Source organism: Astyanax mexicanus, chromosome 1 (genome assembly GCF_023375975.1).
Source record: "Astyanax mexicanus isolate ESR-SI-001 chromosome 1, AstMex3_surface, whole genome shotgun sequence".
In the NCBI taxonomy this organism is placed as follows: Eukaryota; Metazoa; Chordata; class Actinopteri; order Characiformes; family Acestrorhamphidae; genus Astyanax; species Astyanax mexicanus.
This window is the reverse complement of record NC_064408.1, coordinates 17129921-17202009: the sequence shown is the minus strand read 5'-3', so window position 1 is coordinate 17202009 and position 72089 is coordinate 17129921. Positions and strand designations below refer to the sequence as shown.

The 72089-nt window shown below is 37.4% G+C and overlaps 1 protein-coding gene across 1 annotated transcript; it reads left to right on the top strand.

The window, feature by feature from the left end:
* Positions 1-34192: 34192 nt before the first annotated feature.
* On the top strand, positions 34193-69792 carry LOC103031865 (neuropeptide FF receptor 2). Its single transcript, XM_015607783.3, has 5 exons — positions 34193-34337; positions 61134-61496; positions 64309-64408; positions 66390-67308; positions 69129-69792. Exons 2-5 carry the CDS (start codon positions 61142-61144, stop codon positions 69144-69146), a joined length of 1392 nt encoding a protein of 463 aa, XP_015463269.2. The 5' UTR covers positions 34193-34337; positions 61134-61141; the 3' UTR covers positions 69147-69792.
* Positions 69793-72089: the final 2297 nt, after the last annotated feature.

Below are 72089 nucleotides of genomic sequence, written 5' to 3'. Positions count from 1 at the left end.
TGGTGAATCATTATACAACAACGAAAGCGAAAGTTAATTTTTTTGTCTATCACAGCATATTGGAATAAACGGAGTAAAAATAAATTAAAGTTAAAATGAATGTCACCTCAAAGTGAAACTTTCACTTTTAGTATGATGATGGTCACGTCCAGATGTAAAGCCCATGCTGCTTAAGCGCTTTGCCAGAATGTTACTTCAGCTAATTAAAGGGGCAAACTCCACTTTTTGTCCACTTTTTCAAAGCTTCAAATTTACTTCTTTAATTTACAACCTTCTATCAGTCTGTTATGGAAACAGTTTTTCAATACAGTTTTCAAGTTCATCACTTCTCCACAAAACACCATGTAGCTTTATTTACAACCATAAATTATTCAACATTAGCTGAGAAAAACACATGGGCAAGAGGTTACTTTGGCAAACCTTTTGTCAAGCTCTACAATGCAGAATTAATGTATATTCACAAATCTGAGATTAACCATCACCCAGTGGAAACACAGTGTATTTTGTTTAGAGTAACAGAGTCCCTCTCTTTTTTAAAAAAGTTTTACTCCAGACAACAATATAGATGAACTCACAGTCTCCCCAAAACAAGTACAAAAGCCAGCATCCAGGGTCTGTCATGGTATGGGGTTATGTTAGTATGCTTTAGTGATGACACAATTAAGGCAAAAAAGTACGCTGAGAACTTAAAGCAACAAGTGTTGCCTCCAAGACAACCAATGAAACCTTGTTTCAAGAAGACACAAGAAGAAATCAACGTGCTGCACACTTAGGAAGGCTTGGCTGCGGAAAAAGAGGCTGCAGGATCTCAACTGGCCTTCCTGTGGTCCTGACCATATTCAATACAATCTTAAAGTTCATTACTGCCTCACATGATCTTCTAATAATATCAAATTCACATTTCAAAGTGTTAAGCCCTTTTTATACTTACCAGCTTTAAAATCTAGTTTAAAACTCATCTACTCTTACTCTAAATGAGTGTTTTCCTCTATAAGAAAGTGTGGTTGCGTTTTTCTAGTTTTGTCTGGTTGTTGATTAATTGATTTATTATGTTTATCCTTTTTTCTTTTGGGGGAAAGTACTTTATACATGCCCTATTGGTCTTTTTTTTTCACTTTCTCACATTTTCCCCATTGTTTTCTTTGTTTTTTCATTTTTCTCCCATTTTCTACCCAATTTACACAGCCACTTACTAACCCACTGATTAGGACTGCCCCATCAATAATGATGCCTTAACACCAGGAGGGTGAAGACTAGCACATGCCTCCTCCGATACAAGTGAAGTACAGACTCTGCCTCTTTTTAACCTGCTGCTGATGTAGCATTGCAGAGGAGCATCACAGCTAGCTCGGAGGAAAGAACAGTGACTCGGTTCTGATACATCAGCTCACAGACTTGTGCTGATCGACATCATCCTTTGGAGTGATGAGGGGAGAGAGCGCCTTCTACTACTCACCCAGAGAGAGCGAGGCCACTTGTGCTCTCTCAGGGCTCCGGCAGCTGATGGCAAGCTACATGAACAGGATTCGAACTGATGATCTCCTGATCATAGTGGACCACTCAGAGCCTTGCACAATCCTGAAATCCTGAACAAAATGAAAACCACTCTTTTGTTTTTACAGACTCAAAATAATCTTAGCAGCCAATATAGATGATATACAGTACAGTGATATACAGTTTATTACTAATGCATCAGTGCATAACCCTGTACATGCAGGTACATCTGAAAGGTCACTGCATTTATCAATTGTTTGTTTGCCACTGTTTATGTGTTCCAATACAGTGCTGGCAAAATAATCCTTTCATCTGCCCATCATCTTATCAGCTGCCACATCAATCTATCAGATGCCTATTTGCTGCCTTTAAGCTTATCAGACGGCCTGTTGACGTTTGTCCCTCAAATTCAGTACATGAGAAACCATTTGCTGGTTCAAAGCCGGCTCAACCAGTAATGAAGCTGAATGTCAAACATTCTGTCTGATTTGTGCCAAAGGTTTCATGAGAACTGTGTTTACACACACACTGTTATTTTAGTTTCATTCTTAAAATTTGTTAAATACTTAAGCAGCCAGGCGCCTAGTCACCTTTACTCAGCCCTCTAGGCCAAACCCAGGTTAGAAACAGTTGGGACAGTGTGAAAATTACTAAGTAGAATAGTACAATAAAATAGAATACAGATAATTTTACAATATACACAATATACACAATACACTAACTTACAATATAGACAGATACACATATACGTTAAGTATGACTGAAGGGACTTACTTGGCACCAACTTGATAACGTATGTGGTGCAGTGTTTCCTGCATTTACTTAGATGTTTATTTGTTTACAGACAGCAGTATAAACCCAAGATATGTCATGTTTCGCAGGTACACTTTAAAATAAGACTACCTTTATAAAGGGTTTATAAATGGTTTACAATTAGTTTAATAATGGTTACTAATTAGATTGTAAAAGCCTTAAAAATCATTAATAATCAGTTAGAACACATACATAGAAAGGGCAACCCCAATCGAGTGTGAAAGAGATGAAGAGGAAAAGAAAGGCACTCCCCTCGTGTACATACTCATGAAGCACATGCAAAACAGAGAGAGTTCTGATTGGCCTGTTCTCTTCAAAGGCCAATGTGAGTCAGACAGTCCCTTTTTAGTGTGGGCGGGCAGTGTTCAAGTGCAGGTCCGGGGGTATCTCTCTGAAATTAATTTTTGCAACTTGGGATGTCTGCTTAACTCTCTTGGGCATGGAGTTCACTAGAGCTTTATAGGTTGCCACTGAAATCCTCTTCCATTCCTTCATGATTACACGGAGACCTTACACTCCTCCATCTTTCATGTGAGGATGCACCACAGATTAGGGTGACCAAACGTCCGTATTTCCCGGGACATGTCCGTATTTCACGTCCTGTCCCGGGCGTCCTGGGTTTTTTTTCAAAAAGTGAGGAAATGTCCTGGTTTTTAAATTACCTTCATTGGACCATTAAATTTACAGGCACTAGGGCACTGTGCAGGGCGCTGTGTGTGACATAATCCCTGATAAAAAAAAACGACTACCGACAAATGTAGCGAGTTTTTGTGGTGTTATTGGAGACTTTTGGCGACTCTGAGATGAACACACGCTCTCTTCAGCCGCGCTGCAGCGGCTGCTGCCGTGAGCCCCGCCCACATCACTCACAGTCTCTCTCAGCCAGAGCTTACACACCGCTCCACCAACACTGTGCCCACAGCCACCGCTGACTGACCCCGCCCCGTATTTACAGATCAGGATGTAAATATAACTGTCTTCAGTGTGACACGAACAAAATATTGAATTTAACTCACACAGTCTCAGTCAGTCACTCACCTCATTCACCACGTAGCCTGTCACTCACCTCCTCCACAGTGTCTGCGTCTTTATAAAAAGCTTAATATCTATTGAACCATTGAACAATTTACCTATGATAGCTTTAAAAATAAAGAAAACGTAAAAAAAATAATAAAATAAAACAAAGTAACCCCCCCCCCTTCCCTTCTGTTCCCTTTGTTGCAACCATTTTAAAAACGAGCCATCTTGGGTTGTGACAGCAGGTCAATCTCCTCTGCTGAGAAGAGCAGAAACCTGCACTGTTAAAATAGCAATCCACCAAATTCAGCTCATAAAGGGAATGGTAAGTGACACACTAATTGATTTATTGCATACTACGCCCAAAACACACCCATGGTTATTTGAGAGAATTAGTACGTGCCTTTTGTGCGTTTCGGGCTACGCAAGGTAAACAGGGCCCATGGTGATACATGGTGAATCATTATACAACAACGAAAGCGAAAGTTAATTTTTTTGTCTATCACAGCATATTGGAATAAACGGAGTAAAAATAAATTAAAGTTAAAATGAATGTCACCTCAAAGTGAAACTTTCACTTTTAGTATGAGGATGGTCACGTCCAGATGTAAAGCCCATGCTGCTTAAGCGCTTTGCCAGAATGTTACTTCAGCTAATTAAAGGGGCAAACTCCACTTTTTGTCCACTTTTTCAAAGCTTCAAATTTACTTCTTTAATTTACAACCTTCTATCAGTCTGTTATGGAAACAGTTTTTCAATACAGTTTTCAAGTTCATCACTTCTCCACAAAACACCATGTAGCTTTATTTACAACCATAAATTATTCAACATTAGCTGAGAAAAACACATGGGCAAGAGGTTACTTTGGCAAACCTTTTGTCAAGCTCTACAATGCAGAATTAATGTATATTCACAAATCTGAGATTAACCATCACCCAGTGGAAACACAGTGTATTTTGTTTAGAGTAACAGAGTCCCTCTCTTTTTTTAAAAAGTTTTACTCCAGACAACAATATAGATGAACTCACAGTCTCCCCAAAACAAGTACAAAAGCCAGCATCCAGGGTCTGTCATGGTATGGGGTTATGTTAGTATGCTTTAGTGATGACACAATTAATGCAAAAAAGTACGCTGAGAACTTAAAGCAACAAGTGTTGCCTTCAAGACAACCAATGAAACCTTGTTTCAAGAAGACACAAGAAGAAATCAACGTGCTGCACACTTAGGAAGGCTTGGCTGCGGAAAAAGAGGCTGCAGGATCTCAACTGGCCTTCCTGTGGTCCTGACCATATTCAATACAATCTTAAAGTTCATTACTGCCTCACATGATCTTCTAATAATATCAAATTCACATTTCAAAGTGTTAAGCCCTTTTTTATACTTACCAGCTTTAAAATCTAGTTTAAAACTCATCTACTCTTACTCTAAATGAGTGTTTTCCTCTATAAGAAAGTGTGGTTGCATTTTTCCAGTTTTGTCTGGTTGTTGATTAATTGATTTATTATGTTTATCCTTTTTTCTTTTGGGGGAAAGTACTTTATACATGCCCTATTGGTTTTTTTTTCACTTTCTCACATTTTCCCCATTGTTTTCTTTGTTTTTTAATTTTTCTCCCATTTTCTACCCAATTTACACAGCCACTTACTAACCCACTGATTAGGACTCCCCCATCAATAATGATGCATTAACACCAGGAGGGTGAAGACTAGCACATGCCTCCTCCGATACAAGTGAAGTACAGACTCTGCCTCTTTTTAACCTGCTGCTGATGTAGCATTGCAGAGGAGCATCACAGCTCGCTCGGAGGAAAGAACAGCGACTCGGTTCTGATACATCAGCTCACAGACTTGTGCTGATCGACATCATCCTTTGGAGTGATGAGGGGAGAGAGCGCCTTCTACTACTCACCCAGAGAGAGCGAGGCCACTTGTGCTCTCTCAGGGCTCCGGCAGCTGATGGCAAGCTACATGAACAGGATTCGAACTGATGATCTCCTGATCATAGTGGACCACTCAGAGCCTTGCACAATCCTGAAATCCTGAACAAAATGAAAACCACTCTTTTGTTTTTACAGACTCAAAATAATCTTAGCAGCCAATATAGATGATATACAGTACAGTGATATACAGTTTATTACTAATGCATCAGTGCATAACCCTGTACATGCAGGTACATCTGAAAGGTCACTGCATTTATCAATTGTTTGTTTGCCACTGTTTATGTGTTCCAATACAGTGCTGGCAAAATAATCCTTTCATCTGCCCATCATCTTATCAGCTGCCACATCAATCTATCAGATGCCTATTTGCTGCCTTTAAGCTTATCAGACGGCCTGTTGACGTTTGTCCCTCAAATTCAGTACATGAGAAACCATTTGCTGGTTCAAAGCCGGCTCAACCAGTAATGAAGCTGAATGTCAAACATTATGTCTGATTTGTGCCAAAGGTTTCATGAGAACTGTGTTTACACACACACTGTTATTTTAGTTTCATTCTTTAAATTTGTTAAATACTTAAGCAGCCAGGCGCCTAGTCACCTTTACTCAGCCCTCTAGGCCAAACCCAGGTTAGAAACAGTTGGGACAGTGTGAAAATTACTAAGTAGAATAGTACAATAATATAGAATACAGATAATTTTACAATATACACAATATACACAATACACTAACTTACAATATAGACAGATACACATATACGTTAAGTATGACTGAAGGGACTTACTTGGCACCAACTTGATAACGTATGTGGTGCAGTGTTTCCTGCATTTACTTAGATGTTTATTTGTTTACAGACAGCAGTATAAACCCAAGATATGTCATGTTTCGCAGGTACACTTTAAAATAAGACTACCTTTATAAAGGGTTTATAAATGGTTTACAATTAGTTTAATAATGGTTACTAATTAGATTGTAAAAGCCTTAAAAATCATTAATAATCAGTTAGAACACATACATAGAAAGGGCAACCCCAATCGAGTGTGAAAGAGATGAAGAGGAAAAGAAAGGCACTCCCCTCGTGTACATACTCATGAAGCACATGCAAAACAGAGAGAGTTCTGATTGGCCTGTTCTCTTCAAAAGCCAATGTGAGTCAGACAGTCCCTTTTTAGTGTGGGCGGGCAGTGTTCAAGTGCAGGTCCGGGGGTATCTCCCTGAAATTAATTTTTGCAACTTGGGATGTCTGCTTAACTCTCTTGGGCATGGAGTTCACTAGAGCTTTATAGGTTGCCACTGAAATCCTCTTCCATTCCTTCATGATTACACGGAGACCTTACACTCCTCCATCTTTCATGTGAGGATGCACCACAGATTAGGGTGACCAAACGTCCGTATTTCCCGGGACATGTCCGTATTTCACGTCCTGTCCCGGGCGTCCTGGGTTTTTTTCAAAAAGTGAGGAAATGTCCTGGTTTTTAAATTACCTTCATTGGACCATTAAATTTACAGGCACTAGGGCACTGCGCAGGGCGCTGTGTGTGACATAATCCCTGATAAAAAAAACGACTACCGACAAATGTAGCGAGTTTTTGTGGTGTTATTGGAGACTTTTGGCGACTCTGAGATGAACACACGCTCTCTTCAGCCGCGCTGCAGCGGCTGCTGCCGTGAGCCCCGCCCACATCACTCACAGTCTCTCTCAGCCAGAGCTTACACACCGCTCCACCAACACTGTGCCCACAGCCACCGCTGACTGACCCCGCCCCGTATTTACAGATCAGGATGTAAATATAACTGTCTTCAGTGTGACACGAACAAAATATTGAATTTAACTCACACAGTCTCAGTCAGTCACTCACCTCATTCACCACGTAGCCTGTCACTCACCTCCTCCACAGTGTCTGCGTCTTTATAAAAAGCTAAATATCTATTGAACCATTGAACAATTTACCTATGATAGCTTTAAAAATAAAGAAAACGTAAAAAAAATAATAAAATAAAACAAAGTAACCCCCCCCCCCCCCAAAAAAAAAACGTAAAATAGCACTTTTGGCTAACTGCTGCTCTTATAATAACATTTAAGAACACGGCAAAAAAAACCTCATTATGTAATTCGCGTAAAAATGAAGTTACTGTAAAAAAAGTGACGGCCTATTTAAAAAGCAACAGATGTTGTTCACTGGTAACATTTCTAACATATTTAGGATGTTTTTTACACACTTTTTTCACTCCCACAACCTTAATCCTTTACAGCTTCAAAAACATGTATTATGCAAATTAGGTGTTGACGTCATTTAGCGACCCTCCCCCCCCCCCAGTGCTGGCAGCACTTATACAGGCCCAGACCATGATGCTTCCACCACCATGCTTGACTGTAAGCAAGAAACAGTTTTCTCTGTACTTCTCATCAGGGTGCTCTATCCTGTGGGGTCCTGACCATTAAAGAACAGGGTGAAAGGAGGATGATAATAAAGGACGCAGAGAAACAGATACAGGACTGCAGTCTGTAATCATCCTTGTGAAAAGGAAGTATACTTAGGAGCATTAAAAGTATGTTCAAATTAGGTAAAAAATAATACTAAAAGTGCAACTTCAATTTAATATACTTTATGAAAATACACATTAAGTATAGTTTCTCTGTATTTTTATAAAATGTTTTTAAGCAATATTTAATTTATATTTAAATTATATATTGTGTTGATATGAAATATAAATAGTGGCAATAAACACTGCAACAAGTGCACTTAAGTGTAGTTTTTTTTTCAGTAGCATTAAGGTGTATAAAAAAAATCTGTGCATCAGTATGCAAAGTAGTACATTTACAATTTACATACTTCAAATGTATTAAAAAATAATACATACTTAAATGTACTTAAGTTTGCAGAAGTTGTACGAAAAAAACGCTTAAAAGCACATTTTAATGCTTTTATCTGTATTCAAATATAACTTAATTACACATGAAATATACTTAAGTTGCAAAAAGTTGTTCTAAAAATAGTACATTTAGTATGTTTTAAGTACATACTTTAATAAAAAAAAAATGTATGTGCTTTTCCATAATAAAACAAATATATACATAATACACTTTTCTTTTACAAAGGTATATTAACACAATGTGCTCCTATGTGATAAGTGGTGCTGATAAGATGTACAATGAGTGCAGAAAAACATGGAAGTGCACATGATATACTGTCTGGACTGTGTAGTTTGTAATGAAACAATGAAACATATGGGATTGAATCAGAAATGTATGGGAAGTAGATACTGCATAGTAGTCTATTTTTTAAATACCATATAAAAGTACATTGTACTTTTTATAAAAAATTTGATCAAAATGTTCTTTCAATCATTTGTTGAAATCATCATAATCACAACAATAATAATTTCTCATAATAATGTACTATATTTTAAGTAAGTGCAAACATTTTTTAGTATATTTACAACATACATAGACTAGATTTCTCAATATGTCTTAAGTACAATTAAATATATATATATATATTCACATATAATTACCCCTGTAAACGTATCTCATGTTGTGTAATGAAACAATGAATCATATAGGACTGAATCTGAAATATATAGGGAATTAGAAGCTTTTTTACTGATTCTGATGGTCTCAGATGTTGGGGTTAAAATGTAATGCTGTGTATTTTGTAAAGTGCATAAATTTTACATCCAAAAATGTTCTATTAAATGTATTATGCTTTTTTTTATTCAAAACTTTAGTATCAAAAGGTCTGTTTTACAGCGTTTTAACCACCAGGTGGCAGCACATTCCTACTTCTCACCATGGGCCACACTGAACAAACTTGGCAAACATGTGCGAACAACATAATAATATTGTATAAATGAAGTAATTGTAATACTTGGTCTTGAAATCTTAAATTTACTTAAATTTAAATTTACTTAAAAAAAGCAAATGCAGAAAGTTGCAAAACTTTCTTAAAGCAAATTTTACGCATCATTTTTTCAGTACATATATTCATATAGTTATTCAGCAGCTTTCCCTCTGTCTACCTGATATGTTTCTGTGACCAAAAGAATTCAACGATTTTTTTTTGTATTTATAAGTTGTATTTTTATTTTTATGTTAACATTTTAGTCAAAAGAGAGCGCATAGTATATATTGCATTAGCTATTCCAGTGTAAGAATTACTCCTGAAAACAGTGAAACATATGGGACTGAATCTGAAATATATAGGGAAGTAGAAGCATTTTCTCTGATTCTGATGGTCTCAGACATCGGAGTTAAAATGTAATGCTGTGTATTTTGTAAAGTGCCTGAATTTTACATGCAAAAATTCAAAAACCCATTCAAATGTATTATGCTTTTTGTTTTATTCAAAACTTTAGTATCAAAAGGTCTATTTACAGTGTTTTAACCACCAGGTGTCACCACATTCTTACTTCTCACCATGGGCCACACTGAACAAACTTGGCAAACGTGTGAACAACATCAGAGAGCAATCAGTTGAAGGAATAATAGGTGATTCTCACTGACCTTCATTCAATTTTAAATAATTCTCTGCTTACTGCATCTAAATACTGCAAGTCTGATTTACATGCATTACGTAAGCATGCATTAATAAAGCATGCCTAAGGACAAATGAGGTTAAGGGTACATTTCTGAATTCAGTCAGAGTTGGAGTTGGGTATTGATTGGCCAGGTCTTGCACTCTGAACTGTGATTGTAATGCCTCCATGCTTTAACAAGGGTACGAATCTCCGACATAAAGCTCATCGACCTTATAGAGAGAATGCACTGGAATAATAATAAAGCGGCCTACAGACGAGACTGCTAATAAAGCAGACGTCTGCTGCCTGACATTGCGAGTAGAGCATGTACACAAACATGCAATCAACCACGCTTTAACACTCATTAGACGACACAGATGTGCAGCAGAACCTCTATATGCTGTTTATGATGTTTTATGCTGTTCAATGTCATTCGGTATCTCTTGATTATGCAATATCTCTTTTACATGCATAATTATATATGTTTATTTATATACTGAAGTGCAGACATACTACACAGCAAAAACATTTTTTCAGTCAGGTGGTTTCAAAACTCCCCCGCAAAGTGACCTCAACCACAACTATATATTCATATACTGTAGTTATTCAGCAGCCTTTCCTTTGCTTACCTGATATGTTTCTGTCACCAAAAGAAGAATGAAAATATATATTTTTTGTACTTATAAGAGGTATTATTCTGTTTACATTTCAGTCACTGGCTAAGAATATTGTAAAGATGTTAATAAATGTGACTTTAAAACATGTCCTTACATGCATGTTTGTATTGTTTTATAACTTTAGTACAAGAGTCTTACTTAAATTGTGCTAAGCATTCTTAACTGTGCTAAAATGGAACTATTTTAAATATATGTTACTTAAGTAACATTTAAACATACTACTTTATGTATGTAACCCCATATTTTAAATATGCTTACAGTAAAATTATAATACATTTAATGAGAATTACAACTGTATCACTATTCTACACCAGGTATATTAGAAATGTACTAAGAATGTATGTTAAATATATGTGATCTATTTACATTAAAGTACAAATATGCTTCTTATTTCTGTCTTTTGTTCGTAGCACACTTCTAGTATACTTCATTGTGTATAAAAATATATTCTAATATGCTGTACTACAATTTTTAGTGTGTTACACATTTACTTTTATTTATTTATTTATTTTGACATTTAAATGTATTATTTAACACTGTATCCTATAATGTCATTATATTTATATTTTCCTAATTATAATCACAGAGCATAGGACAACATCTGGGACCGGACCTCAGACTTCCGCGGTCCGCCTATTAGTGACCCCTGCTCTAGTGCTTCAACAGTGTTAAGAGCAGTGTTGGGAGTAACGGCGTTAAAACTAACGGCGTTACTAACGCCGTTACTTTTTTTCAGTAACGAGTAATCTAACTAATTACTATGACTGTAACTATAACGCCGTTACCATTTCCGACACCCCGTTACTGCACGTTACTTTAGCAGCTCTATGAACTTTTTTTTTTTATTTCGCTTTGCCCTGGTTAACCCCTCCTCTGTCCGGTGAACTTGAGCTTCTGGCCGCTGTGCCTGTGGTTTGGCGTGGTGAAGTGAGGCACAATTGTGACGATTTGCGTGCTCTAATCAATTCAGTGATTGCCGTGGACAACCCAAGTTCCGAATTAAGGACGTTAAGCTCTTTTTAGCTGCTCCGGTTTTTGTGGTGCTGCTGCTTTCTATTTTAGAGCTTAGATTCTCTGCCCGAATCCCACCTGACCTGAGGACCGACCCGAAATCAGGCTCCTATTTTTATTTTATATAAAGCTCTGGTGTGATAATCACAATGTTGCTAAGTAACCAATTATTATTGTTCACTAAAGCGAACGAAATAGCGAAAATTGAAAGTGAAAAACATTTGTGTTAACTGAATCTAATAAAAACGGTAATTAAAAGGAAAAACATAACTATCTCGAACTGTATTTTGTGTTTATAAAACTAACTAAAACGAACTGAAATTACTGATAGAATACCCTCATTTTTGTGTTTAATTTATTTATAAGCGCTGTTGTACAGCGGAGTTGTACAGCGGGAGTTGTTGTGCCGAGCGCGCGGCACTCGTGGTCCGTTAGTTCTTGTGTAAAGCGCTCGCGCTAGCAAGCCCACCCTAAAATGAACAGAAAAAATAAAAACAAAATAAAATTAAACTATAATAAAAATGAAAACTGTAATCACGTAGCTCTGGGCGCACGTGAACGCCTCCGCGTTTGACTTGCAGCATTGTGTGTAGCTGTTCTTAAAAATCATTTAAATTAAATAATAGTTCTATGCTTCTATGTTACAGTGTTAATTAACATAATTCTGATTATATTTCGCTCATTCAATCAGCCCGAAAACAGACAGTTTATGGGGCGGATCGGGTCAGGCTCATAATGACAGTTTATGGTTCGGGCTTGGGCAGAATGTGCACGGGCTCCGGCTGGGTCGGATTTTTTGGGCACGATCTAAGCTCTATTCTCTTTTGGTGAAGCTGTTATATTAATACCATTTTAACGGGCATTAAATTGTTGTTTTTGTCCATTATTTTGTTTTATATATACATATTTCTTTTGAGTGTGGCTTGGTTTGTTAAATTTCATCCCCAGACCCGTTTTTCCGCTTTTTTCAGTATTACAAGTTTTAGTAATTTTCTTTGGTTGTGTGGAGAATTTCGTTTTATTTTTTGGAAATTCGTTAGATTATATTTTTGTCAACATTTTGGGTTTATTTTCGTTTGTTATTTTTTGTTATTTTTCTAATAATAATAGTAAATGCATAATTGATTTCCTTTTTTTGACGGGCGAATAATAAAAAGTAACGCGATAGTTACTTTTACTGGTAACTAATTACTTTTATAGTGGAGTAACTCCGTTAGTAACTCAGTTACTTTTTTGGAGAAGTAACGAGTAACTATAACTAATTACTTTTTCAAAGTAACGTGCCCAACACTGGTTAAGAGAATGCTGCCCACAATCACTATTGGCTGGATATTTTTAGTTGGTGCACTATCAACAGTGTTTTCAACTGATCTTATCAATCAATTACTAATGTATATTCTAATAAGCATTTTCAGCTGTGACATCATCATTCTCATTCTTGTTCTTTCTCTTTTTTGCTCTCGTCAGTGTAACAGGTTCGCCTGCCTTGCGCAAAGTGTCAAGTTGAGTGTCTTCCAGCTGATGGGAAGACAAAAGCAAGCCTGGAAATGATTTTAGAGAGGAATAATTGAACGCGTCAGAAACCAGGCGGAAATTGCAGAGAGGCTGACAGGCTGCATTCTGATACTAATTAATATATTTTACACAGTGTGCCAAAAAATACAAAGCAAAATAAAAAAACACGATTTCAATCTTCATGCTGGGAAGATACATTGTAGCCGTGTTTTATTATTTCTTTATTTTTTAATCAGAGTTTCTGGGGTTTGCCGTGATTGACGTTTCATTGCAGTGTATGACATCCCACTGGGAACTCTGTGAATCATTGTACATTAATGATGATGGCAGGAGAGATGTATCATGGAGAGACGACCTCGTCTTCTGTAATGATCTCCAGAAGTCTGAGGCACAAACTTTATGAAGGCTGTACTGATACACAGACTGCTGCTACTTTCCCTTCATCTGGTTTTGAGAAGATTGCAACACACAGCAGCTCGTCAGGCAGAAGATCTATGCTGTCTATCTATCTATCTGGAGTATCAGAATAAATAGATAGTATAGCCACATAAAAATACAAATGTGAACATACTTTTAACAGATTCAAAACACACTTTAGAGGGTGGTCTGTGTCAGTCAGATTTTCAAATATTCTGCATTTCATCTTCTGAAATTCATCTTCTGAAATGCAGAAGATGAAATGCCATGTCAATTAATCAATAAATGAATCAGTCAATCAATCAACCTTTATTTTCACTTGGGAATACATTGAGGGTGACCCTCATTTACAATGCCTCCGAGCATTTACAGTAAAAAGGACTGAAACATTTAATAAGAAATTAGAAATAATAAGAAATAAAATAGTAAAAAAAAAACCTACTTTTAAATCAACATTTATGAAAAAAATATATAAATAAAAAATATAAATAAAAAAATATATAAAAAATTCTAAAAGACCATAAAACAAATGGACACGTCAAGAATAAAAAAAATAAATAAATAAAGAAAAAGATAATAGTAGTAAAAGCAAAAGTAAAGTAAAATCATAAGAATTATTAGAAATGATAAAATGAATAATAATGAACTAAGAACATAAGAATCAAAATATAAAACATTAGAATAAAAACTAAAAAGTAATAATAAATGAATAAAAATAAATTAAATAAATTAACATTTTTAATAATAAGAAAAAGATAAACTCAATTAAAAAAATAATTCAAAACAATCACAGGCTTTCTGATGGTGATTAGAAACTAAAAGTTTAAACTTCAGATGACTCACACTCAAACATCAGTGTTCAATGTTCAAGGATTCAAGTTTTTACATTACATGTGTTACATGAGGTGTTGCTCGTTAAGTACTTTTTTCATGTTTTACTACACTAAAGAGTCCATTTTACACCAGAGCTCATTAAAAGAGTTAAAGTAGCTCCTCTTGCTTAGATGACAGCTTTGTACTTCTTGGCTGGATTTTCTCAGTCAGCTTTATGAGGTAGAGTCACCTGGAACTCAGGCTTTCAGTTAACAGCTGTGCTGAACTTGTCAAGAGTTAATTACTTGAATTTCTTGCCTCTTAATGTGTTTGAGAGCATCAGTTGTGAAGTTGTGAAGAGGTAGAGTTACAGGTATACAGTGAATAGCTCTATTTGATTAATGTTCTAATACATATTATTACCAGAGCTACTCAACTAAGTAAAGAAAATAAAATACTTTAATAGCTAAAGGTCAAGAACTTTGAAAGTATCCTCAAGTGCAGTCACAAAGACTGTCAAAAATGATATGATGAAACTGGCTCTCATCAAGGCCAAGCCAGGAAAGGAAGAGCAAGAGTTACGTCGGTTACACAGTAAAAAATTTAAGTTTATCAAAGTTACCAGCCTCAACTACTGCAATCTTCTCTAAAGGTTTAACAGAGTATTTTTTGGTTTGTTTAACACTTTTAAGTTACATGATTTCTTATGTGTTCTATTATAAACTGGTATCCATTTACAATAATGGGTAAAACTGTTGAGAATCTTTTCAGGGGATCTTGTTGTTTCACATATCATTTAATTATTTCTTCACACTTTTCTTCTTTTATTTGTTTTTTTTTTTGTTATCTATGTTGACAAGAGGAGGATGGGTTCTCCATTTGAGCTGTAAAAAAAACTTAAATTTATTCTTATCGACCTGTCATCCTCTTTATAGCTGCTCCCAACCTTTTTTTAACTGGTTGATAAAAGTGCCGCGCTCTGACTGATAGTTCTTATGTTTTATTACAGGTATGTTCTGTCTTACAACGGCCAAGACCACCGTGAACACTGAAATTAAAAATACATAATGGCAAATACACATCAGTAAAACCGCCATGTTACAGTCTATGAATTGTTTAACTGAAAATTACTACATAAAACTTTAATGCTCTCAAACGTAATTTACACATATACAAACACAAGAATATTTCAATTAAAGGACTATACTGTGTGCACCTCCAACCAGAAGGTTAGGCATTTCTAGAATTCCATTTCTTCATATTTCACAGCCCTTTGTCCTTTTATACCGCTTGCACACACCGACTGACTATAAACGAAACTCACATTTTTTCCCCAAGTGCACCATGTGACCAACTGATGAACTGCTGACGTGGTCAGATGATGTTATTAATTAAACAATTTCCTGAAGTATACACATAATAATCAAGAAATATACACATATAAAATGAACATCGAAAAAAAAAATGCTTATATTACTGCATTCGCTACACTCTTGCCACTGTTATCACTTGGGGCTCAGACTGAGATCTGTGTAAAGATGCTTTGTGACAATGCCACTGCTGTGTAAATAAGCTTTACTTGACTTGCCTTGAATTGAAATGAATTTAATGGACTTGGTCAGTAGAAGTGTCCCAGTGTTCTGCTGAATTATGGCAGTGTTAATGGTGCTTTCCAAGTTTTAGTATAATAATAGTATAATAAAATAAAAAAAGCATGCATCATAAAAGAATGCTGTATACAGAGAGCAGGTCTGAATCAAGATAATCATCGTATGATATGGCTGCATCATTTAAACTGCACTGTGTTACTTTCATAACGTTGGGACAGAACATTGTTTTCCTGAAGCCTCATTAGTTATGAAACTGGAATAAACAGTGTGATTTGGAGTCAGGGACCATTTACAGGTTCATTGCATCACACTGTCCAGGTGAGGTAAAGGTGTCTGCTGGCAGGATGAAGCATAAAAAGATGAGGAAATTCATAAATACTGATAAATACAGGAAAGATTCAAACTTAACAGCAGGACAACCCAATTCCAATTCCAATCATTATATTGGAGCCATTTGGAATTTGCATTTATTGGTGACTAACATTAATTTATTACAACAATAATTATTCATTTATTCTGTACCTGTTGAGCACCACTTAGTGCTCCTTAAACAATGGGGTCATATTTTCATCAGCATTGCATCAGTATTACGTCTCTACCTTATTTTCATGCCAATAAAAAAAATAAATATATAAATAGAACCCCAAACCAGAAGAATTTGGGATACTATGAAAAATAAATTTAATATATTTTTTTGGTGAAAGTTTTGTGTATTTTCCATTCATTTAGTGCATTTGTTTGGAAAAAATATATAATTATGTAAAAAAAATATTAATAAAACAATAAAAATATGTCTGTTTTACATATATAGAAATGCATGTCCCTATAGTTATTTTCAGTATGAGTTGCTGACCAGGTAGTGGTGTAATGGAAACTGTAGACAGCCTGATGCAATAAAAAATTTATATATCTTTTAATGTGTTTGTGCTTTTAAATTTGGGCTGTTCTTATCACAAATAAATTGCGTGCAAATCATTGCTTTAAAGAAACAATTTGTTATTTTTACGCTCTGTAAATCGGTCACATTTAGAATTTTTGGCATGCAGACATAAAGTGTAAAATTAAGCCCTTCCAACAAATAACCACATATCAACCAATATTCTTCACGATTGATATTTCTATATTAAGTTTTCAGACACATAACAACCAGTCTGCACCTTTATTTTTATGAGTGTGCATGTAATTATAGATGGTAACAGATAGACAATTTAACATATTTAATAAACCCTGCAAATTTAAAGTTGAAAGTGTGTCATACATGACTGCAGACAGTTTAAACCCAACATATGTTTTGTTTTATCTTATATATTTCATGGTTCATGTGTTTTTCCCTAATTTACTGCAGACTTAAACATGAAATACTGTACATTTTAAAACATACAATTTAGAAATCTGTTTCTCACATAAAGAAATACATGTTGACATAATTATTTTCAATATATGTTGCTAATCAGGTAATGGTGTGATGAAAACTGTAGACAGCTTGTGGTGCAATAATCAAATGTGCTAAATGTTCCAAAAAAATATATATATGTTGGTGGTATACTATTAGTGTTTGTTATTGTCACAGTATATTTTATCAGTACTCTTCACTATTCTTTTTCTTCTTTGCTTTACTCACTCCCCATCCTGATATGATTAGTGTATGAATATAGTGTAATGATATCTACATTAGGAAAAGAAGAAAGTAGTGCATTTTTTCATAAACTATAAACTGAAATGAAATGAAACAAAAAGATTTAGAATAACATACCTGTACTACAATCAATATTTAGATGGAAGGAGGTTCCACTGAACCAACCGCTTTCTCCAAAGCTCTACACATATACTGATTTCATTTTATACATGTGTGACATTTACAGTTAATGTGAATGTCATGTTTTCAACAATGTACTTCCAAATGTAATTACAGTGTTGCTAACCTACAGGAATTGACCAAACATGTTACGGATTACTGATTTCCCAAAACAGTTCGCAATACATTTGCTTTAAATAGTATTTTCCTTTATTACTGAGGGTTTTGACATTCAGTTTTTATTTCTGGCCTATTATAACAACTATTTTGCACCTTTATAATTTGTGAGCATGCAAGAAATTATTAATGGCAATAATATAAATAAATGAATAAATAAATATATGAATAAATGAATCTAATCTGTATTTGTAAGAGTGTGTAACTGTGATTTTTTTTTCTTGGAAAACTGGCCGTCCTTATAGTGTCATTGTGATTTCCTCATTATTAGAGTTAATGAGGTACAGTTCCTGGTCTCACTTATTTGTGAAGAGCTGCAGGGTTTTCAGAGTGAGGAAAAATATTCAGTATTGATTGCTGCAGGGGACCTGCTGAGAGCAGTCAATAGACAGTACAGCACTGCCCTGAGCTTTGAGCTCTACAGAAACACTCTCACTCAAGGCATAAGCATAAAGTAGCAGAGAGAGAAAGAGAAGTCTTTTTGCCGGTCTGAGAAAAGATAGCATGGTGACATTTGCCTCCACATTGGAGACAGAAAAAAGAGGAGGAAAAAACACTTAAGAGAATTTTGACCCATCAGAGAATAATGATAAAAAGCATCCTGTGATCTTTCACGAAGAAAGCCTTTATCCACAGACATAGCAAACACAGTTTTAAAGGCCAGATAAGGATCTTTGATGTTCTTTTCTCAAGCATTTTACAAAAATACTTTAAGGCTTGTATGAATTTCTAGGTTTTAAAAAGCATGGATTGCTTTTATAAAAGAAGCTTTTATTTGTGAAGACAAATAAAAAAAATACTACACTTTAACCAATATATGTGGTTTTCTCACCAGATCATGTATGTTTTAATCTGTTAAAGGAGACATACCATACCTCTGTTTCAGTCTCTTCCAGAATGAGCTGTTTAAGGGCTCTGTCATGTTTATGCAAATGTGTTTACCACACATTAGTGTTAGCTTGTGCTCAGTGGCAAAACACAAACAGGCTAGTTCACAAAACTCAGTGTTTGAAAGTACTTATGAGTATCAACCTCATCTGCTGACCTGCCATGGTCAGTAGGTACAGATGCCTCCTTCAGACGAAGTCTGCTGGCTAATCGCGCCGTGTACTGTCAGAGTTTATTAACTCTTAACAGACCGAAATTGTGTTTTTTTTATAATAGGTGGGACTCTGGAGCTAGCTAACATTAGCAGAGAGCTAGCTAACATTAGCAGAGAGCTAGCTTATGTTAAAGGGAGAAAACTAAGGTTAGCAGAGTTAAGGCTTGCGGAGTTAGCTAACATAAGTGGTGAGCTAGCTAACATGCTAACATGTTCTGCATCACAATGGAACAAAATTGATCAAATTAATAAATGGGAAACGTTAAATTTAAAAAGCATTACATTTGACATTTAAAATGGAGCAAGAACCCTGCTATAGCTGACAATTATCATGCTCCTAAACTTATGCATATGCTTCAAAGAGTGTACTCTTTCATTGTGAGGTGTTATCTTGTGAGTGGTGTTGAACACTCACCAACTTTTTAATGGCAAGGTGATTGGTCCATGAATTTATAAATTTTTCATTAAGTACAAAGTAAAAATCGACATTAACTAGAGCTCTATCTCAAGGTTTCTGACCTTAGCCAGCGAACTAAGCACAGCTAGCATTTAATTATGCTAACCACGTCTCCCACTCACTGTTGACTCGGTGGAAACATCTTTCTGTTGTTCATCAGTCGGATGCTGGAATGTGTTAATGGAGCTAAAGTTAAGTGTTTTACTACTCTTAAAAAACGTTCTTATATCTTATATAGTTAGCTTAGCTAATGTTAGCTACCTGCTAGCTACTAAGCTAGCTCCCTGAGGAATAGTTTGCCACACAACACAACTCTTACTACAGGACAGATCAAACAGGACAGCTAATTGAATAGCGTCTTAGATTAGATGTAGACGACTGTAAAACTAGTACTTGCTGTCCTCAGTATAGTCTACTCTTTACTGAACTCTGAGGTCTAAAATCACATCTTTATCTTCTTAGCTGTGGTGAGTGGTGGGATCGACACTATGATTAAACATCTAGTATAGACCTCCTCTAATGAGCACTTCCTCAGCTACATTGCATTCTTTGTTAAGCCCCTCATTAGAGCTAAATGAACTTATCAGCAGGGATTCAGTGCTTTCTAGGTGGTGAAAATACAGTTTATCAGATACTGCTTTTAAGCAAGCCTGATGTTTGAGGTGGACATCCAAAACAAATGGAGTGAGACAGTGGAAATAATAGAATAAGAGTTTGTTGTTATTAAAGCAGTAGTCCCTTAGATTTTTTCATTCAAATTGAAACCTGTACTGGGATATACAGCTCTATATAAAACTAAGAGGCAACTTAAGTTTCTGAATTAGTTTCTCTGATTTTTCTATTTATAGATATTTGTTTGAGTAAAATGAACATTGTTGTTTTATTCTATAAACTACAAACAACATTTCTCCCAAATTCCAAATAAAAATATTGTCATTTAGAGCATTTATTTGCAGAAAATGACAAATGGCTGAAATAACAAAAAAGATGCAGAGCTTTCAGACCTCAAATAATGCAAAAAAAAAAAAAGTTATTATTTACAAAGTTTATATATATATATAGTCAGGGTCAATAACCAAAGGGCATAACCACACAACATACCAGAGTGAGCAGGTAATGAGGTCACACACAGGATATTCACAACAGAGCAAAAGGGGCAAAAAATTGTCAATAATATTAAAATAGGTTGGCAATGATGAAACAAACAAACTATATAGGGCTGGGCAAAAAGGATAAATAGAGAAGCAAAAGGGTTGGGAAACGTGGTAGAAAAGCTAGATATAATACCAGGTGAGGATATAGTGAAAACAGGGGCTGTTTATACTAAAGAGTCCAGGTGTGAGTTATGATTAGTAGCACATGATCCGGCATGTCCGGAGGGTTAAGCAGAGGTGAATGCTGGGAAATGTAGTCTATCTCGGGAGAACTAGAGTCCGTGGCAGGAAGACAGACAGTGACAGGACTGGCGATTGTGCATGTCTCTGCAGAAAATAAAGAGTTCGGGGTGGGGTGAAGGGGGTGTGCTGCCATGCCTCCCTGTCATGCTTTTACATAACAAAAGCTGAATGAAAGCTTTCTAATGGTTGAGAAGAAGGAGAGGTTATGCAAAGGGTCCAACAAGTGCTGAACACCTCTGGGAACTCCTTCAAGACTGTTGGAAAACCATTTCAGGTGAGCACCTCTTGAAGCTCATTGAGAGAATTTTGAAGAAACTCGAATATAAATTTATTTTTAGTTATTTAGTTATTATTTTTTGTTAAGTACATAAGTACACATGCCTTCAGTGAGAATCTACAATGTAAATAAAAGAAACGCTTTGAAAAAAGAAGGTGTGTCCAAACTATTGGCCTGTACTGTAAGACCTTTTAAGACTTTTGATCTGGATCGTCCTGTAAAAAGAACTGAGGCCACAAAATAATTGGCTTCCTTTCTGAGTCTGATAAACAGAGACTGAATTAATCTGAAACTGATCATGCAGTTTTGGCGTACCACTGCATTCAATAACTTATGTCTGGAGATCTGTACATGCACACGAGTGATAACAGCTGAGGTGTGCTGAAAGGAAGGGAGTATTGTAGGAGGAGGAGTATACATATTGTTTTTTTCTTCTCAAAAGCCAATTAGGTACTTGCCCACAGTTTGCTAACATATTATAAAGGCTCACATTGTGACTGATGCAGAAATCCGTTTGACGATGACCTTGTTAACTCCAAGCAGCAGGATTGTGCTGTTGTTATTAATCTGACATTAATTTGAGAGAAAAAAGGGAAGGGAGGATGGAGGGTTGTGTGATTTGAACAAGCACCCTCTGAGATGCCACATCATCAGCCAGCTCCTCACAAATTCACTTGAAGTACAACACGTCCAATTATCCGCTGGCATTGTTTATTTCTTTGCTTCTTTCTCTCCTTGGCTGGCCTAAAACCCTGATTAGAAAAAGAATGCCAGCCAAAATATTCATCTAAGTGGCTACAGATCAATAAAGAACATTGAGCTCTGCATTCTAATCGATTAATGAGACACAACATGTTCTGCGGGGTAGGTAGGTCTGCTATTCTCCGAGGTGCTGATTTCCTGCCCGTCACGCTCAGTGCAAATCTAACCGTCTGTTCCGTGTTATCAGCTGATCGTTGCAAGGTTAACGCCTGAGGAAGGTCTTGCGTTATTGCTGTGTATTGGTATTATTATCGTTTTTCTCTCATATTCTCTTGCATACACTGCCACTGCTGCCTCTCTGTGCAGTAAATATGTATTACATTTTCTATAACAGGATGTATCATTAGATATTAAAGTGGCAGTCCATATTATTTAGCTTCTAAGCTGAAAGCAGAAGCATTTCTGAGTGGAGAAGGGATAAAATATTGTTTTTAATGGAACCAGTGTGCTAAAACGACCATTCCTACTAAGCCTGATAATATATTGATTCTAAATACTGGGGTGTCGGATCACTTTTCGAGGGAGTTCTTCTGGCCATGTTGTGCATCTTTACGTACTTACGTCACACGTACAGCCTATAAAAGAGGATTCGGCTCAGTTTTACTCTAACGCGAGTGGCTGGTGGTTCATTGGAGACTTCAGAAGGGGAAACTCAGAGCTCAATAGCTCATTCACGATTAGTAAAAAGAAAGTGTGTAGTTGAATCGAAGTTTCTGACTGAGTGCTCTCTCTCTCTCTCTCTATCTCACTCTTTCTCTCTCTCTGACATAACCTGGAATCGGATTCATCCGCTCTGAAAGAAGACTGCATCCCACCCGCCCAGTTTAAAATGATTCTTCCGCATGCTCTGTGCAATTGCCCATTCTCACCAGAGAGGGCCCTAAATCAAAACTTATGGACATCAGCTTTAAGAAAACATGCTAAATGCACTAATCTCCATGACCAGAGATGGAGTAAAACATATGTAAATTATGGTAATTACTACACATTTTTTCCTAAACATGTACACATTGAGCTTCGGCTAAGGTAAAGTGATCCAGACTAGTGCTGGCTAATGCCATCATGCTACAGCATGCTAACATAAACTGCTATCAGTCACAGTGGAGAAAGAGATGGGCACAGCTGAAAGTTCCACTATATATTGACTCAATGTATTTACAAATGTTATTATAACATTCAAATGTTACCATTAAAAAAATGTCTTGAATTCATCTTGTGCTTGTTCGTGAAGGTACAGTGTCCTCACCCTGGAAAACTGGTTGAGCTTTGTTCCTGAAGAGGAGGGGCATGGCCGACAAATCTCTCCAATCTCGAGCAGTGAGTTAGTATATGTTATGTATTTAATGGAGAAAATTCAGCATTTCACTTTACTTTAGTTACATAGTCTAGTTTCAGCTCAGTAACAATTTAATAAAATAGTAATAAATAAGAAATTTATAATACATAAAATATAGAATAAAATACATTTAAAAAATGATAAAATAAAAATAAGAACAACAAAGTCAATCAAATCAAAAAGCAGAACAGAAGCTAGTCGAAAGCTAAGCTAAACAGGAAGGTTTTTAGCTGCCTTTTAAAGCTAGTAACACTTGATGCCTGACGAATATTAATTGGTAAAGAGTTCCATATTTTTGGGGCATAAACACAGAATGCTGCTTCACCAGTCTTTTTGTGATTCATTCTGGAAATGTTCAATAGAGCAGCTCCTGATGATCTTAACTGTCATGTCCTTGCCCTGTTTCTTGTCTGTTGTCATGTCTCTGTGTGTAATCCCCACGTGACCCATGCTCCTCTGTGTCTCTTTCCCAGTACTTTTCCACCTGTGTTAATTTGTAGCTCCGCCCCTAGCACCAGGTGTTTCCACTTCCCGTGTGTGTTATATAGTCCTCCTGTGTCAGTGTTTGCTTGTCGGTCTTTGCACTAACCCCTGTTGTTTTGTCTCTCCGCGTTTCGTCGTTTTTCATAGCCTTTATCCTAGTTTAGTGTTTATCTTCTTGTTTATTCCTAGTTAGTTTTCCCTTGTTTTTATCTTGTTTATTTCTCGGTTCTCCTTGGTTAATTTTCTAGTTCCTCGTTTACTTCTTTGTTTTGTTTTGTTTATATAGTTTTTTTTAGTTATTAGTTTGTTTCTTTGTTTAGCCTCCCTGTTTGTGTGTTATCCTTACCTCCTCATTTGTTTTGGTTTATTTATTTGTTCTGTGTTTACTTGTTTATTTGTTTCTTTGTTATTTATTTAATAATTATATATTATCTTTTACCTGCGTTTACGTCCGCCTCCACGTCTTCCTGCCTGCTCCAACCGTTACATTAACACACAATTCGGAACATATTTTGTCAGACAGTCTGAGATGTATGTAGATGCTAGCCCATTAAGAAATTTATAAACCTGTAAAAGAATTACATTAAATAATTTGTAGACTTTTCTGGAGTTTGACAGCTCTCTCTTGTTTCTAGCTGTCAGTTAGTATATGTTATAAATTTCATAGAGTTTTATTTCATGCTGTATGCATAAGTGCATTGCTTACAGATTGAAGTGTTTTGAATACTGTACCAGAAATCCCTCTTTTTATGCACATATTATAAGAGCGTATGCATCTATAATTTTGTAAACATTAGGCCTACACATGAAAATCCCTGAGAATCCTCTCCTACAATTTACTCAAACATAATGGTAAGCATTTTTCAATCACTTTGTGTGTGCTGGAGATTAAGTGCTCGGCAGAGTGTGGTGTAGGGCTGTAGCTGTGACTTTGAGTTATAATATAGATTAAAGGTAATGAAGAGATAGTGGTTCCATGGGAGCAGACAAGAGCAGATAAGAGAAACACACTGACACACTCCCCCAGAGCCTAACATAGCTTAATGCCTCCCATCTCCCAAATGAATTCAGTTCCCTGGCAAAGAGGATCCTACAGAGCCCTCGTGATTCATAGCATTTGCATTTCATTTCAGAGTGAAATTTACATTGAATTACTGCTTAACAGATAATAGAAGCATGCTACATTATTTCCTGCTGAATAGTGAATTACAGCGCTAGACCCAGGATGCTAGACCCATGTTGTTAGAAACGCTTCCTGAAAACCATCAGCTATCCTTCTAATGCTATGTCTTCTAATGCTATGCCTTCTAATGCTATGTCTTCTAATGCTATGCCTTCTAATGGTCAGAAATGCTTTATTTGAAATGTGCTGCAAATCTGAATCGCAGAGATGAATGTATATTAACAGATGAAAAGAATTGGACGAGACAAATCATGGAATATTTTGGCTTTATTTTGTCTTCTTAAACACACACTATGCATTTAAGACAGGGGTGTCCAAACTACGGCCCGCGGGCCATTTGCGGCCCCTTTTCTTTTTTTGGAGCAGCCCGCGAGGTATTTTAGAAATAGAATGAAAGTTGTCCCGCTGTTAAGCAGGTTTTTATAATGTGAGATACAAAGTTTGAACGCTAGGTGTCAGAAACGGGCCAAAGAGTCTAAAAGCGGAGAGGGTGCGCAGTTGTAGCACAGAAAAACTGGGCAAAAGAGTCTAAAAGCGGAGAGGGTGCGCATTTCCAGCGCAGAAAAACGGGCCAAAGAGTCTAAAAGCGGAGAGGGTGCGCAGTTGTAGCACAGAAAAACGGGCCAAAGAGTCTAAAAGCGGAGAGGGTGCGCAGTTGTAGCACAGAAAAACGGGCCAAAGAGTCTAAAAGCGGAGAGGGTGCGCAGTTGTAGCACAGAAAAACGGGGCAAAAGAGTCTAAAAGCGGAGAGGGTGCGCATTTCCAGCGCAGAAAAACGGGCCAAAGAGTCTAAAAGCGGAGAGGGTGCGCATTTCCAGCGCAGAAAAACGGGCCAAAGAGTCTAAAAGCGGAGAGGGTGCACAGTTGTAGCGCAGAAAAACGGGGCAAAAGAGTCTAAAAGCGAGAGGGTGCGCAGTTTTAGCGCAGAAAAACGGGCCAAAGAGTCTAAAAGTTGGCGTAATTAAGGAGTTTAATATTAAGAGACATCATGAAATGAAACATCAATTTGAAAAATCTTAGTTTACACAACACTGTCAAAGATAAAGATAGTAAGTCAAGTAAAATGGTGTGTAAATTAAAGTAATCAGGAAAATGTATTATTATTCTTCATTATTTGTTTTATTACAGAGTCTTTGGCCCGTGACTTCAAATATATTTCTCCTTCTGGCCCCCAACAAAAAAAGTTTGGACACCCCTGATTTAAGAGGACGAATGAGGAATAAGTTTTTTTTCTTTTTAATTACAGCCTATTTTTATCTGTATTATAATCACACTCTGTACAACATTTACATCTGCTCTCTGTGACTCGATTGACATTTTACTGTACATCCTGTTTATTTGCACTCCTGGACACTATTAACTCTTTGTGGTACATCCTGTACATTCACACTCCTGGACACTACTTATACTTAACTTAAATACAATACTTGCGCAGGTTTATATTCAGTATTGGCGTATCAGCTGATACCTGCTTTCCCTTTTACCTTATTTATTCTGTATTACTGCATTGCGGTTAGGTTATTCATACTTTGTATAGTTTTGTTTTATTTGTATTTATATATTCTTGTATATCATCGCTGTCCAATGAAAAGCATTCATCTCCAAAACAGCAAATTTACAGGAGAAAGAAAAAACCTTGTTAACTTTCAATGGAAGTCAATGTAAAAAAACATTATTTCAGGTCATTTTAAAGTATTTCTATTGGTCCGTTCATCAAGAAATTTTCGGCACAGTATAAGGGACAGTTTGTCTGTTCAAATTATAATATTCTTTAACCACTGTAGCAGGTGAGATACTTCTATATAGATCTATCTATCTATCTATCTATCTATCTATCTATCCCTACGTTTTAACAGTATTTCATAAAAGCAGCAGTCCCTGACATTTTTTCTTTGAAATTAACAGCAGTAGTATTCCTGAGCTGGCAGGGGACAAAATATTCGAATGAACTGTATCAATGTCCTTGCACAAACATTGCTACAACATCTATCTGTCTATGCAACATTTTTCAAAGATTTCAGATGATTACAGATGGGTCATTACAAGGCAAATGAAGGTTAATTTGTCCGCCCTTGTAGTTTTCCACAATTGAAAGTTCAGGAGCCCTCGGCCTGCACCCACAAGCTCACAAGTCTCAGGCATCACGAGAGTCAGTCTTGCTTTATTGCAAATACTACTTGCTAGCGGCTCAAAAATCATATAGTGATTAGAGGTGGGCGATATGGCTCTAAAATAATATCGCGATATTTCAGGGTATTTTTGCGATATCGATATACTTGCCGATATAGGAAAACAGAAAAATAATTTGTTAATTTCAGGAATATAGTATAATAGTTTAACAGTATAATGTGGCAAAATAAATAATATAACATACAATAACATAATGCAGAATATTTAGTGTGTGCATATAAACTGCAAACTAAAACAATTATACAATAAATACACCTAAAGCTTCACAGTAAATAATAGACTACTTTTAAGACAGAACATCCCTATTATCACGATATGGATTTTTAATATCATGATATTACGATATATTGTATACGATATAATATTGCCCACCCCTAATAGTGATAGCTTTAGAAATGAAGGTTTATGATGATGAAGCAACGAGAAAAGAGAAAAAAGCCCATGTTGGAGCAGCAAGAATATTTACATTAATTCGTTTAGATAGTAAGCTGGCTAGCTTGCTAAACATTGTTTTGGTAATAACCCACTCATTAGGACTCCCCCTATCAATAGTTTGAAGTCAGCAACCACCTCTTTTCGAATTGCTGAGCAGCGTCACAGTTCGCTCGGAGGAACAGGCAGCGACTCGGTTCTGATACATCGGCTCACAGACGCCTTGCCTCTTCTTGGGTTATATGAGGCGAGAGCGTCATCTATCCACCTAGAGAGAGCAAGGACCCATTGTGCTCTCTCAGGACTCTGGCAGCTGATGGCAAGCTACATGAACAGGATTCGAACCAGCGATCTCCTGATCATAGTGGCAGCACCTTAGTTTGCTTGAGCAGTCGGATCCCCGACAACTGCTCTTTTATTACTTTTTATTTGGCAAGCTTGCTTTGTAAGTGATGTTCAGTGGAGGTATGTATTTACTTTATTATAAAACCTTTATATTTGGTGCAGATTTAGTTTGAAGTACGTTTTGTAATGCAATGAGCTGCATACATTAGAAACCTGTCCAAAACTCACAAAACTAATGTGTCTGTCTAGACTAGTGTACTGATAACCCTAAAATTGTTAAAATGTTTTTCTGAAAGGATTTCGCTTAAACCATGCAACGCATTAACCCTTTTCCGATGCATTCGCCGACCTCTCAGCCTCTAGGGCAGGGGTGTCCAAACTACAGCCCGCGGGCCATTTGCGGCCCGTTTCCTTTTTTGGAGTGGCCCACGAGGTATTTTAGAAATAAAATGAAAGTTGGCCCGCTGTTAAGCAGGTTTTATAATGTGAGATTCAAAGGGTGCGCAGAAAAACGGGCCAAAGTGTCTAAAAGCGGAGAGGGTGCGCATTTCTAGCACAGAAAAACGTGCCGAAGAGTCTAAAAGCATAGAGAGTGCGCATTTCTAGCGCAGAAAAACGGGCCAAAGAGTCTAAAAGTTGCCGTAATTAAGGAGTTTAATATTAAGAGACATCATGAAATGAAACATCAATTTGAAAAATCTTAGTTTACACAACACTGTCAAAGATAAAGATAGTAAGTCAAGTAAAATGGTTTGTAAATGAAATAATCAGGGAAAAAGTATTATTTAAAGTGGCATATTTCATTATTTGTGGCCCGTGACTTCAAATATATTTCTCCTTCTGGCCCCCAACAAAAAAAGTTTGGACACCCCTGCTCTAGGGGGAGCTTCAAAGAAAACTTAAGCAAGGGTAGTGCTAGTGTGCTTTTAAACAAAATCTCAAAACAAATTCATTTGTAATTTTTTTGCCTAATGATTTAACTGATTTGGAGTTTTATGATTACACATTTTAAATAGCAAAATTGTAAATGACAAAAATGTACCTGCACGTTGTGTTAGAGTTACGTGATGAACCGATTTTCTTACAAAATTAGGCCTACATTAAATTACATTGAAAGGTAAGAACTTTTTTTTTTTACTTGATTTTCTTTGGATTTTTTTTTTAGCTCCAAAATCATATTTTCAAGTAACATTTGCTTATTATTTATATCATGCCTGTTTTGCTATCCTGGGATACACAATAAAAAAAAAAAACTAAATTAAAGGTTGTTTTCGTGCAGCGTGAGGAGCATGACTTGCATGGATATGACACGTACGATTAACTGAAGGAGACTCACCAATTCTGGTCTTCCAGTAAAATCTGCAAGTTGTTGATAAGCATTTCTGGCATTTGGGCACGCAATCAAATGATGCTGAATCTCTTTTTCATTATGGATCCCACACACATGCTGCTTTTCACATGATGGCGTTAACCTGCATAGCACCAGCAATTTGTGTGCGCAGAAAAACTCAAATTACATGTTGCTCACTATATAGTGAATCTGCGACAACCTTCACCCGGCATGATTCACTGAAGCAGACATAAATAACCTTGATAATGTCGGATGCAGATATATTTAACTACATGCTTTGCACAGCCCAGATGAAATTGGAAATTGGACAGTAAGATGTTTTTTGGTTGTTCTGTTTTGATTCTGCAGTGTTACAGTATAAATATATGGCATATTTGCAGAAATATACTGCCCTTTGTTTTACTTTATTCTGGGTTTTTTAATTGTTTTGTATTTTTTACTGTTTCCAGAGTAATAAAACAGTTACTGCTAACAAAGGTTTCAAGGGGATGATACATATAGATGTTTAAAGTAAATATAGCTGTAGTTATGTATAATTAGTAAATACAATATTTGTATCATTATAAGTCTATGCACAATTGAATTTTCTTTGGACAGCTATGAAAAACATGTATCTCCAAAATAAAAAAATAAAAAACCCTTCTTAAAACAGCAGTCCCTTACATTCTGTAATTGAAATTAAAAGCAGTAGTATTTCTGAATTGGTAGAGGACAAAATTAATGTTGTCAGTTAAAAACAATATACTCAAAAACACAGAATTTCACACACCAATTAATTTACATTAACTTTCATCAAAAGCTCTCTTACATATGCGCTGTGCAATTACACATTCTCACCAGAGCGGCCTCTAAACACTTACAGACAGTCACTTTAACTTTTAATAAAAGTCAATGTATTTTTCTGAATTTAATTTATTAATACATTTATTGACTTGTCAGTGTTCAGTTCCATCACAAAATTCTCATACAATATGAAGAACAAATGCTTTTTTGTTTTTGGACAGTGATATATTTTAGATATTTGATATATTTTAAATCTTACCACGTAGGGGTCAGTCATGCTATAATTGCGTCAGAAGGACTGTTGGGCACTTAAGGCCCTTAACCCTATAATAAATCACAATGTATTTCAAAAAAGAGCTCCAGAATGCATAAAGTCAGGGCTCTGAGTGGCTCAGCACACTGATGCTACTGATGCTATATTCCCAGAATCGTCAGCTGACGCTGGAGCCTGAGAGAGCACACTTGACCATGTTCTCTGGATGGGCACAGGCTTCTGTTGACTGTTGCATTAGAGCCATACCTGTCAAGTCTCCCGTTTTGGCCGGGAAACTACTGTATTTTACTCCTCTTTCCCGCCGTCCTCCCGTATTAGTATCTTCCCGTAAATTTCCTGTATTTTATTTAAAAAAATAATAATAAATGAAGCCACTGACAGCTGTGTAAATGGAAAATCTCTTAACGCCAATCATGGTGCCGGTTCAAGGAGAAAGTTCTGCCTTTCAGGAGATACAGCCAATCAGCTTGAGAATTTTCCCTTATTTTTAAATCCAAAACTTGACAGGTATGATCAGAGCTGGGGATCTGGCACTTTCCTCCAAGCACATTGGTTGCCTTGTGATGTAGATTTAGGGGCAGTTTAAAGAGAGGTGGTGGCTGACTTCACATGTATCAGTCTTGATCCTACTGAACTGTAAGCTCTGATAAGTTGAATTTACTTAAACAATTTGAGGAAATCGGTTGCCTTAAAAAAGTTAAGTAATGGGGAATGAAAACTTAAGTTAGCATAACTTAGAACATCAAGTTATTACAACTAAAGGAAAAGTCCATTTAACTTTTTTTATTTTTGTTATATTGTAAGACTGGATAAATTCAGTTTACTTTTAAAATTTGAGGAAACCAGTTGCCTTAAAAAAGTTAAGTAATGGGTAATGAAAACTTGAGTTAGCATATCTTAAAACATCAAGTTTTAGGAACTTTTATTTTTGTTATACTGTAAGATCGGATAAGTTAAGTTTACTTAACTTTTTTAAGGCAGCCAGTTTGCTCAATTTTTTTTAAGCAACGGGGAACAAAAACTTGAGTTAGCATAAATTAAAACATCAAGTTATTACAACTAAAGGGAAATTTGATTTATTTCTGAGGTAGCCCTGGGGAGGAATCACTACACACTGATGGTGAGTGTCAGAAACTGTTGGACACACCCAGTATGCAAATAGATTGTGACAGGAGCCAATGAAAAAGAAGCTGCGAATGGCAACAGACAAAACTAGTTTCAACTCAAAGATCTCAGTTTGAATGTATTTGTGCCCACAAATATTCAACTAACTTATACTAACTAAATAGTTGAATATTGTTAAGAAATATCCAATTTCATGTAAAACAGACTTAAATCATTTGAGTTCAAACAACGAATCTGTTTACAGTGTAGTATCAAATGCAAATGAGTCTAGTGAGTCCTGGTGAGTGGATGGGTTAATTGGCTAAAAAAAAAAAATATCGCGAAATCAACATTTAACATTTTTTTTACAAAAAGGTTCTGTCTTGTCTAGAATGAATAATTCACTGATGATGATCTGGTTCGAGTGGCTGATGTTAGTAAAGGCTTCACCATCTGTCAACGTAAAGGACTTGAACTGTACCTACCCAAAATTAGACAGGTGGTTTTAATGTTGTGGCTGATTGGCGTACATTAATACGTTTTGCCGGATTTTCATTGTCAACTGTTGCACTGAATTAACTGCTAGTTCTATTACATTTTCAGATATTAATGCAGGTACCATGATGAGTGCTACAAATAATTGGCCTCTATTGTCAATGTACTTCAAATAAAAGCTTTTACCAGGCTGCTAATGGCAGGAAATATAACCTAGCACGTTTTTCCAGTGCCAGTATCTACCCAAGTCTATACCAGTCCCCATGTTTTGGTTGCTTACTTTAATTGGGTTTAATCCCCCAACTCTTTCATCTTGGCATGCCCGCTGCGAGAGAGACATTTTCACGTCTGTTTCAATACGTCAACATACTGAAAGTTCTATCCGTGCCAAGGAACCTCACTGCATAACAAATTTAATCCAGAGCAGCAGGGTTAACGGTATCTTCTTATGTGTATATTGGATAAGTCTATAAATGCTTTACCTTTACATTAAAACCTAATCATATGAATGTCTCAAAAATGGTTATTAGGCTGACATGTCTTGCTGGTTTAATACAGGAATAAGCTCTCAGTAAAGACCTTATTCACACTGAGCCCTTTGGATCCCAACTGAGTTTAATAATATCAGATTCAGGTTGGGGTATTATTATTATCGCATACGTAGTATGTAGTGTACTTCGTAAAAATAGACTTTTCATCGGTCTCAAGGCATTTCAAGACCTTTTGAAGGTGTAAAGATAGAAATAATGTGGGAAAAGGAAAAACCTTGCACAATTAAAGCATGAGCCCAACCACTAGTATTCTGATATTGACAAGTGGCTTTATATTGTTACAGAACAATGCTGCATTTAATTGCAATAAGATCTTACTTTGTGCAATTACATTGGAGCAACTTGAAAAATGGCAAACACAAAATCAGCTAATATACTGTTAATAACTTGCACCACATTAACAGAGCAATCCACTTGCTATGGATAAAATGATAAATTGACTTTAAAAAAAAAAGAAAAGACTCTAGTGTCACTCTCAGTTCACCAAACATTTAATAAAATTTAATTAATTAGTCTGATTACACTGATTTCTATTAAAGTAACCATACATTTCCATTAGGTACAAATAACTTTTAAAGAGCAAGCAAGTGTCAGTGTAAGATTTATTTGCCCCTTAGTTACATCTTTACATTTAATAAAAACTTATTTTAAACATATCTTCACTAATGAGTTTTCGTGTTAATTCATATATTTCTCCTTACACCTATACAATACCAGTGAAAAGTTTGAACACACTTCTCATTTAGTTTTTAGTATTTTTTTCCTACATTGTAAATGAATACTGAAGTCATCCAGATTATGATTTTCAATCATAAGAAATCATGTAGTAAACTAACTTGTGTTTTTTGAGGTATATAAATCTGATGAACTTTTACTTTACTTTTAGTGATGAGTGCCAATTTCATCATAATGTTTTTTAATAGTCTTTGTAACTGCAGTTGAGGATACTTTCAAAGTTCTTAAAATATTTTGGATTGACTGATCTGTATTTCTTAAAGTAATTTTTTAAGTAATCTTTATTTTTTTTCTTTAGTTTGTTGAGTAGTTTTTGCCATAACATGAATTAATACATTAATCAAATAGAGCTGTTCACTGTATACCTGTAACTCTACCTCTATACAACGTTACAACTGATGATCTTATACACATTAAGAGGCAAGAAATTCAAGTAATTCACTCTTGACGAGTTCAGCAAAGCTGTTAACTGAAAGCTATCCCAGGTGACTCTACCTTATAAAACTTAATTAAGCAAGAGGTGCTACTTTGACTAATCCAAAATATAAAACTATAATTTTTTTAAACTTTTTTGTTTAGTAAATAAATTCATATGTTGTAAATCTTGAAAAATGGGTCACTACAGTGCTGGTATAAAATTAAAAATATATATATGTATATATTTAATCTGTAGGTCTGATATTATTAGTAGTATTAACAATTTTAATAGCTGATATATGAAATATGAGAGTTTAAACTAGTATGAAATGCATTACAGCTCTCTAAATTGGGTTTTTATTTAAAAAATGTTGTTTTTTTTTTTAGAGTCATTTTATGAGATTGTGTGAAAGTAGGGACTGCTGGAGTGTGACTATTTTTAATAGGTGCAATAGTTTTATTTGAAACAGGACAGTGTGCAGTTTTTTTATTGTTTGTATTGTGGTTTGTTTGTGTGTTATTGTTTTTATTTATTTATTTTGTTTCCTGGAGAGGATTGCATTTAAATTACGTTATAGTTGGTGTAATGACAAATAAAGATATTCTATTCTATTCTATCTAGTTACTACCCACCGAGTAGCCAATTGAGAGGCAGGGGGCGTGGCCTGTGGAAATAGGAGTGGGGAAAAAATAGCTCGCGTGGTTCGCTGTGAAACGCAGCGGGAAAAAGTGCTCATCTAGTGGAGTGGAGGGACCAACCTGAGAGGAATATCCATGTCTGTGTGTGGACTTTTCCCGCCTAAATATCCTGAGAAAAACAACAAAAGATAATAATAATTATTCCACAGAAATCTTCAGTTTTATAAGAAGGTGAGTAGACTTATTTTCTTTTATATTTTAGCCTCTTTTTAAAAAACAAAAATGTTTTTTTTTTTTTGTTAAAGCTACATTGGTACAACTTATGTAGGCTGGCCTGGAAATTGTGTTTTAGGAGTATTATCAAAGATTTACTTTGTATAAGTGAGTAGATTAGATCTATTATTATCTTTCAGAGCATTATTATCCAGTATTCCCTCTAACCCAGTGGTATATTGAATTAGAGCCCTGCGCCAGCAGTGGATAAATGGGAATTTCTTGATTGTTTTTTTTTTTTATTAAAAGGAGCAAACCCGCCTCCAAAGCTTGCTAATGACCTGTCAGACGGGTCTGACATCTGATGAACCAACCTGCCTGTAGAAAACTGTAGAATATGTGGTGGTCATGTTCTCTATAGCCAGCAGGGGACAGCACCAGCTCAGCACAATCAAGTCCAGCCAGAGCAGATCTTCTAAAGCTGAGGGGTGAGCAGCTGAGGGCATTAGTCCAGCACAGTTCACTAAAGTCCCTGATTTAAACAGGTGAGTGTAGCCTACCTGAGCAGGAAAAGGACCACTTCAATTCCTCAGCTCAGTTTTTTTTAAATATAAATGCAAGAAAAACAGGAATATTCTGCTGGAACAGGTTTTTGATGGTCGCTTGTTTCCTATGCTATGGGCTGAATTTTAAAAGGCAGTGTAAGTGCTGGGTGATTAATCTTAATTTTAAAATGAGATATTCAAGATCATGATCATGTCAGAGGAAATCTCAGTAGATAGGCTTGAGCTTTCGCAAAAAAAAAAATATGTAAAAAACACATCACTTTTCCTTATTGAAATATAAGAAGGTTATTTTTGCACCATGTTCAATATAAAGCAGCTTGATACTCAAAGCTGCATTAAACTTTTATTTTTATATATATATTGGTTTCTTATGTACATTTTATTGAGCATGCATGATTTTCACTCCCTTGAAATGAATGTAAAATTGAAAACTTGAAAGCTCTAAAAGGTGATGTTTGTTACTTTACTGTTTGGCAGATCTACACTATAAGCCTGGATAAGTTGAATTTACTTAAATAATTTGAGGCAATTTTACACTACATTCCATTACATTACATTGCATTAAGTGGAAGCTGTTATCCAAATCGACAATTTGTCTCGATTTTTTAAAAAGTTTTTATTCCATTTTCTCCCCAATTTACAAGGCCACTCATTAGAACGGCCCCTACCACTAGTGATGCCCCCCAACACCAGGAGGGTGAAGACTAGCACATGCCTCCTCCGATACATGTAAAGTCAGACACTTTTTGAACTGTTGCTCATGCAGCACTGCCGAGTAGCATCACAGTGCTCTCAGAGGAAAGCGCAGCGTCTCGGTTCCAATACATCAGCTTACAGGCGCCTTGTGCTGATCGACATCACCCTTTGGAGTGATGAGGGGAGAAAGCACCATCTACCCACTCATAGCACTTTTCCACCAAAAGAACTCTGGTTCTTGAACCAGTTCCGTTCGAACTCATAAGAAACGCGGTGCTTTTCAGTGATCTGGAACGTGTTTCCACCAGTTTTTGTGGAAACGTCAAAACGTTACATCAGTAAAAGTATCGGCACTATTGGCTGATGAGGACGGAGTTGGAGAGCCAGGGTTGCACTGGTCCGCTGCTGTGGCCGAATTCAGCGCCTAGTCATCTGCACGCTGTCCAGCACATCATAAAAAGCCGGTACGCTCCCCCGTCCAGCTCCACTCCATTTTTAAGCTTTTTCAGCTTGTTTATCACTTGCTCTTTAGTGCGAATATATCCTGCCCGAGATAAATACCCTTTCAGTTCACAATAGAGTTACTCCTTCCTAGTTCTCCCTTCAAGTTTATCCTGAAACTGTGGAGAACACCAAATCCAGGTTAAATACTGTGTTTCAGTATTTAAATACAGCAAACCACTGTGCATTCTCAGACACGCACACAGATGTTGTCACAGTTTGCACTGAGGAACCTAGTATTCTTTGGTTCCCGCTGCAAATGAACATTCTTGGTTACGGAACCCACTTTTGTCGGTGGAAACAAGGCGAACCGGTTCAAAATTAGGTTCGCAAACCAGATCGGTGCCGGTTCCACATCAGAGAGTGCAAGGCCAATTGTGCTCTCTTAGGGCTTCAGCAGCTAAAGGCAAGCTACGTGAACAGGATTTGAACCAGCAATCTCTCAGTTATGGTGGCAGCGCCTTAGACCGCTGGACCACTCGGAGCCCCTGTCTCAATTTTTTTGAAGTAATGTTTACTGAAAACTTGAGTTAATAAGTAGACAATTCTTTTAGTTACTATGCATAAATTGAGTTAAATATAGGTGGGTCAGGGACTGGGACACACACCCAGTATGTAAATAGATCAGTCGCTAAATGTAACGCACACATGTGCCTGGATTTGGACTTTATTTAAAAACTTCAGGTTATCAATCACCCACAGGCCTACATTATACATATTTTATTACACATTTATTCCTGTTCCAGGTTGCTAATTGTTAGGGTGAAATAAAGGACACCGTCAGACCTTTGATCTAATTGCTTGCCCCATTAGTCATGCTTTATGTTTTAATAATTCAGCAAGTATTACAGCCCTTCATTCACTCACATTCAAACTGACAAGCCAGAGTCAGTGTGAGTGGTTCATTTAAGAACCCGTCACTTGCTGTTTACTCAACTCAAGCCTTAGTTCAGCATTTCTCTGCTTGAAGGAATCCTTCACACTTCACCTGAAGAGTCTTAACCTGTTTATGTTCCAGCAAAGACCATTTTGTTCATTTGAATATTTTCTGTAGGTCTCTGTTTGTTATAAAAGAGGGTTATTCAGTTTTGATTAATCATAAGATCATCATCATGCAGCTTTGTTGTGATATTACATACTATATCCCATCCTTAGGTGAAAGTGACAGCATGCGACAGTTCCAGGTTACATTCAGGCAAATGACGTCAATCAAATGATCTTCCCAAGCTATTCCTGCATCACGTGCATATAAGTAGTTTCTGGTAATGGTTTGTGAAGTACAGCAGAACAATATGAATAATATCATTGCAAGTGAATGGCTTGCTCGTTCCTCTAGCGAGTTCCTGGCAGTGCTCAAACAGCAAACAGCTCTTTACATGCTAATAACTAATGAAGAAGCTGAGAACAATGTCACAAAAACACTCAAAAATTCTGAGAAAGGAATGCTTATTTTTTTCACTGGGCTTCCATTAGAGTTAGAGTTTTTATCATATCTACACCTGGTTTAGTAAATCACATCTTACTGATGTTAAACCAGATGAGCTGCTGATTTAACTGAATATTGTGCTGGTTGAGGGCATCAAGGAGAAATCTGGAATTACATTTTGTTCTACAGCTTGGCCCAGGATACAACCTACTTACCTAAAAATAAGAAATTCTTGTTACTTTTTATCTGTTTAAATCATATGTGGTGTTTTTTCAGGCAAAAACATAAATTAATTAGTGTAATTTGCTTAGGTACCTAAAACTTTTGCACAGTACTGTACATATAATTGCATATTTATAACAGCAAGTGCAATTGTTTTTAAAATGTCTCCATCCATATCCTTTTTATGATGACAGCACAAATATATTAAGGTTAAGGGCCACGCCCAAGGGCCCAGCACTGGCAGCATGCAAAACAAACAAGCATTGAAAATCAGTGACATTCATCAGCCTACCTACAAACACCTTGTTTGGTCAGAGCGTTCACACTTTTATTCCGAACCAAAGCAGCAGGGGGAAAGGTACCTCGAAACCACGGTTCAAAGTAGGGGTGTGCCACATCATGTCATAGATGATAATAGTATTTAAGCAATAATACACTTAAAGTTTGTGCTATAATGTGTAATATTGGCACTGCTGTGCTGCGGTCGTAAATCAGCACAGCATTGCCAATATTTCACGTTATAGTACAAACCTCAAGTGTATTGTTGTGATTATACCTCAACTCCATTATCAAAAGATGTTTATTAAAAGATTTTGAGTTAAAAGGAAACAATGAAATACGATCTGTTTGGTTATAAACACTTCGCAAGTTAAAATAGTTTCATTGCTGCTCCGTTTGTAGCTGCACTGTTTGGCTTGTAAGCACTGCATTGTTGCTCGGTTACAGTGCATTACCGGCTGATAATGGCATTCACAGAGCGCCTCTCAGCCAATGACATTGCAGGGTCAGAACTAACTGTGGTATAATATATTTTTCGTATATTTAAATTTTCTCCACTTTAGTATTGTGGGAGATTGGTAAAAAAAATATGTAAAAAAAATATTTAATTTGTTTTTATTTTATGTTATTGATATTCAAATTTGTATTTACTTTATATTTATATGCAAGACAGACATTAACAAAATTATAGTAAATGGCAGGTAAAAAAATCAATAATCAAAAAATATCCAAGGCAGATGCATAAATCACAGAAGTAGCTTTAAAGTCCACAAGGCTTCATATTCACAAAGGGATGTATTGATTAAACCTGACGATCAGGTGAAATTATTTAAGCTTGGTAATCATCACAGCAGGAAGGTGAGTAGTACATGCAAATGCCTACAAAGCAAGCAATCAAGTAAGTCTTATCCAGAGGAGTCCAGCAGCAGGGGATTACCTTAGAAAAACTGAGAAGTTATAAAGGTTTTAGTCCTGGACACTGAAATAAAGAGTGGTAATGATTGTGACTGGCAGAGAATCTAGGGTAGAAATGTCCATTGTTACGAATGAGCAGGGGATGGACGTAAGTGCAAATTATATATTTATTTATTAAAAAAACAAGATAAATAAAAACAATAAACAAAACGCGGGTAACGCAAAAAAACTTACAAAAAACAAGGCTAGGATAATATCAAACTAAGAAACACAGACTAAGAAACTAAGACTAGGAAACAAAGACTAAGAAACAAAAAACGACCTGACACATACACAGCAAAGGCTTGACTAGGATACATACGGACAGCAAGGATACAAAAGATACAAAAGACTCGACACTGAACATTCAAACAGAGGGGCTTAAATACAAGAGGAGAGTGAGAAACACCTGGGCTTGGATGACGAGGGGGCGGGGTTACAGACAGGACACAGGTGAGAACACTAATGCTATAGGGCAGGGCTGGGGCGGAGCTAGGGTGGAGACAGATACTAAATACAACAATAGCACATGGCTGGGAAACATGACAGGTAAACAGAGGGGCAGGAGCACAAGAGACCAAATGAGGGAGAAACAGAAGACAGACATGGGCTAAGGTGTTACATCCATATTAACAGACAAGTAACTTTAGTAGAAATTAAACCCACTATTAGTGTAGGAATCTGCACATTTATATACCACAAGTATAAATATATACAATAAGTACTTTAGCTTCCATAGGACATGACATAATTTATGGGAGACGATACTATGGACGATACTTATGTCCCATCACATTTGGCATGTCCAATGGAAGCTATGCTGGAAGAATGCTGCGGGTATCTCAGGGTATTTGCACTTTATCTATTATTCTAGTGCTGGGCGGGGAAATTAAAATCAGGAAGGGGAAATTAAAACCAGGTATGCATTTTTCACTTACCGCCATACCACTAGAGGCTCTGCAGAGTGCTGTGCTGTGTAGAACAGCATCGCCAAAGAAGCAGATACAGCTCGCTAGCTAATGCTAGCTAGATAGCATTACAAGATAACACACTGGAGTTACGGTAGCTCTAGATCTGTGGTATTGTTTCACACTGTCCTGCCTGGAGAGAAATGAGACCAGCACTTTATCTGAGGAGCTCCTGCTGCTGTTCCTTGCAGAATGGGTGTTTTTTATCAGCACTTATTCACTCAGAGAGAGAGGAATGGAATTGGGCAATTGAGAATCTCTGAGAAAAGTTCCCCTCGATCCTGGGTACAGAATCATTTATTCAGCACAAAAGATAAAAATATTATGTGTAAATATATTATCACTGTAGCTTAAAGGATAATTTTAATGCACACTGAACTAAATGTATTTGTTGACTGGAGACATAATATATTGTAAATTGATATTAAACATGTGCCTTACTTGTACAATAGAGATTTTGAGAAATATATCTTTTAAATACTTAAACATTAAGTTTGTAAGAATTTTTTAAGTTTTGTAAAGGAAGTCATGTTAAAGTTGTTGGCATATCTCTTTTTAAAGTCTGTTATGTAATTTTGTGAGACAAAGTAAACCCAATAAAAATCAAATCCTTAATTTAAAGTCTTAGTGTTTTATATTATACAGTATGTACTCCAAACAATACAGTAAGCCACAAGCCTATATTCTAGTCATGCAAAAAATAATAACAGCAATAACAATAAACATACTGTGATGTATCGTGATATATATTTTTGTTATACTGCCCAGCACTATATTGTTCCAAACACACCTGATTCAACTACTTTAATCAGTTGATTGGTTGGTTATTGGTTATTTTTTTGGTTTAACTTATTCGTGCCTTTTAAATGTTATTTCAAATAAGTTCAATGATTCCAGTCTACAGTGAAATGTACAAAATTTTATAACTCTCAATAAAAATGAATACAAGATGAGATTCACCACTTTTTTAAAACGTGTAGAAACCTTTGGGAATAATAAAAAACACCACAGGATTCCTGCTCTGATTTTCTCTGCATGCAGGAACATCCCACTGGTTCCCCTCACCTTTCTGCAGAGAGACGAAGCTGTGTAATGGTCACATACTGGAACTCCAACTGTGCACTGAAGCTAAAAGAACTCAGTTTAGAACTCACAGACCATTACAGACAGCCAGAACACACTTCACAAATCACTGGAAGAAATTTCATTTTATTTCAGTACATTAGCAAAACAGTATTAGTCATCCTCAGTGGGGTTATTAAAGAGACGGTCTTCACCCTTATTATTATTATTATTATTTTATTTTTTTTCTTTTAAAATTGACCTTGAACACGTACAGTCTTTGGGCATCCCTAATCAAAATACAGCTCTGAAACGAATTAAGAGACCACATCAGTTTCTGAATCAGTTTCTCTAATTTTACTATTTAAAAGAATATGTTTGAGAGAAATGAAAATTGTTGTTTTATTCTATAAACTACAGAAAACACGTCTCCCACATTCCAAATAAAAATATTGTCATTTACAGCATTTAGAGAAATGGCTGAAATAACAATGGCATGTTGTCCTCCACCAGTCTTGCACACTGCTTTTTGATAACTTTATGCTTGTGATCATCCACCTTCCTTTTGATTTGATTTTAGAGTTTTTCAATTTGGTTAAATCAAAGAAACTCATAATTTTTAAGTGGTCTTTTATTTTTTTCCAGAGCTATACATATACTGTTTTTTTAGGTGAAAATGAGTCTAAAAACTACTTAATTTTGCACGCCAGGGTAATTAACTGCTTTATTTAATATTTTGTCACAAAAAAAAAAACATCTAACCCCTGCTAAGTGTGGCTGTTAGCATTGCAGCTAACATGCTTCAACCTGCCAGCTTGGTAGCCACAATGTTAGCATTATAACAAATCACAAGGGAAATAAATGGAAAGGCAGTTAGTTATTTTTATGCACAGCAAAATGCCAAGGGCTGCATGCACACCTACAGGCTAATGTACAGGTTTTGGCACTTCTAGTCAAACAACACATTTTGTTGATTTGGTTTAGTCTGTTGTAACAAACTGAAATAGGGCACTGAAAATGAGAAAAAAAATTACTGTAAATATATTTCTAAGATACAGGAGTATTTTATTTGTATATATCAGATAAGAACTCTCAGGCACATTCACTACTGAACCCTGTGGGATGTCACTCGAAATATTTGTGCAATGCAGAGCTGCTCAAATATTCAGGAAACAAACATATTCACATACTTTCATTTTTAACAGTTTACTTCACACCATGACTCAAAGTGCCTATTATAACAATTACTTATTTGCATTTTTATTATTTTCACGAAGCAGCAAGCGGAGAGCTCGAAACAGCACACTGATTCATCTCCTCAAGTCTTTCCATTACTGAACGTTAATGGATGTGTGCCAGTAAACTAAAGAATGTATCTGAGATCATACTACAAAAGTCCTTACACTAAACATAAACTAAAATCTGCTCTGAAGTCCATCCTGAACCGAATCTAACTGAAGGTTGATTTTGGTTTAGTTTTGTAAAGAGAATCAGAAAATGATTTGAAATCAATCTGTTCCATAATGAAGCACACAAACCATGCACTAGATATGTGGTGCGTTTCCTTATAGTGACCAATCTTAGCAACTAACGATCAAACCAATGCAGGATGTGAGAAAAGAACGAAACAGGTCTGAGTGTTTCCCAAAAAGCTTCACTAAGCAAAAATGAATGAGTTATATAGTATATATATGTATATATATATATACATATATATACTATATAAGGTATCCATTTTTCACTTACCGCCAAACCACTAGAGGCACTGCAGAGTTGCTGTGCTGTGCTGTGTGCTGTGTAGAACATCACCGCCAAAAAGGAAGATACAGCTCGCTAGCTAATGCTAGCCAGATAGCATTACAAGCTCTTGTAACAAGACTCAGAAAATGATTTGAAATCAATCTGTTTCATAATAAAGAACACACAGAAACTATACACTAGATATATTAATAACTTATTTAGTTTGTCATCATACTGTGTTTATTACAGATAATACAGTCCACTGGTGCGTTTCCCCATAGTGATCAATCTTAGCAACTAATGATCAAACTAATGCAGGATGTGAGAAAAGAATGAGCCAGTTCTGTGAGTGTTTCCCAAAAAGCTTCACTAAGAAAAAAATTAACAAATGAGTTCAAAAAACCTCTTTGTTGTCTCCTCCCGCAAAACATCGCTTCAGCACTGCCATATATACAGTATTTATTCAGTACTACACTCAAAAAACAGAAATGTGTTGAAATCAATATATTTAAACGTATTCTGATATATTCTGAAATTCAAAATAACTAAATTAAAATAACCTAAAACATTAAACTGTGAAATGTATATATAGATACAGCTCTGGCAAACATTAAGAGACCACTACAGTTTCTGAATCTGTTTCTCAGATTTTTCTATTTATACATATATATTTGAGTAAAATGAACATTGTTCTTTTATTCTGTAAACTACAGACAACATTTCTCTCAAATTCCAAGTAAAATTATTGTCATTTAGAGCATTTATTTGCAGAAAATGAGAAATGGCTGAAATAACAAAAAAAAAAAAAAACAACATAAACACTTTTTTTACACTAGGATGAGGTGTAAAAGGCAGAAAATTTCCAAAAAGTGATTTTCAAATAAACTATCACATATTAAGTCGTAAGTGCCTCCAGCAAGTCTGGTAGTGTGAAGTACCATTTAATAAATGTTATGCTTATTGTTTGCCACACTGCTGATACACCATGATATACATATGTGTTATAACTGATTATTAATGGTTTTTAAGGCATTTACAACCTAATTAGTAACTATTAATAAACTAATTGTAAGCCATTTATAAACCCTTTATAAAGGTAGTCTTTTTTTAAAGTGGTACCTTCAGTGTTGCTTGCTAAGTGGACAGTTTGATTTCACAGAATTGTGATTTACTTGGAGTTATTTTGTGGTGTTCCCTTTATTTTTTTGGGCAGTGTTTATATCTTAGTATACCTTTCAGCTTATACTCATCCAGCAGTTACATTACTTTTCACAGTTACATTACAGAAGTATAATATATCTAGTCAGGATTATCTTCCCACTGAAATGTAGCAAAAGCAGAATAATTCATTGTATATACACAGGCCTATGCTTGACATAAGAAGATATGTCATAAATTCGGTTATGTAAGTCATATAGACATGAAGAAACATTTAACTCAATAGTAGATGACCTGTTTTCCGAAGGACGTCAAAGGATTACTCATTTCTTCATTATTTTTATTCTCGCTTTTACATTTAAAAGGGTTTGAAGTAAACGTTTGAGCTGTATGATCTGTATAACCTTAACCTTGAAAGTCATATGCATTCCAGTTAAACATTCAGGTGTTCTTCACAAATTCTTCACTATTTTAGTACTTTAAGCAGCCACTGTTCGGAAAGATTTCAAGGACATACCAGATGTAGCCTTCACAGTATGTAGGTACATTACTCAGATCTTTGTGCACATACTGTGTAAGGGGGAAAAAAACAACATCACCAGGAAAGTTGAGCGAAAATGGAAAAAGGAATATTATGTTTTTCTTTTGTTAAGCTGAATAAAACAACTATACACTTACAGATGTAAATCAGTGCTTCAGTTTTAATAAGACCAGTTATCAAAGCAAACAATAGCCAAAAGGTCCAAACCATAGCAACCATGAGAGAGAAGACCATAACCAGAAGGGTAGTCAGAATACAAGCCAGGATAAAGAGTAAACAGGACCATACATAATAATAAAACAAAACAGAAATAAATACAAAGTACAAAGCAACAGGAGTTGGCAATACTTTGCAAAGAAACTAAACCTGTCTGTTTGGTCAGTCTCTCTACAAAGTATTGCCAACTCCTTTGTCACTTTGTACTTTGTGTTTCTTTCTGTACTGCTATCTTATTATGTATTGTCCTGTTTGCTGTTCATGTGTATATTGGTTTGCTTTATGGTTGGTTCACAACTCTGGCTTGTACACTGATAGTCCTTCTGGTTATGCCCTTCTCTCTTATGGTTGCTATGGTTTCAGCCTTTTGGCTATTGTTTGTTCTGAGTATTGTTACATCGCTTGGTCATATTATAACTGAAGCACTGATTTACATCTTTAAGTGTATGTTTTTTTGTCCAACTTAACAAAAGACAAACAAAGTATTTCTTTTGTCATTTCTGTCCAACTTTTGTGGTGCTGTTTTTTTTTTTTTCTTTGATTTGTAAGTTTCCAAAAAAGAACTTTGTGTAACTACAGGCTGTGCTGGATACATTTGGTACATCCTTGAAATCTTAATGAACATCATTGAATTTCTGTGTGAGATAACAGCCTTATTTAACCTTCTAAAACACAAACTCTTGCAAGGCATAACTTGTTAATTGCTTCTGCCACCACTAGGTGACAGTATAATGGCCTCATAAGAGGACACCAGGCTCTTTTAGAGCAAAATTTACTGTTGTGGTCTACAACACAATCCAAAATGTGATGTCCACACATGTGGACACCAGGTCCTAGGATGTTATTGTACTGGCTGACCTCGGACGCAGCCATTGCTTAAATATAGGACTTATACCGTGCAAAATCTTAAAGGTCTCTTAACTGAAATGCTTTCCATCAAAAGACCCCATTCCTTTTCATTAATTATAATCAGCATCTTCGTTATTCCTTGCATTTCATGTTGAGAAAAGTCCATTAAAATGCTTCCATTTTTTCATTTAACTGTCTTTTTTTCATTCCAAACAAAGCTGAATGCCTATAAATGTAAATGGTTGATTTCCCCACCTCTATTGCACCAGCCTGTATGAATTACTTTAGCGCTTCTGCATGAAAGACTAATGTGTGGACTACTTTCCCAGGCAGGGTCATATAGGGGGTAATTAGCTAAATTGCCAGTGGCTGTTTGAATGTGTGTGAAAGCAACTGATTTTCAGACTGAACTTATTATTATTCCCAATAGAAGTGTGAAATGTTCTCAGATTTGGACAAATAGGCTAGTATTCTCAATGGCTGCTGTACAGTACAGGCCAAAAGTTTGGACACACCTTCTCATTCAATGTGTTTTCTTTATCTTTTCATGACTGTTTTCATTGTAGATTCTCACTGAAGGCATCAAAACTATGAATAAACACAAGTGGAGTTTTATGTGCTTAACAAAAAATGAGCTGACCTCCACAATCACCGGACCTGAACCCAATCCAGATGGTTTGGTGTGAGCTGGACCGCAGAGTGAAGAAGGCAAAGAGCCAACAAGTGCTAAACACCTCTGGGAACTCCTTCAAGACTGTTGGAAAACCATTTCAGGTGACCAACTCTCAAAGCTCATTGAGAGAATGATGCCAAGAATGTGTAAAGCAGTAATCAGAGCAAAGGGTGGCTATTTTGAAGAAACTAGAATATAAAACATGTTTTCAGTTACTCCACATATGTTCATTCATAGTTTTGAAGCCTTCAGTGAGAATCTACAATGTAAATAGTCATGAAGATAAAGAAAACGCATTGAAAAAGAGAAGGTGTGTCCAAACTTTTGGCCTGTGCTGTATGTGGAGTGAATTATATAAACTTACAGTATTTTATAGACCTTGGTTTACGTCTGAATTTGAACCCACAGTGAGCAGTGAAGAACTTTCCTCTGCAGTTTTCATCTTTATCTCTCCAGAGAGTGCAGGGAAATTAAAATAAGCATTAAACATTGGACATTAAACATTTTACATTAAGTGTTGAGTAACTTACATGAATAAATGCATTAGTTACTGAACAAGACATGAGGTAATACATTAACAATGCTTAGGTAATGTTAGTTAAACACCGAACAACAGCATTAATAAATGTTACTTTCACATGAAATAAAGTTGAATTAACTTTACAAGTTAAGCGTTTGTTTAGATGAATAATAAATCATATACAGGGGTTGGACAATGAAACTAAAACACCTGGTTTTAGACCACAAAACCTCCCACACTAAAATGACAGGTGTGACAGTATGACAGTAACATTAATGAATGCCATTGTTCTGTGTAGGGCTGCAGCTATCGATTATTTTAGTAATCGTGTACTCGAGTAATCAAGTAATCGGATAAAACATAAAGTAAGAGATTTAAAAAAATAAGAAATGTCACGGCCTCGCTCTGTTCCCCTGTGTTTCTCCTGTAATTTTCCGTCATGTGTGTCTAATTTGTAGCCCCGCCCCTTCCTCAGGTGTTCAGTGTTTCATGTTACTATATATAGTACCTGTTAGTCCATGTTTATCTGTCGGTCTATGCACCTTCCACTGTCGTTTGTCTTGCCACGTTTCTAGTAGATATATCCACGTCCCATAGTTCTCTGTTTATTTCTCTAGTTTGTTTCCTTGTTTACTCCTTGTTTTGTATTTATTTACGTATTTATCCTTGTATATATTCCCTGGCCCTGTTAAGTCATTTTCTGTTTAGTGTAGCTCTTGTTTGTTTCCCTGTTTGTTTATGTTTTCATATTTTCTCGTTTATTCCTTATTTGTTTGTTTGTTTGTTTGTTATTTATTTAATAAATCTTGTCTTACCCGCTTTTACGTCCGCCTCCCGTCTGCTCCCTCCGTTACACACTTAATAATGATTGACCAATTGGTTTATTTTTTTAATTTACAACATACATTTCCACATTGCAAACACAAATAGAAATAAATAAAATGAATAAATTATGTTAACTTAGGATTTCTTGTAAGTATTAAATATAGGGCATTCATCAATAATAAAGGTATAAACAGTGGCTTTATATTGTGCACCATAGCTAAATGAAAATACAGTTCAGCTAACTTTAAATGATGTTATGTAATAACAAAAGTTTGGGAGAAGGATCACGCCCGAACTCTACGTTCTAACTCCACCCCGTATCAATCAACCGTCCTATAAATACCTCCCCTAACTAACTATCTCTCGTGACGAAAGTTCGCAACCCACCTCCTCCCCAACAACCCCCTTTTTCTACTCTTCCACTTCTCATTAAATAAAAAGGGGGGGATATAACTGCACGCTTCTTCAAGCACGCAGTTCAGAACTCCAGCCCAAATTTCCCTGAGTTCCCTCCCCTTTTTCCTTCTTCTTTCTCTACTTCTTTAGGCGTGGTCCGCACTTAGCAAACATGTATTTATTTATAAACTCCACAGCGCTGTTTACTGATTACATAAAGTCTGTATTAAGTCTAGAACTTGTCTTCATTGTAATAAACTAACCACACACATACTAGACAGTATTAATAATAATTAACGCTCCACAGTGCTGTCGTTATGTTAATTAGGTACAATAATGTTAATCTCATTGATTTATTATTTTTAATAAATATATTTTTAATAAATAAATTAGCTTTATTAACTAAAATTTACCTGCTCACCTGTTACGCAGCCTGAGTCTCCTTCCACACTACCGGACTCCGTTTCCCAGAATCCTATGTTTTATGACGTCACCGTCAGTCGCTCTCCTTCGCCCAATCACGTTACTCTCCTACGCTCAGATTCACCTGTGTTCTGAGGAAGTTCCAGGTTATGCTCATCATGTATTTTGTATTTAAGACTGCATTATGTATTCTATCTTCGCAAGGTATTGTCGACTTTGGTTGCATACTAAGCGTTTCTCATGGTTTCTTCTATTGCCTTCTCGTTACCACCTTCTCTTCTGGTTTATCGGTTTATATCTCTTGTTTTGCCCCTTTTGGATTTATTGCTCGGTTGGACTGTCTTCTGGTTTCGAACACGGACTGTTTATACTACTACGGCTTTGGTTACTGGTGAGATTATAGTTTGTTTGGCTCTAACATCTGTACCATCTGGTTATCTGCCTGTAAATAAACCTGTTTGTTCATTTTACTCTGCAAGCGTCGCTCCACTCTGTCTGGCGTTACATCACCGCTCTAAAAACCTCCGCCTCCTCCACTTCCTGCTTCCTGCGCGTGGGTGACGTAACACTGAGCGCGCTATTTCACATTAAAAGTCCGCGCAAAATTCCGTGCTCTGCGTTTATAAATTAATTAAACGATTCCTCGAGGCACAGAAAATTAATCGATCAATTTTTTAAATAGAGTAACTCGAATTACTTGAGTAATCGTTTCACCCATAGTTCTGTGTTCAATTAACATTATCTAAGCATTGTTAATGTATTATCTCAAGTCTTATTTATGGAAATTAATGCATTAATTCATGTTAGTTACTCAACACTTAATGTAAAGTGTTACCTAAACAGCTTGTGTAGAAAAACTATGGTCATCTTCTGCTCACTGAGAGAAAATTGTCAATCAGAGTCTTTTTTTTTTTCCTTCAGAAAAGCGAGTACATTTGCAGGCTGTACTAAATGCACAGAGCATTTAGTGATATTAGTACTCAGCAAACATCTCAGAACTGTAAGAGCACTACGGTTTTATCGAGTGGCAATTAGAGAACGACAAAGAAAGCTGCAAAAGGAAAGAACAGGAAAATAAAGGACTTTTACTAACTAAAGGTAACAGAGCAGACTGGAACAGGAACATTTTGTGGCTGTAAAAAGCTGTTCTTTGTTCAGGAGTCTTCTGTTGATTCTGTACAAACCCTGCAGTCCACAGCTGCAACACAAAACGCCTTCTCAAGGTTGTCTAGTTCTGAGACAGAGATTGTAAGTCTGGACAAAGGCAAGCATTTAACCGTTTAAATCAAATCACATTATAATTGGAAGTGACTGTAAGGTACAAGGTGAACAAGGCAAGGTTGTGTCCTTCGATTATTAAACGTGTGTACTTTTGTAGGAGAGATGTGTTGAACTGACAGTATTTGTGAAAAAGTAAAAAAAAAATTCTGTGTTTGTTTGAGATAATTTTATCGATGTACAATAAAATGCATGTACAATTAGTAATGAGAATTGTATGGAGTTCATTTTGTGTCAATAGTTTTACACAAAAATATAAAATTTGCCATGAAAATTAAAAATTAATCTGCAAACAAATTAAGTAGAAGTAAACAAGAGATTCTAGAAGCAAGAGACTATAGCAGCAAAATTCACAGAAAATACACAAAGAAAAACACAAAAATGAAAGCAAAATACATATGCAAACAATTTTCAAATAGCTGTAAAGAATAAAAAAGTGAACAAATATGTTTAAAAATCTATATATTTATATACGCTATCTATATATATTTGATATCTGATTTTCTGTTTTGAATTTGTGATACACACTTATAAATTTGATTCTGTACATTTTGATTGCAGATTATTATTTTGTTTAAAACCATTGGCACAAAATGAACTCCATAGATTTTAATGTGCAAGATTTTTTTAAATTAAATAATTTTTTTTGTGCATGGTGCGAAACAATATTTGGCTCCTCTATTAATATTGTGGCCCCTTGATGGACCCTTACATAGAAAAATCCTAGATCCGCCACTCGCACCCACTTTCAGACCTCACTCAAACTTCAATAATTTACTTTGTCATTCTGGCCAGTGTAAAACCACACTCATAAGATAACACCTCACAACTTATACAGGTTTGGGCATTTCCAAGATGTCCCTTGATGTAACTTTTCATTAACTGCTGTTACACTGACTTTTGGTATGTAAGTGTATAGCCATCATATCATATAGCGATCTAAAGCCCTGCAACTATGATCGGGTAATCGCTGGTTTGAATCCCGGTCATGCAGCTTGCCATCAGCTGCCGGTGCCCTGAGAGAGAGCACAATTTGTATTTGCTCTCTCTGGGTGGGTAGATGGTGCTCTTTCCCCTCATCATTCCAAAGGGTGATGACGATCAGCACAAGGCTGCATCTGTTAGCTGATGTATCAGAACCGAGTTGCTGCGATTTCCTCCGAGCACGCTGTGATGCTACTCGGTAATGCTGCATCAGCAGCAGTTTAAAAAGGGATGGTGGCTGACTTCACATGTATCGGAGGAGGCATGTGCTGGTCTTCACCGTTCTTGTGTTTTGGCATCACTAGTGATGGGGCATATACAGATAAGTAGCAGCTGAATGAGAAGAAAGAAAGTACAGTCAGAATGACAAAATGTTGAATTGTTGACCAGATAAACTATGTAAATCTAAGCACACCTCCTGGCCCCACAGTGCCCAAATAAGTCACTTACTTTTATCATCAGTGATTTCTTCTCTCTCCTGGCAGTCGTTTCAGGAATATGGTAATTCAATGTCAGGGCTACTGTTCCTCAAGGAAAACTGTCTAAGCTCAGTTCACCTTTCACTGAGCATTGTTCTTACATCATTAATAATACATCAAAACAGGGCCTTTTTTCCTTTATTGATAACTTGTTAAAGAAACTAAATTAATAATTTACTCTTCGCTGGTTATCTCTCATTGATTTGTCCTTTTAAAACACCAGAACATTTTTAAATAAATAAGTAAATATCTTTAAATTGTTAAATATATATTTACTTTTTGTGCTTTTCATACAGGAATAAACTTGATTCAGTTCAAATTCAGGGTGTCACTTTTATTTGAACCGTCCATTATAGATGCCTCATTGATGCTCAAATAACATTTAACTTTGTCTTCTAAATGCTTCTGAACTGTAATATGGAATTAAATCATTCTTAATTGAATGTAACTCTACACCCATCTCTAACCCAAGCTTTTTAGGGTTAGGCTTAGGGTAAGGTTTAGGGTTGATTCACGGTTGAGGTTAGGATTAGGCTTAGGGTTAGTTTTAGTGTTAGATTTAAGGTTTGAGTTAAGGTTTTGGTCAGGGTTAAATTGAAGGGTTGATTCAGAGTTGAGTTTATGGTTAGGGTTAGGTTTAAGGTTTGGGTTAGGGTTTTGGACAGGGTTAAGTTGAAGGGTTGATTCAGAGTTGAGATTATGGTTAGGGTTAGGTTTAAGGTTTGGGTTAGGGTTTTGGACAGGGTTAAGTTGAAAGGTTGATTCAGAGTTGAGTTTATGGTTAGGGTTAGGGTTAGGTTTAAGGTTTGGGTTAGGGTTTTGGTCAGGGTTAAGTTGAAGGGTTGATTCAGAGTTGAGTTTATGGTTAGGGTTAGGTTTAAGGTTTGGGTTAGGGTTTTGGTCAGGGTTAAGTTGAAGGGTTGATTCGGAGTTGAGTTTATGGTTAGGGTTAGGTTTAAGGTTTGGGTTAGGGTTTTGGTCAGGGTTAAGTTGAAGGGTTGATTCGGAGTTGAGTTTATGGTTAGGGTTAGGTTTAAGGTTTGGGTTAGGGTTTTGGTCAGGGTTAAGTTGAAGGGTTGATTCGGAGTTGAGTTTATGGTTAGGGTTAGGTTTAAGGTTTGGGTTAGGGTTTTGGTCAGGGTTAAGTTGAAGGGTTGATTCGGAGTTGAGTTTATGGTTAGGGTTAGGTTTAAGGTTTGGGTTAGGGTTTTGGTCAGGGTTAAGTTGAAGGGTTGATTCAGAGTTGAGTTTATGGTTAGGGTTAGATTTAAGGTTTGAGTTAGGGTTTTGGTCAGGGTTAAATTGAAGGGTTGATTCAGAGTTGAGATTATGGTTAGGATTAGGTTTAAGGTTTGAATTAAGGTTTTGGTCAGGGTTAAGCTGACAGGTTGATTTAGAGTTGAGATTATGGTTAGGGTTAGGTTTAAGGTTTGGGTTAAGGTTTTGGTCAGGGTTAAGTTGTAGGGCAGATTCATAGTTAAGGTTAGGTAAGAGTTAGATTTAAGGTTTAAATTAAAGTTTGGGTTAGAGTCAGGTTTTAGGGTTGATTCATAGTTGAGGTTAGGTTTAGGGATAGGATTAGGTTTAGAATTAGATTTAAAAGATTAAGGTTTGGGTTAGGGTTGGATTTCAGGATTAGATTTAGGGTTTAGTGTAAGGTTCGGGTTTGGGTTAGGTTTTAGGGTTGATTCATGATTGAGATTAGGATTTGGGTTAGGTTTAGATTTAAAGTTTAGGTTATGGTTTTAGTCAGGGTTAGGTTTTAGGGTTGATTCATGATTGAGATTAGGATTAGGGTTAGGTTTAGGGTTAAATTTAAAGTTTAGGTTAAGGTTTTGGTCAGGGTTAAGTTTTAGGGTTGATTAATGATTGAGATTAGGAGTAGGGTTAGGTTTAGATTTAACGTTTAGGTTAAGGTTTTGGTCAGGGTTAGGTTTTAGGGTTGATTCATGGTTGAGATTAGGATTAGGGTTAGGTTTAGGGTTAGATTTAAAGTTTAGGTTAAGGTTTTGGTCAGGGTTAGGTTTTAGGGTTGATTCATGATTGATATTAGGATAAGGGTTAAGTTTAGGGTTAGATTTAAGGATTAGGTTAGGGTTGGGTTATAGGGTTGATTCATGGTTGAGGTTAGGGTTAGGTTTAGGGTTAGATTTAAGGATTAGGTTAGGGTAGGGTTTTAGGGTTGATTTATGATTGAGAGTAGGGTTAGGCTTAGATTTAAGGTTTTGGTTAGGGTTGGGTTTTAGGGTTGATTTATGGTTGAGGTTAGGCTTAGGGTTAGGTGTAGAGTTAGGTTCTATAGAAAATAGTTTACATTGAGTTCAGAGCTTAGTTGTAGTTAATAGACATTCAGTTGAATGGTAGTTGAAGGTTAGTTGAACATCTATGAGGCATTGGTAAAAAAAAAAACATCCAAATAAAGTGTTACTGAATTCACTTCTCTAATGGGAGACAGAACGTATAAGACTGTGGAGTTTTAGCAATGGTCTATTAAAAAAGCACTTTCAGGTACAGTCTGAAAACAGAAAGCACCCAATTACTGATAGTCAGGTTGTGTAAGCATCCTGATACCAAACCAGTGTAGATCAATATTACGCTCCCATATTTTTCATTCTCTCTGAAAGGCTGTCAAACCGCTTTCTTCCATTACCAGCAATTAGACTGGGTATGTTCCTGTACTCTTCCAAGTGTTTGTGTGAAGAACAAACTTCCCGGACTAGTTTTTTAACCTACTTTCTCAGACTTTGTTCAATGCTAACTTTCTCATTTCGTCCCTGTGGGATATTGTGTACTTTGTTGCATCAGTCAGTCCTCACTGAGAATAAGATATTCAGAATATAACTTCTGGGTTTTAGAGCCCCAAATTTAACAGATCCTCTCACTGTAAATAAGCATGGACAGTGTGATGTCTCTCAAAAGTAAAGCTTTTTAAAATGTTCTATGATGGGTAGTAGAAACACCTGGTTTTAGACCACAATAATTTATTATCCTGACGGACAGTTCTGGTGGAAACAGGAGAGTTGAGGTGCACACTGAATTCTGCCGTGATTTGAGCAGCCGTGGTTTTATGTTTTTTGGATACAATCCGGATTAGCACCCGAACATCCCTTTCAGACAGCTTCCTCTTGCGTCCACAGTTAATCCTGTTGGATGTGGTTCGTCCTTCTTGGTGGTATGCTGATATTACCCTGGATACCGTGGCTCTTGATACATCACAAAGACGTTGCTGTCTTGTTCACAGATGCGCCAGCAAGACGTGCATATACAATTTGCCCTCTTTAGAACTCTGGTATGTCACCCATAATGTTGTGTGCATTGCAATATTTTGAGCAAAACTGTGCTCGTACCCTGATAATTTAACCTTCACACTCTGCTCTTACTGGTGCAATGTGCAATTAATGAAGATTGGCCACCAGGCTGCTCCAGTTTATCCATGAAACCTCCAACACTAAAATGACAGGTGTTTCAGTTTCATTGTCCAACCCCTGTACATGTGTCAATAATTTAGTGAGTTAAATTAGTGAGTTAAAGCCTTTATTTTCTTTCCATTTTCATTAATCCACATATGAAAACTGGAAGTACTGCAGCATTCTGTTACCAAACTGTCTCAACAGTGATCTACACCCAGCTCTGCATAATTTAACTGTTTATCTCTTAACTTCTATCAGCTAAATCAGAGACATATCGGCCGATACCTATACGTACCCAATCAAGCTTTCTATTTCTAATGTGCATTTCTCACAGCTCCTCCTATTTTTTATTTTTATAATCTATTTTTTTTCTCTAAACTGTCTTAATACCTCTATTGTTTCATTCCAACAGTTTTTCTCAGCTTACATTGCTGTTTTTGTCGCTGTCCAGTGTATCTCCAATTTTGTTGATTTTTAGTTTACTACATGATTTGAACACACAAACTGTACCTTTTGAAAATTTCTTGATGAATGGACCAACAGAAACACTTTAAAATGAAACTTACTTCCCTCACATATCAAACAGGCCAGCTCTGTTCCTACATTTAAAACTTAAAAAATCTCTTCGTATCACTTTTCTTTCACTTACAGCTGTCTATAAACTTTATAGCCTGAGCTAGTCCAATATTGTCTTGCCTGCATGGTTGAGCCGTCAGTCGAGCACCGTGTAGTTGGATTTAGGACATGCCGGTGTGTGTTTGGTATCATGAGGATGAAAAAATACACCTTGCACGACTCAAAGTCAGTGGTGGGAATAATGGCGTTCAAATAAACGGTGTTACTAACGCCGTTACTTTTTTCAGTAACAAGTAATCTAACTAATTACTCTGACTGTAACTATAACGCCGTTACCATTTCCGACACCCCGTTACTGCACGTTACTTTAGCAGCTGAATGAACTTTTGTTTTTAACTTCGTGCATACAGACAAAGGCGCAAGTGGGTGTGTGTGTGCGTTGTGTGTGTAAATCAGAAGCGAGGGGAGCATGAGATAACTGCCTGTTGTCTTTGCTGTCGTGTTGTCGTTGCTGTCTCGCTTATGAAACACGCTCTGAGAAGGTGGGGGCCGGTCGGGGGTTACGGGGGCGAGTAACAGAAAAGTAACACAATAGTTACTTTTACTGGTAACTAGTTACTTTTATAGTGGAGTAACTCAGTTAATAACAGTTATTTTTTTGGAGAAGTAAGTAGTAACTATAACTAATTACTTTTTCAAAGGAGTAGAACTAGGCTGCCAGCAGCTTCAAACATCTCTCCTCATTGTATATAAATCAAGCAGATGCTTTCACAGTCGGCTATCCACATAACCAATTTATCAAACACGTTACACTGATCTTTAATGCTGATCTTTAATGTTGTAATGTTTTGTTCACATGGTAGAGAAAACATGGTGTAATGAGCTCTCGTTATCGCAAGACATGCAATACCCATCTTTAACTCCAATTAAGACCATTCTGAATAGAATAAAACTACAGATAACACTACAGATGGTTTGGTATTTTTCACACTACTCTTACATTATCTACAAAAGACCACGAGATCAACAGCTCAGTCGAGGGTCGCACATGCCTTCTGAGGGGCAGGAATTATTCATACACTTGGCACCAGGAGACTTAAAAATTTATTAGCCTTATTTGACTCAGGCCTAAAAGACTCTGGGTTGCACGGTGCACTTGACTTTTTTATGACCCCTGCTGTGTTTCTTTTATTTTATTTTATGCCATCACAACTAGAACCGTTAGAGTGAAAGTCGTATATTAAGTGCCAGAACAGCCATTGCACCTGTGCCTGTTATCTGTTATTGTGCCCAAGAGTAATTCCCTTTACTTTACCCAGTTTATCCTAAGAGTAAAAGTGGTTCTTGCATCTCCTTTGACTTTTATTTTATTGAAGACAGTATAAACCTAAGATATTTTTGTTTTGGTGAAGTCAAGTTTATTTCCTATCTTATTATTCATTAATTCTTGCAGTTCAGGCCTCAAAAACACATTTTAAAACATTTGGGATGGTAATGCATTTACCACTTAGATAAAGCTGCCATTTCTTCTTACAGCACTAACAGTAAAAGATGTTTTTGCACTAAAAACCAGAGCAATCATTTCTTATCCAGCAAACACACCTTAGGATGGGTTAGGAACAAGTCAGGACTGCAGGCACACAGATCCTACTTTCTTCTGCAGCCAAGCAGAAGCTCTTTGTAATGTGTGCAGCATGTGGTTTGGCATTATCTTGTTGAAAAATGCATGGATATCCTAATTTGACTGACCACGATACAATTTTCACTGTGTAGTGGTCCATCCCAGATAAGTTGACACAACTTCTGGACAGGGTTAACATACAGTTTGCACAGTAAATTTTTTATTGGTATTTGTGAATGGAACGAATAATGTAGTAGCAGTTTGATCTGCTAGTTTTGAATCTGCTATTTTTAACTGCACACTGTTAGTTCAAATTTAGTTTAAATGTAGGGCGTGTCAGTGTGTCTTTGCTATCAGTGTGTTTCCGTCATAATGCGAAATAAACCAATCAGTGTGTCATTTGCCATTCCCTTTAAGAGCCAGGTGCGCTCTTAGTGGCGGATTTCTATTTTAAAGGCATAGCACCTCTGCACTTCTCAGCAGAGGAAACTGACCAGTTCACACTGTCAAGGTGTGCAAAAAAGGACATTTACCGGAACAGCATTTTATTCTTAATGTAAAAGTTAGATCTGTGTGCTGCTACGCGCCTGTGTTGCCAAAAGAGCAATGAAAGTCTGACTGTCGACTGTTGTCAGGGTTCATTTCAGTCAGTGGCGCATCTGTGTTTTCAATACAGCAGAAATTGACCTGAACACACCTCACTTCCGGTTACTTACACAGGACAGCTAATGCTAACTAGCTCTGTAAACAGAGCTGTGAGCTCCACCTTAGCTTTAGCTCCTAATGCTCCAAAATGCTGCAGCCCAGGTTCAGCGCTGCCTGTAGGAGGTCCTGTGCCGAGGTGGGCACCCTAACGTCTCTCTGATCAATTTGTATTTCTGAGCATTTTCTTTTACTAGCTGCTGCAGATAGTGGAGGCTGAAGAACAGTTTCACATGCAGCATGAATATACAACTCAGAGAGACCTATAGTATTTCACAAAGAACAAGAACAAAATGGATTTTAGCGGAATGAGACCTTTAAGAAAAAACAACCCTTTCTACAGCAGGACAGCATGGGATAATTGTCCATAGCCTACATATATACATACATACACGTGTCACTCCAGAATGGTGCTTTCAGTAAGAGTGCTTTCATTGTTGCACAGAAGGAAGGAATTGTAAAGCCTGCTTTGTGCTGGGAGGATGCTTGTGAAAATGGTAAATGTGTAAGTGCTGATAATTGTGGATCGGTAGATAAAGTGGTGTGTGGGGTGGAGTGTGTGAAGTCGGTAGAGGCAGTTAGGCAGGGCAGAGATGATCCAACAGGAGAGCACAGCTGGAGCTTTTACTATACGCAGTAAAATATACAGTATACACAATGCTTTCCTGCCTTAGGCTGTGTCACATCAGAATACGCAAATTTCCTCTGTGAAGGCGCCGGACAGTGTGAAAATGTGTCTAAATTCTCTAAAACATCAGGACAGTAGCAGGTGTGTGTGTGTGTGTGTGTGGTTGTTTGTTTGCGTGACAGAAAGAGAGAGAGTGGGTTGCCATTACTATGACAGTGTCCTTGGGCCAGTGTTTTCCTTTTCCCCGTGCCGGTTGCCTCATTCTCGTTCTGACCAGCTAATGCATCTTTTACCACTCCTGTTGTGCCAAAGCGTGGCTGGGAATATGTGTTATTCATGTCTGTGTGTGTGTGTGTGTGTGTGTGTGTGTGACAGCTGCTCCATTGTGAAAGCATGGTGACTTTCCCATTGACATTTCACAATGTGCCCTCAAGAGACAGAGAATCAGGTAGAACTACCATTATTAGGTTCTTTAACACCATGCACTGTTTTTAAGTCATAAATACATCCAAACTCACTTAAACTAAATATATATATAAATATATAACTTCATTTAAAAGCTTCAATGTGTATGTACACTTACTAATGCCACAAGCCTCGCCACAAATTACTTTTATCATGTCCCTCTAAAACTAAAGAAAACTGACCCGCTGGATAAAGTCAAGGTACAGGAATGAGTAGCCTGTCCCATGAATTTTGTCATGTCCTCTGAAAAAACTCTGACCGGCCTCAGGGTATCTCATTCTAGTGCTATCGGACTTTATTTACATCTCGCTAGCGCTGCGATTAGCGGCTAATGCTAATGCTGCTGCACCCAGCCTTAGTGCAAATGAGAGATTTTCAGGAGAGAAATCTGTGTAGATTAACATCAGGTGCTTGTTTAACTTTAATTTTTATTTTTATTATTTTTTTTATGAATTAACAAGTTTTGTTTACTAGATACTTCTTCCCAGCTTCCCCATTATACAAAGGAAACATGGCGACACCCTTGCTCACTTCAGTTTAGGCATCCTTAGTAGTGTCGCTTAATGCGCCTTAAAATCCAGTGCTTGAGCAAATAGGATGAGCACCAGTACCTGTGGCAGCCATATATGGCCAAGCTGTGACACTCCCACCACCATGTTTTACAGATGAGATGGGTGATCAAGGGCTTTGGATCAAGGGCAGTTCCTTTTTGTATCAACACTTCACTCTTGTCATCACTCTAACAATTCTCTAAGGTCAATCTTGGTCTCATCTGTCCACAATAACTTTTTCCAGAATTCGGCAGACTCTTTTAGGTACTTTGTTTTTAACTGCATTTTTGCATCTTGCAGTGTAGCAAGTTCTTTTTAAAATACTATTAACTGAAAAATACACACCCAAATCCCTTTTTTGATAGACAATTAGATAGACACATAGAGAATTTTTCTAGTACCAAAGTTTGGATTGTTCTGTCATCAGCAGTGGGGGGTCTTCCTTGCTCTACCAGTCCTTTTGTGATTAATCTGCTTACTTCTTAATGATAGGTAAATTAATTTTGATAAAAAAAAAAAAAAAAAAAAGTTTGACAGACATCTCTACTAGGGGTGGGCAATATTGTATCGTATTCAATATATCGTGACACAGAAATATCATGATATTTAAAATCCATATCGTGATAATAGGGCTTTTCTGTCTTAAAAGTAGTCTATTATTTACTGTGAAGCTTTAGGTGTGTTTATCGTATAATTGTTTTAGTTTGCAGTTTATAGGCATGCACTAAATATTCTGCAATATTATTTGCTGCATTATGTTATTTTATGCTATATTATTTATTTTGCCACCTTATGATTATACTGTTATACTATTATACTATATTCCTGAAATTAATGAATTATTATAGTTTTCCTATATCACCAAGTATATCATTATCGCAAAAATACCCTGAAATATCGTGATATTATTTTAGAGCCATATCGCCCACCCCTAATCTCTACTTATTTCTTCGTCTTTCACTGACACAGCTGATGTTCTTAAATTAATCAGTGGTAACTACAGAATTCAGAGGTGCTAGAAAGCTAAAAAGCAGTATACACTCTAATGAAGCGATAGACGTCACCAGAGTAGTTATAAACACCTGTGTGGTATAAACATGCCCTGCGTGTGGCCTGAAATGAGGATTACTGCATACAAAGTGTGGTAGTTTCAACATGGTGGAGCTAAAATGTATGCAAATTCCCTTCAATTAAAGTCTGCAATGTGAAGGTTAATTACATCTGATTGGTTTGATCTGAAGTGTTTATTTTTGAAGTGGACGAGGAATATCAATGAAAAATGTGTCTTTATTTTGAACATTATGGAGGGCACTGTATGTACTGTATGTACACTTATGGAGAATTTGATTAGGAAGACCTTTACATATAGACATTCACGCAATTATATTTAATCAGGCAATCATGTGGTGCAGTGCAATGCATATATTATGCAGATACAGAAATTAAACATTATGACTTGGAATAGCTTGATTTTTGTGTGAATTTTGCTGGCTTGACTGTGTATTTCTTTGGGAATAAATTAAACAACCAGTGCTTTTTATGACATCAATCTCTAGGGTTTACTCAGAATGGTGCAATAAAGAAGACTGAGAGAGGTCAACAGAGAATGGAAATAGTAGTTGGAGCTAATAGAAAGGCTACAGTAATATACAGGGGTTGGACAATGAAACTGAAACACCTGGTTTTAGACCACAATAATTGATTGTCTCGACGGACAGTTCTGGTGGAAACAGGAGAGTTGAGGTGCACATTGAATTCTGCGTGATTTGAACAGCCGTAGTTTTATGTTTTTTGGATACAATCCGGGTTAGCACCCGAACATCCCTTTCAGACAGCTTCCTCTTACAGCGTCCACAGTTAATCCTGTTGGATGTAGTTCGGCCTTCTTGGTGGTATGCTGACATTACCCTGGATACCGTGGCTCTTGATACATCACAAAGACGTGCACCAACAATTTGTCCTCTTTTGAACTCTGGTATTTCACCCATAATGTTGTGTGCATTGCAATATTTTGAGCAAAACTATCTATTTGTACTTTTATGATTGCAGACACTAAATATTCCATTGTGCTTCTGTTTTTATTGATTTCTCTCTCTCTCTCACAGGATATAAAATGGCAATGAAGCTCCTGAAGTTCAACTCAACAGTCTCCTCTGTTCCACTCCCTACTCTGGAGAACTTTGAGAATATTTCACTGGACTCGAGTTTTTATCATCAGCTGCCCGGCCCCAACATCACCTATGTGGACTTCTACCTTCACGAGCCCTCAGTTTCAGCCATCTTCATCGTGTCCTACCTCCTGATCTTTGTTGTGTGTATGGTAGGGAATGGGTTGGTGTGCTTCATTGTGCTGAGGAGTAAAAGCATGCGCACCGTCACCAACCTGTTCATCCTCAACCTGGCCATCAGTGACCTGCTGGTTGGCATCTTCTGCATGCCCACCACCCTGGTGGATAACATTATTACAGGTAAGAAAAAAGTACAAAAACGAATGTTACATAGTATTTTTGTATTATTGTTTATTTTGAAACAAATATACAAGAGTATTCAGAAACACAAGTTAACAAGTGCAATTTGAAAATATATATTTATATGATAAAGCGTTAACACACACAATTTATTTGCAATCAGTAACACTTTAATTTTTTAATGCTAATTAATTATGCCACCAAGTTTGACCCCAACATGTGCCGTAATCTGCCCTACCCCCACGCTGCTGGTCAACCTGGCGCTCGTGGACCTGCTGCGCTGCGTCATGGGCTGCTGCTGCTGGTTGTGCTGAGGGCCTGCAGACGAGCTCGCCTTCTTCTCTGTGAGCTGCGGCGCACAGCTGCTCACCGTGGCAGGGATCAGCCTTGAGCACCACCAAGCTGCCAAAAAATCCGACAAGCAGAGAAGGCGCATGATCAGGTGTACCCCGTTTACATGGGCAATGGTTATACATGCAGTGCAGGATTATGCGTGCATCCAAACTCCACACCTACCACACAAAATTTGTGAAATTCAGAAATCCTTGCAACCAAGCTGAGATGTTTACAATAATGTAAAAAAAACTTTCCTCTATCTAAATTATGCATTCTTTATTCCAGCTAACCACGTTGTCTTTATCTTCCCTCAAACATACAATATAATACACTAGTATTTTAATTATATACACTAGTATTTTAATTGACACCACTAATAAAATAATTGCATTATATTTCTTACATTCATTTAAATATGAACTACAAAAAGAAGAACAAGTGTGATTAATCGCAGGTAGTCACAGAATATTGTGATTAATCTGGTTTAATTTTTTAATCAATTGACACCAGTATATATATTTAATTATGTTTTTTTTTTTTTCATTTGATTTTATTAACACTTTAAGCAAGTCCATAAGGAGTTTGGCCCCATTCATCATCATGTGCAACAAATATGTTTTGAAATGTTTTCTTGCTGACTTTTTGGTGCTCTGTTTTTGTTAAGGTTTTGGCTCAATAAATACGATAAAATAGTGATTTAAAATGTTAAGTCGGATTTTTACATTGTATTGATAATATGCATAAGAATTTTGGAATTAAACTTGGAAAATACCTAGGATGTATGTTGGTGTGGTGCAGTGCACAACAACACCGCCTGCCAGTGAGCTATTATGTGGGAGACTGGGGTTCAATTCCAGGTCTGGGTAAGAGTCCTTGGGCAAGACTCCATAAATGTACCTTTAGTTAAGGGACATATTTGTACCATAGACTGTGTAAAGCTGGACAGACCATCGTCTTTCAAAAGTGAAGCCACCACAGGTCGGGCGCCCCCTGCTGTTCGGTTTCAGAAAGCTGTGTAACCCCACCCATTCCCATAGGTTTCAATGGCAAAACAGACAACTTTTAATCACGTTTTTTTCCAATATACTGTAATTCTACCTCCTTTATTTAAATGCAGCAGCTAGTGTAACCTCTGCTTATATTGTCAAATGTTTATATCCCCACATAATTCGTTTTTTAAAACGTTATTCAGCTCTATTCAAAAAGGTGTGGTTATTGTAAAAGGGCTGGTTATGGGCGGGACCAATAACAGACCGTCAGCTCCGCTCCGCTCCGCTCTGCACTCTGTGACCGCGTGGCAGCCCTAAGGGGCGGGGTTATGTAAATGGGTAGGCTGTCTCTCCACAGTCTTTCTCCCTCCTCTGGTCTGTACTGCGCAGACTCGGGTTTCAGGATCGCCAACATGGCAGAAGATTTTGGCTTAATTTTCATTGAATGAATGGGAACGACAACGCTGCGTCTATCTTTTTTACAGTCTCTTATTTGTACCTACTTGTTCCTACTTTTTAGAAACACTTTTGGATCTAAAGAATCTTGCTGTACTGTTTAGTGTATATTTGCACTATATTTTTGTACTGTGCTGAACAAAAATGTATCTGTACAATACTCTTTTTCTGACAGTGTACATAAGTAGGAACAACACCAGTATTCTAATTCTTTAAAAGCTGGTGGTGAAAATGGTTCATTGTTTTTTTGCACTGTGTGTTTCAGTATATCTGAATATGCTATTGGAAGTGCTCTGTTCTCTAACATGTATCAGACTGAGGGTGCTTGAAATGCTTGACTTTGTTACAAGTTCAGATTTCCTCTCACTTGAGCTGGATGTGAGGTTGGATATGAAGGGATAAAAGACTCAAATCTCTATTCATCATTCTCTTGATCTCCTCTTCCTTTACTTTTTTCTTCATCAGTGAAAAAAAGCTCTGTGTCTCTCTCTTTCTGTAGTCTCTGACTCAGCACATTACATCATTCACACCAGTCTGACTGGGTCTAGGATGTAATCGGCCACTGTAATTCCCATGAGTTCTGTTTAAAAAACACACTGAGTGAGACTCGTGTGTTGCCTCTTCAGTAACCCTGAGGCGTACAGAGCGGCAGCAGACTAAATGAGTCAGGGGATTTGGTCTAAGTGGTGTCAGTAATTGAAAAACACTGAGAGACAGAAGAGAAAAGAGCAGAGATGTGTGACAGTGAGTGAAGGAGTGGGAGACAGAGAGAGAGAGAGCTGTCTGCAGTTTTCATATTTCATCAGTATTACATCCAGCTAGACCATGATGTAAGTCAGTTAGCTTACCTGTATTTCTAGCTTACCCGTATCTGTGAGTCATCATCTGATCTAGTGAAGAGCCACAGCCATGGAAGAAGTTTTAAAGTCTGTGAGACTGCATTAAAATTTATTCTCAAATAGAGCTTTGTTAACAATGAATGATGTAAAAAGAATGATAAATTATCTTTTTTTTTCTATGTTTTCTGACAGGTTGGCCGTTTGGAAGTTTGGTGTGTAAGTTGAGTGGGATGGTGCAGGGAATATCAGTGTCTGCTTCAGTCTTCACTCTGGTAGTCATTGCTGTAGACAGGTAAGAAAGTACAAGTGTGAGCAAGCTTGTGTGTGAATGGGCAATTTAATATATATTGTGGCATGGTACTGCACCCATAGAAAAAATATTTTCCACCTCTATTCCACTATTCCCCCTTGGCCTCCTTTAGACCCTGTCAAAAATGTTTTTTTATTTCCTTCTTCTATGTCCTCTATTGCTAACGTACGTCAGTATTTATAAGTCACTTTGGATAAAAGCATCCGCTAATTGTAATGTAACGTACAAAGACCAGACTAAAGATAAACTAAGACTAAGAAAACAAGAAACCGAAAAATCAAGAACAGGCAAAGAGCACAAACAAACACTCAATCTAAAACTTCCAAGCACACAAAAAAAGAAACCGAAAAATAACACTAAAACAAAGGGGCTCTATACACACTGGAAGAGACTGGAAACACCTGGGACAGATAACAAGGGGGCGGGATTACCATCAACCACAAGCGAGAACAATGATGACAGGGTGGGGCTAGGGTGGAGAAAAGACAACTAAACAACTAAACAAATCATGTGCTTAAAGAGCACATGGGGTAGAAAACAAAACAGGCTGGGGAAAAGACAAAAACGACAAGCAGGACAGCAAGACAGGAACATGTTGGACAAAGAAACAAAGAAAACACGAAACCTTACCCTGATCTTAATCTTATTACATTGCCAATCAACTATGGTTTATAGAGGATCAGCAACACAAAACACTTGCTTACAACACACAGTCTATGTATTTAACAAAGCGCAAACACAAATTATGTAAAATATAACATACCGTGTTTAGCAGACTGGCCAAAAAGGCGCTGTGCAGTCAAGACTTATACAAAAATTATTCTACTACTTTAGCTAATTAACCTTTTCTAACCTTTACCATAAAAAGGTTGAGAATTAACTGAGTTTTATAAGTACAGTAAGTATACACTATATATGACTGTCCAAATGAAGAGAGTCTATCTATCTATCTCTGCACAGATATCGCAGTGTCTCTCAGATATATCCGCATGGATAAGGGAGCATCACCTTCAACTAAATCTCTCAAAGACTGAACTTCTGGTTATACCAGCAAAACCATCTATCCAACACAACTTCTCTATAAGCATCGACTCTCTCTCTCTCTCACCAACAAAGGTTGCTAGGAACCTGGGTGTTATGGTTGATGACCAGCTCTCCTTCACGCACCATGTGGCCTCAGTTGCTCGATCCTGTCGCTTTGCGCTTAATAACATCAGAAAAATTCGACCGTTTCTAACGCAACAGGCAGTGGTCATCTCACGCCTCAACTACTGCAATGCCATACTAACTGGCCTTCCGGCCTCTGTAGTAAAATCACTCCAAATGATTCAGAACTCAGCAGCACGTCTGGTCTTCAAACAGCCAAAACGGGCACCCCACTGCTCATTGAGCTCCATTGGCTACCAGTTGATGCTCGCATCAAATTCAAAGCTCTTACAATCGCCTACAAGGTGATGACAGAACAGCTCCTTCCTACCTGCACTCACTCCTGAAGGCTTACGCTACCTCCCGGCCACTGCGCTCCTCCAATGAACGTCGCCTCGCTTTACCAAACAAACATTCACACAAAGCACAAATCCAGACTGTTCTCATACAGAGTTCCCCAATGGTGGAACAAACTACCTTCCACTACCAGATCAGGAGAATCTCTCACTATCTTTAATAAACTCCTGAAGACAGAGCTCTTCAAAGAGCACTTACTCTCCTAACACCTCTAACACACTAACTACTTCTAACCTCATTTCCTTCTTCCATTATTTCCCTTTGACCTCCTTTAGGCCCTATATAAAGATGTTTTTATCTCTAACTTCTATTACTTTTGTACTTCACTATTGTAAGTCGCTTTGGACAAAAGCATCAGTCCAAATGCAATGTAATGTAATGTGTCTACCAGATCATGCTACATCTTTTATCTCCTTATCGTCATCTTATCTCCTTTCCTCCTCTTCTGTCTTTCCCTCAGGTTCCGCTGCATCGTCTATCCTTTCAAGCAGAAGCTCACCATCTCCACCTCCACTGTCATCATCGTGATCATCTGGGTGTTAGCCATCTCCATCATGTGCCCCTCAGGCGTCATGCTGCAGGTCACCAAAGAGAGCCGAGTCTCCATCCTGCTGGGTGAAAGCAATGCCACTCGTCCCTTTTACTGGTGCCGTGAGAACTGGCCCAGTCAGGAGATGCGGAAGATCTACACCACTGTCCTGTTCGCCAACATCTACCTGGCTCCCCTGACCCTTATTGTCATCATGTACGCTCGCATCGGGATTACGCTCTTCAAGACGGCCGTTCCTGTTCCGACTCGCGCCGGGGGCTCCGATTCCGGCACTGGATCGGGCTCTGGAAAAGAGGGCGGATATGAAGGCAGAGGTCACACGGTGTCTCGTAAAAAGAAGCGCGTGATTAAGATGTTGTTAGTTGTGGCTCTGCTCTTCATCCTGTCCTGGCTGCCTCTGTGGACGCTGATGATGCTGAGCGACTACGCCAGCCTGAGTGAGTACCAGCATCGCGTCATCAACATCTATGTTTACCCTCTGGCCCACTGGCTGGCCTTCTGCAACAGCAGCGTCAACCCAATTATCTATGGGTTCTTCAACGAGAACTTCCGCAGAGGCTTCCAGATCGTCTTCAAGCTGCAGTTTTGTTCAGCCCAGCGAGGAAAGAGGAGGAGCTACTCGCACCGGGTACAAGGCAATGCAGTCCTGCCCACAAACTTGCACTTGACCAAGGTGTCTGAGATCGGATCTGGAGCTTGTAGACCTGGGCTGGGTCTGCCTCAAGGAATTAATATAGTGGGAAATGGGAAAAGCCTGGGTGAGAGCAGCCAGTCTTCAGAGCATGAGAACGTGAAAAAACAGGATCTGATTATGGAGGATCTGGAAAAGGTGGGTATACCTTATCCAGCTTTGCTTTATTCGTCTCAACCTGTTGTAGGCTGCTTTCAAAGTGAGCCGTGAGCCTTTAAGTTTATCTATCAAAATTCTCTCTTAAAAAGGTGGCCCAGGTAGAGACCCTTGTTTACCCTCCACACCAACACCAGATGAGGGAACCATCACAACCACGACAACTAAATAAACACAAATAAACACTTAAACCCCCATAAACTCCCTCACTAACCCCAAAAACAGACAGCGACTGGGAATGCAAGGAGTTTCTTAAGAGCTTCTTAGTAGAAATTGGTTTATTTTCTCATTAGCATTCATCATAATAAGATAGCTAGTTAGCTACCTGGCTAGCCAGTCAGATCAGCCTAATCTTAAAAAGGAACTCATATATATGCCGAGAGATGTAACAGAGAAAAGCAGAATGAAAGCATCTATATCAATGCTGTTTTCTCAATTCTTCTTAGAGTACATGGCAGGGCAGGCTGGATGCACTTGGCAAAACACTACCCCATACCTTTTGCAGAAAATACTTTCGCCAAGACTTTGAGAGGAGGCTTCACTCAGGCTCGTTTTGCGCACAAAAACACTAGGCAACACTGTAAAAACTGGATTGCAAGTCAAACTAACAACACCTCCACAGGTTCCCAGACCTGGACCTGGACTAACCCTTGCCATTTAACTTATTATGCACATTTTATTTTCCTACTAAAGGAAGCAGCTATGCAACAGCAGAGAAATTACTGCCATATGCCATATTATTTATTTGTGTTTGTGCTATGTCATACTAAAAACACTTGCTCCTTTAAAAGTTGTTCAGTTAAACGAGAACTCCGGTGTTTTTGTAGTAAAACATGATAAAAAAGTACTCATCTTTGATGAATAGCACGCCGCTGTTCTCCTACAGCTTTCCGAGATCCAGAAATGTTAATCGTTTGTCCAAAAACCCTTCAGACTGGGTGACACAGGGCATAATTTGCCCCAATAAATCGCTTTTTACACTGTTATTCAGGCTCAAAGTAGCTCCACACCTCCTTGCTACAATCCGGAAAGCCCTGACATTTAAAAAGAGGCATTAATTGCTTAAAAAGTGCACAAGAAGCTTATTAGTTTGCACAAACTGTTACAAAACTGTTTCTGGATCTCAGAACGCTGTGGAAGAACATAGGTGTGCTATTCATCAAAGGTAAGTACTTTTTATCATGTTTTACTACAACAGAAGTCCATTTTACACCAGAGTTCTCCTTTAAGAGTTTGACCATTTTTACAATAGGAAAACTTAGAGGTAAAAATTTAAAGTGTGGGAGTTTGCATGTTTGTTAACTAACTGAAAAATACTGAAAAGTTAATGTGACACCACATGTGAGTGTCAGCAACTTCATAAACCCGTTTCAGTCTTTATTTAGCAGTAATTAATTCACAAATTATTTGTTTGCTCTCAAAGCATGACCATCTGCTTATAAACTCTTAATTGGAACTTTAATTATATATTAAATAATATCAGCTACTTCACAGACATTGATGTGGTGAGGCTACACCACCCACAGAAAAAAATGACATGTTGTAGAAACATACTGTCATCTGCTTCTATATTTGATCTATATGCATGATTTATTTAGCAAAAAGAAAACTCAGCAGCAGTGTGAAAACAGTAGAGTTAACATTGGCATATAAATAAACAGAACCAGTGTGCTGTCTGACTTTGCCTAAAGCATTTGGAATACAAGTTTTTACAAAGAACAAAGAACTTTTGTTCTTTGCTGTAATGAAATGTGAATTTGGGAGGAAATGCACTTATTTTTATATTTTTCTCTTGTTTGCAGGTCATCTATGACCTTTAGGATGGCACCACGATATCAATGGAATAAAAAAAAAAGATTTCTTTCCTTTTTTTGAATCATCTGTGATTGTGGAGTTGGTCAACACTGGAGTTATATCATACCATCATACACACTGTGGACTTTTCGAAACCCATGGTCTTCTGGAAGAGTTTTAACTTGAAGGCACCCAGGACAGACAGGACAGACAAAGAGTCTGCGAACAATGGACACTGAACTCTCTGCCGTTTAAACCAAGATTAATGCTGGATCAAAAAACGAGAGAATTACGGAAGCAGGTCTCACCGACTGGCAAAGCATGCCTCCTTTCATAAGCATGAGCTGCTGTTTTATCTTCTATATCTGAGACTTGAGAAGATCATCTTAAGGAGCAGATGAAATACCAAGTAAATGTTAAGGCCACTGTACACAGAGACACGTTCATTGATGTCATGAATGAACTTTATCTTTCACAGCCTGGAGTGCCTGAATGAAGAGAATAAAAGGCATGCTCTCATTGACTCATGCAGAACATACTAGAGTTCTGTATAAAACTTTTACTGGTGGTGATAAAATTACCCTAATCTGGTTTGGAAATATTTTAGTATTATAAAACACTGGCACTAAAAATAAGTCAGGCCAAATTAAAATGATACAGTAACTGATTACAGTCTGGTCTTATGCCAAGTTCTATTTGAGTTTCGAGTTTGAGTTTTGAATTGTGAGTTTCAAGTAGGACATTTCAACTGGAACGTCTCCACAAGTTGCATTTCCTGTTCTGAGCATACGGAGAGCTTCCTCAACTCAAGGTCAAAAATCCAAGATGGCTGCACTATACAGTAGAACAGTATTAAAAGCTTATTAAAATATTAAAACCTCATATTTTTGTTGACATAATTGCTATACCATTAAATTAGTTGAACACATACACAGTTCTGTTCAACTTTTACCTGTGGACATGTTCTATAGAGTTTGGATATGCGCAAAATACCATTTAATACAATACAAAAACCTGGAAAAGTAATAAAAATTATAAGAACTTTATATAAGTAAAACACTGGCAAATGATTTGAAATACCATATTTTTCGCACTATAAGGCGCACCTGATTACAAGGCGCACTATAATCAATGAACGTCTATTTTCTGGTCTATTTTCATACACAAGGCGCAACAGATTAAAAGGCACATTATGTGACAATAGTAGGCACAGGGGTGTTGCGATGTTTACCTTCTAATTCCGCAGGTCTCACTACTAAGTTAAGTAAACAAAACTGTAATTCTTAAAAAAAAAAAAAAAAAACATTTTCCTTTAAAGTTTAATGAGTGCTGGATGTTAATCTACACAGATTTCTCTCCTGAAAACTGTTTATTTGGGTGAGTAAAACGCTTCCGTTTATTTACAGTATGTCACGGATGAGAGGGATGGATGTAAGTGCAGATATAATTTTGCTAGTATTGACCCACGCCCTTGACTGGGCAGAGAAGAAGAAAGAGGGGGAGCAAACTCAGAGTATTTGGGATGGAGTTCGGGGCAGCTTCGCTGTAAAGCGTGAAGCCGAAGCCCCAAAAATTAAATCAGAACTTTCGACCACTGCTAGGATTTAAGAAGCAACTGAGTGTTGGAAGTCCGACCTTGTAGTCTTTGAGAAAGCCAGAGGATGAACCGATGCATGGGGAAGGCAGTGTGGAAGTCAAAGGAAAGAAAGGTAGGGAATAATTAAGTAAGGTATTTGAAGGTGCTGCCAGCCTATTCGAGTATAGGAATGTATGAGGTCCTTGGTGGCAGAAATCGGTTGAAGTGGAAAGGTAGTGTTGAGCGACTTAATGGAATGATGCACGTGTTGTACATGTAGTTAAAGGCCCCAAAAGCAGCCACCGACCTGGCAGCAGGAGCGACCTGGTAAGGTAGAAGGGCTGCTCCTGATGGTCCAACAGAAGCGAGGGGGGGGGGGGGGGGGGGGCGATGGAGTGGGAAGACGGTGTGGGAAGACGGGGCGATGGAGTGGGAAGACGGAGTGGGAAGATGAGGCGATGGAGTGGAAGACGGGGCAATGTAGTGGGAAGACTGTGTGGGAAGACGGGGCGATGGAGTGGGAAGACGGTGTGGGAAGACGGGGCAATGGAGTGGGAACACGGAGTGGGAAGATGAGGCGATGGAGTGGGAACACGGAGTGGGAAGATGAGGCGATGGAGTGGAAGACGGGGCAATGTAGTGGGAAGATGGAGTGGGAAGACGGAGTGGGAAGACAGAGTGGGAAGACTGGGCGATGGAGTGGGAAGAAGGAGAGGGAAGACGGAGAGGGAAGACGGGGCGATGGTGTGGGAAGAAGGAGAGGGAAGACGGGGCGATGGAGTGGAAGACGGGGCGATGTAGTGGGAAGATGGAGTGGGAAGACGGGGCGATGGAGTGGGAAGACGGAGAGGGAAGACGGGGTGATGGCGTGGGAAGACGGAGTGGGAAGACCGAGGCGATGGAATGGGAAGAAGGAGTGGGAAGATGGCAGCAACGGGAGATGGAAAAAGAGTAGGGAGGACAGACAGAATGAGGGCAGTGGGAAGATGGAGGATGGGAAGGGAGGACAGATGGACTGGTGTTGGGATGATGGAGGATGGGCAGGGAGGACAGACAGACTGGTGTAGCGAAGATGGGTAAGGAGGCGAAGACGAGGGTGGCGGTGACAAAGGTTAGTATGGTGAGGGTGATTGTTACAACGGCAACGAAAGATTGGAATGAAGAGGACGAGATTATGTCCCAGATGGTGGCGATTATGCGTGCGGTGAAGGTGCAAGCTATGAAGTTGCGGCGATGATGGCGATGACATAGGCAGAGATGGTGGCAATGAGGATGGCCATGAAAACTGTGGCAGAGGTGATGAAGGTGATGCAGGCAGAGATGGTGGCGATGATGACCATGGTGATGAAGATGGCCATAGCGAGGGCAAGGTGATGCCCAAGACGATGGCGAC

Excerpts from the sequence above, each read along its gene's own strand:
- LOC103031865 (XM_015607783.3), top strand. The coding sequence starts at position 61,142 with ATGGCAATGAAGCTCCTGAAGTTCAACTCAACAGTCTCCTCTGTTCCA. Across the intron at positions 61,497-64,308 it reads GGTGGATAACATTATTACAG|GTTGGCCGTTTGGAAGTTTG; the intron begins GTAAGAAAAAAG and ends GTTTTCTGACAG. Across the intron at positions 64,409-66,389 it reads GTAGTCATTGCTGTAGACAG|GTTCCGCTGCATCGTCTATC; the intron begins GTAAGAAAGTAC and ends TCTTTCCCTCAG.